The following is a 72,089-nucleotide window of genomic DNA, read 5'->3' as shown; positions in this document are numbered from 1 at the left end:
CCCACGAAGGAGCTCACCGTCAAGTAGGAAATAGACAGTGGACAAATTGCAATTTGTTATGGCCCTGCTCTAATGGTCCATTTGGAATCAAATAGGATGATGTGAGGGAAGGTGCTTTGAAACACCTAAAGCCCTCATCCGCGTGGATAATTCGCCATTTGTCCAGAAAAGCTTCAAAGCAGCAGCAGCAGCAGCAATAGCAGAATCTCTCTCCCTCCTTCCTTCCCTCCCTCTTCTCTCTCCCACCCCCTCACTGTCCCTAAGTTCAGAGCCAACCCTGCTGCTCAGCCCCCCTAGCAGTGTCCAGGCTGCTCTACTCCCAGCATCTGAAGCTGCCCCAGGCTCCCAGGACTGGAGCTCAGGCCTGACTCTTTAAACAGTAAATGAATTTGCAGAGAAACATTAGCCTCCAGCCCCAGTTCCTAGCATACTGTAGGTGCTCGATGGACTTTGTAGAGTCGGAAGAAGGAAGCAGGGAGGAAGAATGGGCTCTGGCTGATCAGAGTTCCCTTCCTTTAGCTTTCTGTGCTGGGGCAGGAGACAAGGTGTGGCCGAGTGGGTTTCCTGACTGTGGATGAGCATCTCCCACCACACGGGGGTGACGTCACACCCTCCGCGGAGCATGGGGTCTGTTTCCTCCCCTGGAATCTGGGGAGCCTGTGACTGCTTCGGAAGTGATGTTCTCTGATGACAGACTTCCCATTTGGTTTTTTTGTTTTTTTAAAATTTTTACTATTTATTTATTGGTTGAGTTGGGTCTCTGTTGCTGCGTGCGGGCTTTCTGTAGTTGCAGAGAGTGGGGACTACTCTTCGTTGTGGTGCGCGGGCTTCTCATTGCGGTGGCTTCTCTTGCCGTGGAGCACGGGCTCTAGGTGCGTGGGCTTCAGTAGTTGTGGCACGTGGGCTTCAGTAGTTGTGGCTCGCGGGCTCTAGAGCACAGGCTCAGTAGTTGTGGCGCACAGGCTTAGTTGTTCCACGGCATGTGGGATCTTCCCGGACCAGGGCTTCAACCCATGTCTTCTGCATTGGCAGGTGTATTCTTAACCACTGCGCCACCAGGGAAGCCCAACAGACTTCCCATTTGTGCTCTCTCTTTTGGGACATGCCCCCTGGGATCCCTGATCGGCAGGTAAAAGGCCATCTACCCTGAAGCCACCAGGCTGGAGGGACCACGTGTAGCCAGAGATGCCGAGGGCCTCACTATTCCAGTCTCAGCACAGGAGCCAGACCTTTTTACTTTTTTTTTTTTTTTCTTTTCCTTCTATGGCTGTGCCGTGCAGCATGCGGGATCTTAGTTCCCCGACCAAGGATCGAACCTATGTCCCCTTGCAGTGGAAGCATGGAGTCTTAACCACTGGACCGCCAGGGAAGTCCCAGGAGCCAGACCTTCTGATGATGCAGCAAACCCCAGACGCTGAGCTGCCCAGCTAACACAGAGTGGAGCAGAGATGGGCTGGCCCTGCCCAAGTTGCAGATTCATTAACAAAATAATATTGTTTTGGGTCACTCTATTCTGGGGGCGGTGTTGTTTCACAGCAACAGAAAATGAAACCCAAGACCTAAAGCTGGGGTGACCAACCATCCCGGTTTGCCAAGAACTGAAAGGTTTCTGGGACTCAAGACATTCAGTGCTGACACTGGGAGGGTCCCAGGCACACGGATAAAGCAGTGGTTCTCAAACTTTCATGTGCATCAGAAACACCTAGGGATTTATTAAAACACAGATGGCTGGGCCCTACCCCTAGAATTTAGTGGGTCTAGAGTTGGGTCCAATAATTTGCATTTCTAACAAGTTCCCTGTTGCTGGTTGGAGCCCAAACTTCCAGAAGGACTGGCCTGAATGCAAGGCTGAGTTCAGGACCTGCAAATCCCAGTTTACTGCATGTCCCACTACTTCATCCTCTGTACGATCCAGCAGTGTGGCAGGAAATGGAGGAGGCCAAGGTCCTCTGGGTGTCAACCAGGAGAAACCCACATCTTCCTGGCAGGGTGGCTGGGTGCTATGGAAACAAGGCTAAGCCCAGAAGTGCCCAGGCTCCTTGGCACCTGCTTCCCAGAGGGAGCCTCAGTCCCTGGGGAGGAGCGAAGTGAACAAACAGCAGAGATCAGCCCTCGGCCAGGGAGGGTGCCTGCAGGTCCCCGCCCCTCAGGAAGCAACCCAGAGCAACCTGAGGACAAGTCTCTGCAAAGGAAACCCCCCATCTCCCAGGGCCTTGAGTTTTGTAGCTAGAGGGGACCTTTGCCATCATTGGGCCAACCTCCTCTTTTTTTTTTTTTAAGTTTTTCAAACTTTTTTTTTTTTAACTTTTTGGGTTTATTTATTTATTTATTTGTTTATTTATTTATTTATTTATGGCTGTGTTGGGTCTTTGTTTCTGCGCGAGGGCTTTCTCTAGTTGCGGCAAGCGGGGGCCACTCTTCATCGCGGTGCACGGGCCTCTCACTATCGCGGCCTCTCTTGTTGCGGAGCACAGGCTCCAGACACGCAGGCTCGGTAATTGTGGCTCACGGGCCCAGTTGCTCCGCGGCATGTGGGATCTTCCCAGACCAGGGCTCGAACCTGTGTCCCCTGCACTGGCAGGGAGACTCTCAACCATTGCGCCACCAAGGAAGCCCCAACCTCCTCTTTTAACTGGGCAGGGTGGGGGGAGCAGGGCAGCAGGCTGTGTGTTGACGTGACTTGCCAAGACCACCCGTCGAGAGCGAGGTGCAGTCAGAAGCTTGTCCCCTCCCAGCCACCTTCCTGGGTTGTGCTCCCTCCTACCTCAGACTCTGGCCCCAGCTCAGCCTGGATGCCCACAGCTCCTCACCCGACTTGGTCCTACGCTGTGAACCCACATCCCCCTCATGCGCCCTCCACATCTTGAGCGTCTCAGTCCACATCAGCACCAGCCACCAGGAGCTGCAGGCCCGGGCAGAGGAAAGCTAGAAAGCGGCTGCTGCCTTACTGCAGGGCCCCAAACTTCAGTGTGAAGACTGCAGATTCCTGGACCCACCCCCGAGAGTCTGTGATGGGGCCCAGGCACCGACAGTTTCGACAAGAGCCCTACGTGATTTGGATGCAGGTCGTGTTGGCCAGACTCTGAGAAGCAACCCCCTAGCATCGTCTTCCACAGAAGGCCACCGACAAAGAGGTGATGAAGTGACAGAAACCTGACTCAAATACACTTGGGAGGAAGCCGGAATTTATTATTGGTTCTCAAACCCAGACAATAGACTAAGCAGAGCAAGGATGTCATTTGGCCTCATGGACAGTGGGAGCTGAGGCCTGGGATGAATTCTCTTGATTCTCATGGCTGATTTTTCCATCCAGCTGGACATAATTACCCACAGGTCACATCTTCCACCAGGGGATCGACTCACTCTCCCAAATTAAGAAACTCTGGGGGAGGGCTGATTGGGTCAGGTGCTTCTCCCTGGACCAGCGAGTAGGATCCTACGCAGGCCCCAGTTGCCCAGCCTGGTCAGTACTGCTCAGGGTCTGAGAGAGGGAAATGTGGTAAAGAAGGGAGGTCTTGGTTCCAGTCTGTGGAGGCTTCTCCCAACCACTGAGACTGGGCAGCAGACCTGCAAATCTGGTATATGAGTCAGGCTGCCTGGTATGGTAACCAGCCTCCAAGACGGTCCCATGAGTCCTGTCTCCTGGTATTCATGTACCCATGTACCCCTCCTACTTTGAACAGGGCTGCCCTGTGTGATGAATAGGATATTGCAGAAGTGATGACTTCCAAGGTCATGCTTTAAGAAGTATTGCAGCTTCTTCCTTGCTCACTCTTGGGTCACTGGCTCCGGGGGAGCCAGATGCCATACTGTGAGGCACTCAATCAGCCCTTTGGGCCAGGCCTGGGATGAGGGTGAGTGAGGCACTTGCCTCAGGCTCAGAATTTAAGGGGTTGCCAATAAAGTCAGTTATCAAGATAGACATTTTAAAGTAATATTTTAAAAATGAAGGGCTTCCCTGGTGGCGCAGTGGTTGAGAATCTGCCTGCCAATGCAGGGGACATGGGTTCGAGCCCTGGTCTGGGAAGATCCCACATGCCGCGGAGCAACTAGGCCCGTGAGCCACAATTACTGAGTCTGCGCGTCTGGAGCCTGTACTCCGCAACAAGAGAGGCCGCGATAGTGAGAGGCCCGCGCACCGCGATGAAGAGTGGCCCCCGCTTGCCGCAACTAGAGAAAGCCCTCGCACAGAAACGAAGACCCAACACAGCCATAAATAAATAAAAATAAATAAATTTTTAAAAAAAATGAAAATTCATGCAAAAAAATCCATGATGAACAAAATATCAAATTTTTAAATAAAGACAGGCTCAGTACGGTCTGAACTGTGCTGGAGCCTGAAGCAAAAGGGAAAATCAGTAACACTGGTCCTGATAGCAATACTAGAGCCCGCCAGGAGTGTGGGAGGTCTCGGTCCCGGGGCTGAGGATCTAGTGACATCCACTCAGTCTCCCAACAAGTGACTGGATAAGAAGAACGCACATGTGTCATCTTCTGGCTCCAGGAAGAAGGCAAATCTAGCAGGGCCTTTCCCTCTGTGTCTGGACTAGGGTGACTAAGCTAAGGTCCACTTAGCCCAGCAGAACAGTAGCTGGCCACTTCCAGGGCTGCAGCCTGATAATGACGATGAATCATAATAACCACATTTGTGGATTACTTATCACGTGCCAGGCCCTTTGCCAAGCACTTTTTGGGTATTAACTTCACTCCTCAGTGGGGACCTGAGGTAGGTTCTAATCACCATTTTACAAATGAGGGAACAGAAGTACAGAGACTTAAGTAACTTGCCCAAGTTTCCACAGAGCAAGTGGTCGGAGTTGGGGTTTGACCTCAGGCAGTATCTGACTCTGGAAACCACAGTCTTAATTACATTCGGCTGAATTTGAATCTCAGCTCTGCCAAGTATTTGCTGCCTATACTGGGAAAATTACTTCACCTCTTTAGGCTCAGTGTTCACCCCTGTAAAATGGGGATAGTAGATGAGCGCATGCTTAAAGCACTTAGCACCATAGTTGGTACGAAGCAAATGAACACTCAGCATTAGCCATTATTATTCTTCTGTCAGGTGCACTTGAACTTCAGATGGTAGCTTCCACTCACGGACAGTCTCCCCCTAGTCTTTCCCTCCACTTCCTTTTTTACTGGCTTCTATAACCATCCTCCCTCACTCCGCAGGGACCCCTTGCCTCTCATGGGATTGTACCTACTCCCCACCCACCCCTCCTGCAGTGAAGCTCAGAAAACCCAGGAGGAGCTATGGGGTGCTGGGGAGAGCCTGGGGCGGGTGTGGGGAGAGGAACAGGAGGTGAGCCAGGCAGGGAGAGCGTGGCCCTGGGGCAGGAAGCGCCCGGCTAGGGGAGGCCTCAGGGCCCCAAGCGAGCAAGCTTGCCGAGCTTGATCCTGTTTGCTTCCCTGGCTGCAGCCCCGACTCACAAGGAGACCTACCAGAGTGGACACACCGACTAACCCGCGGGTCTTCTCCCCTCCCCACCGCCAGGAGCCACCAGGGCGATCCCAGAGGCCTCGTAGGTGGGAATGGAGATCCAGGAGCACAGGGCAGGCTGGGCCGCCGCATGGAAACCTGGCTTGAGGGGATGGAGGAACCACCTCTGCCCTTCGTCCGCCAACACCGCCCCCTGCCCAAATTCATGCTCATAAAGCAGCTTGTGGGCACAGGCTGGGGACCAGTGACTGCGTGTGCACTGGAGTGCTGGTGGCAGTGAGGTCTGCCAGGTGGCTCCTGCTGGGCGCGACTCCCCTTCAGCCATGCCACCCAGTGTCACCCAGCAAACCCATCACGACGTCCCAAGTCTGTCAAGTCTCCTGAAAAGACTTGCTCTCTTCTCTTATTGCCATCCTGCCTTCTGCCCTCCTGGGAAGGGATGACCTTTATCCCTTGATGGATCCCCGAGGCTGTGCTGGAACTGTGAGACACACAGATGAAAGGCGCTCTAGGATTCTCGGTTCCAGTCTGCAGAGGAGGGGGGGTAAGAGCCGATTTGGTCCCAGTGCCTGGGCTATGGTAGGAGGCTATGCAAGGACAGGGGCAGCAGAGGGGGTTCCAGAGTCCTGAAGGTCACCGGGAGTTGGCCAGGGGTAGTAGAAGTGTCCCCAGAGGAAAGGCCCTGCAGGGTAACTGGGATGAATTCTGGGGGTGTGTCCTGGAGGCAAGTTGGGAGAAGTGGGGAGGTGGAGCCAATGATGCTGAGCTTTGTAATTAGCCGGCTTTCAGAGTTTGGCTTTTGTCTAGAATCCTCTGGGGATCCAAAAGGTTTTTAAGCTGAGGGACATGATTAGATCTGCCTTTTGGAAAGCTCTCTGGCTGCGTTGCAGAGAACGGATGGGTGGATGGGGAGGCCGGGAGAAGGGCGGAGGGAGAACAGGGGCCGGCCCTGGGAGGAGAGCGTTGGAGTGGGAACCAACAGGACTTGGGGGCTGATGAGGGGAGACTCTAAAGAGGACACAGTTTGCTGACATGGGGGATTAAGGAGGAGGGCAGATTTGGGGAAGGTTTCTGACAGATCCACAGTAGAATCCAGAAGGTACGTGGATAGCATCGTGTAACTGCGGCGTCTCCCTTTACCACCTTGAGCAGGAGTAGCAGGCCCATTGTTTCTAAGTATGTCACTCAACCCTCCTCCCCCAATACCTTTCCCTCCTTCTCCCATGTGACTAAGACCGCAAACCTACTCAGTTTAAAGGGTGGGGCTTCCCTGGTGGCGCAGTGGTTAAGAATCCACCTGCCAATGCAGGGGACACGGGTTGGAGCCCTGGGCCAGGAAGATCCCACATGCCGCGAAGCAAGTAAGCCCGTGCGCCATAACTACTGAGCTTGTGCTCTAGAGCCTGCGAGCCACAACTACTGAGCCTGCATGCCACAACTGCTGAGCCTGCGCTCTAGAGCCCGCGTGCCACAACTACTGAGCCCACGTGCCACAACTACTGAAGCCCACGTGCCTAGAGCCCGTGCTCCGCAACAAGAGAAGCCACCGCAGTGAGAAGCCCGCGCACCGCAACAAAGAGCGGCCCCCGCTCGCGGCAGCTAGAGAAAGCCCGCGCGCAGCAACACAGCCATAAATAAATTAATTAGTTTTCCAAAGGGGTGGGTACTGTGGCCTGCAGCTGTGAATCCCGTAGGACTTGCTAACACTGCTCAGGGCCCCAGCACATCCGGTGGGGTGGCCCTCGCTATGAATCACGGCCCCGCAGTCCTCTGCAAACTGCCACTCAGAACAGGTCCTGTCACCTGCCAGCTCTGACTCCAAAATCTATCCTGAACTCAACCCTCCCGTCTCCACCGCACCACCGCAGTTGAAGCCACCAGCGCCTCCCCTGGACCACTGCCTCCTAACTGGTCGGCCAGCCTCTGCTCTGCCTTCCCCACTCTCGATATGGCAACCAGAGAAATCTTTTCAAGATACAAACCAGATCATGCCACACCTTGGTTTAACACCCCTCTATCTGCATGGGCTAGCTTAGCACTCAGGCCTCAGACAAAATATCCCCTCAGAGAAGCCTTCTTGACCCACCCCCCCCAAGCTAGATTAGTGGCCCCAGCCTCAGTATCCCATCACCTTCTTCTACTTTCTTTGTCACTCTTTCATTATCTGACATTATCTTGTTTCCTTGCTTCCTTGGTCTGTCTCTGCCCCACAGGATGTCAGCTGTCTGACAGCAGGGCCCTTACTGGGCTCAGTGGCCCAGTATCACCGGCGTCTGGCGCCGGGAGAATAGGTGCTCGAGGAGTGTCTGTTTGATGAACTGTTAATGCTATAGGGCCCCTGGTGCAAACTGCCTCTGAGCCCTGGCATTTGGGCAGCCTGGTGACCTCCCTTGACCTGAAGACAGAACCTAGTGACAAGGGTCAGGTAGAGGAGGAGTGAGACTGACAGTCTGCTCTCCATGCCAGTCTCCTCCTGCACGGCCTTCCCCGCCGGTCCCCCAGCACCTCTGTCCTCTCCCAGTGCCCAAGTCTGCTCCACGTCCTGCTCTGTGGAGAGGACACTCCTCTTAGGGAACCCCTACTCCTACTCCACTTTGGCAGTGAAGCCACGAGCTGGTGGGAGCTAGAGGAGGGGGACAGGCCGTCCAGAGCAGAGCGGCGGCGCTAGCTTGGGTCAGTCACTGGAGAACAGGGTGAGAGCTGAGAGCACAGCCATGAGTCCACATCTCGCACACAGGCTTCCGGTGTCCTTGTGCCACCACGGCCTCTCCGCGGGGCCCAGAGACCGAATCAGGAGCCTCCCTCCGATTCTCTAAACTGCTAACATGGTTTACTACACACAGGCCCTCATTAAACCTAAGAAAGCCCTGCAGGAGGAGCTCCTGTTTTTTGGGCGCCTCCCCTGGTGTGTGGGGAAGGAGGGCTGCGGCCAGAATCCTGGGAACATTGGCCTTCAGGAGACAGATGGGAGGAAGCGGAGGCTAAGGCGAGGGTGAAAGTGCCCAGAGGCTCAGAAGGAAGTCCAGAGAGGACGCTGGAGGCCAGTGGAGCAAAGCATTTCAAGAAGGAAGTAGTAAACAGGGTCAGTGTTGCCAAGCAGTCCGGGTTGCAGAGGTGTCAGTGGTTAACCACTGAGATTGTTGGTGATTCTGGTGAGGGCAGAAGCTAGCCAGGCGTTGTAGACGCAAGGAGCCTGGAACTTCTTCCTGAGTAGCTTGTGCCTGTGATGGAAGGGAGATTGGGCAAAAGCTCATAGGTCTCAGGGGACATGAGCCTTTTTCCTTTTGAGATGGGATGTGAGTATGCGTACATGGGAAGAGAAAGGTGGCCAGGCCAGGAAGGGAACCTAAATGATGCAGGGAGGCCCCGGGGGACAGGGGATAGAACGGGATTGGTGGGAAGCAAGGCAGCAACGTGAGGTGATGCAGAGCGGAGATGAAGGGCCTTCTCACTTGTTGGCGGGAAGCGAGCTCACTTGCTGGAGTTGGGAGTCGAGGGGCAGCGGCAGGGTCGTAATTGTTGCTGTAGGGGAGCGAGGGTGGGTTGTGCAAAGAAGTGGAGGGCCCTGAGGCCACGGGACCTGGACCAACACCCTCGAGAGGGAGCAGGAGACTTTCTCTCCAGAAGCACTTGTCAGCCCAAGTGTACAGATTCGAGGGTTTTGTTTTCCTCCTCCTCCAAACCCTCATTTTACAGAGGCAACAGTCTTGTCATTACTTTGGTTAGCAGTATGGCTCCACGAGAGCAGGCTTTAACAATAAAACCCGCTGGATAGAAGAAAATTCTTCCATAAAAGCCACCAAAAAAACTATCCAAAAAAAAAGGGGGGGGGAGTGTCATGGGTCTACATTTACAGGTGAAAAAAAATAGTACAGTCCCACTGAAGCATATATACCAAGGCCTCTCGCAAAATGACTGGAGAAACCAAGAGTATTAAAAAACAGTTTCCAAGTAAGATGACTGGGTAGCTCCAAATCTAGTTTTGGTTCTGCTGCAAATGATTATATGCTTTTATGTAGGTGCGCCGTTTCCTTTTTTTTTTTTTTTTTTTAAACTTACTGTTAAAAGGGAGTGGAACTAGAGAGCTGCAGACTCCCTGGGCTCTGAGGCTTTGAGCCTGAGAAATTTCCGTGAGTCAGCAACCCTCGGGACAGCCGCGGGGATGCAGTCTGGCGGCTCTGACCCCAGTCATGCTGCCCTGACCTGGCAGCAGGTCTCCACCAGCAGTGACCACTCCCCCTCTGGGGACTGTTGTAAGTCTGGAACTTGGCTTTAGCCACTCATTCTTCCTTTAAATTTGTCTCCAGAATTTGGGGCTCTTTCTGGCCAGGATGGAGATCTTCGTAGCAGGGATACCAGGAGGAAATATGTCTGCTCCCAGCATGAAAAAATTGCCCAGGAGGGAAGAAATTCTGTCACAAAACATCTCAGAGATCAGTTCATCTGGTCCAAACCTCCCATTTCACAGATAAGAAATACAAGTCAGCCCAGAAAAGCTGCGTCTTTGTTAACCTCACAGTTGGTGGCAGCACGTGTGTGCCCTACACACTGGGGGCAGGGTAGGTGGGTAGGGCTGTCTTGGAAAGACAGGGAAACTGAGAAAAGAGGGAGGCAGCCTGTTCAGATACTGGCAGTTAGTACGCGAAGCCAGAAAGCATTACAGAGATTCTGTGGTACACCCATTTTTGGGCCAGAAGAAACAAAAATCTTCACTTTAATTTTCTGTGATCCCCATGGATTGCCTGTCTGTCTGTGTACTCAGTGCTTTGTTGTGTAATATAAAGACATCCCTGGGCTTCCCTGGTGGCGCAGTGGTTGAGAATCTGCCTGCCAATGCAGGGGACACGGGTTCGAGCCCTGGTCTGGGAAGATCCCACATGCCGCGGAGCAACTGGGCCCGTGAGCCACAACTACTGAGCCTGAGCGTCTGGAGCCTCTGCTCCACAACAAGAGAGGCCGCGATAGTGAGAGGCCCGCGCACCGCGATGAAGAGTGGCCCCCACTCGCCGCAACTGGAGAAAGCCCTCACACAGAAACGAAGACCCAACACAGCCAAAAATTAAAAAAAACCATAATAAATAAATAATAAATAAAAATTAAAAAAAAAAAAAGACATCCCCAAGATGCTATACAGGTATACAATCCCTTAGGCAGAAATAGTATTCACAAGATATTAATAAATGGAACATAAAGACAGTGTTTGCCACAGATGCCACAGAAGTTTTAATTCTTTAAGGGATTTAATTATATTAAAGAGCTAAATGAATCTGTTCCAGGAAAGATTCTGTTCCCCTTTCACAGCCAGTTCACGGCAAAAGGTTTCTGGGGACAGGCAGCTGTCCCCAGAGACAATTAATTGAGGCTCCAGGCTATTGCTGGTTGCCTTATTTGGAAAAGGCTGAACTCTGAGGAGTTCCTGACAATCACTGTGGGGGGACGATGCAGGCAGAAACCTCTCAGTCTCCTCACAGATCGCTGAGAAAAGGGCCTTTAAAAAAAAAAAAAAAAAGGCAGACAGAAGACTCCAGAAGAGTAGCCAAATAAAGGTCTTTGAGACCACAGAGGAGAGGCTTACTGCATGCCCAGCTCAAAGTATAATCACCAGCTGGCTGTGACAAATCTGTCCTCATCAGACCTTGGACTCTGAAGCTAGTTCTCAATATAATCCTGAAGCCCAGTGGATGGATGTGGAGAGTGTTATCTGTTCTCTATCCCCTCTGCACTTACTGTTTAAAAGGTTCAGCAATCTTGCTTATGCCACAGGTAAGAAAGCAAAAGCCTTCAAAAAATCAGTATGTCCAACCCAAACAATCAGAGAAAATATCTGCAAACCATTTATCTGTTAAAGGATTGATACCCAGAATATATAAAGAACGTCTACAACTCAACAACAAAAAACCAAACCACCCAGTTAAAAAATGGACAAAGGACTTGAATAGACATTTCTCCAAAGAAGGCATACAAGTAGCTAACAGGCATGTGAGAAGATGCTCAAGGTCACTAATCATTAGGGAAATACAAATCAAAAACACAGTGAGATACCACTTCACACCAATTGGGATGGCTGTTTCATAAATATATAAAACAGGCATTGGAGAGAAACTGGAACTCTTGTGCATTGCATTCTGGTGGGAGAGTAAAATGGTGGCACTGTAGAAAACAGTACAGATGGTCCTCAAAAAATGAAAAATAGATCCAGCTATTCCACTTCTGGGTATATACCCCAAAGATTTGCAAAGTAGGGTCTTGAAGAGATATTTGCACACCCATGTTCATAGCATTGTTCACAACAGCCAAGATGTGGAAACACAAATGTCCATCAATGGATGAATGGATATACAAAATGTGGTATACACAGATATACAACGGAGTAAGATTCAGCTTTAAAAAGGAATGAAATTCTAACATATGCTACAACATGGGTAAACCTTGAAGACATTATGCTAACTGAAATAAACCAGAAACAAAGGAGAACAAATATTGCATGATTCCAATTATATGAAGTATACAGAGGAGCCAAATTCATAGAGATAGGAAGGTAGAATAGTGATTACCAGGGGCTGGGGCAGAGCGTAAGGGGGAGTTACTGTTTAATGGGGACAGAGTTTCAATTTGGGATAATGAAAAATTTCTAGAGATATTGGTGATGTTTGCACAACACACGAATATACTTAATGCCACTGAAATGTATACTTAAAAATGGTTAATATGGTAAATATGTTATATATATTTTACTACAATAAAAATAAATATAAAATCAATCTGTCACCAGATTGGTACAACTATCATGTCTCAATACCAGTATCAAATAATCTTGTTCTAAGGCTGGAGAGAAAAAATGTGAAATCTTTTCAGGATAGAATAACTTATTCTAAAAGACTCCTGGGGACTTCCCTGGTGGTGCAGTGGTTAAGACTCCGTGCTCCCAATGCAGGGGGCCCAAGTTTGATCCCTGGTCAGCAAACTAGATCCCACATGCATGCCGCAACTAAGAGTTCGCATGCCACAACTAAGGAGCCCACCTGCTGCAACTAAGGAGCCCGCCTGCCGCAACAAAGACCCAGTGCAACCAAATAAATAAATATTAAAAAAAAAAGACTCCTGGATGCAAGATCAATATGCAAAACAGGTAGCAACAAATCACGAAGAAAGGTATTTTAAAAATATATTTTCTAGGTTCACCATTCTTAAGATGTAGAAATACATTAACAATGGAAGAAAAACCGAATAACATTCAAAAATCATAACTTTCCTTGGGCCCATCTCAGAGCTATTACAAAGGAAACAAATAAACTGAATTCCAAAGGGTAATAAACCCATCCAAGCAGAGAAAGGGATGCACTGAGCATGTCATATTATGCTGATCATGGAAGAAAAAGGTGGGTGCCATTGGAGATAAGGAAGAAGAAATGAACTAAAATTTTAACAAGTTTTTAAAGGCCAGGTGTGGGCTAGTGTGTCAATTTTGACAGCAGAGAGGACCAGAAAAGGAGAACTCACACTCACTTGCAAGCTCTTTTCTGGGTTGGGCCTCCAGTGGTACAGACCAGGAGGATGGAGAGAGCCACCCTTGGCGGCACATGCATGCAGGAGTGATAGTCTGCTCTGGGGGAACAGATGTGAAAACCCACCTCCTTCCCAGGAATCCTTCCCTCCTCCACAGCCCAGGCAAAAATCTATTCTAAAGCCACTAGGGAGGACATGAAGTATGCTGCTACAATGTTTTTATACTGTACATAAAGTGGTATAATATATTTGAAGGTAGACTGTGACACATTACAGACATATATTATGAACTCTAGCACAAACACTAAGTAAACCAAAAAAAGTAAAAACAAAAGAATAAGTCAATAGGAGAATTCCAAAAGAAGGCAGTAAAAGAAGGGAAAAATCATCCAAAGAACAGATGCAACAAAGAGAAAACAGCAAGAGTATAGATTTAAATGCATATCTACCAACAATTACATTAAATGTAAATTGTCTAAACACTCCCATTAAGAGCAAATGATTTAAAAAAAAAAAATCCGACTAGGGAGGAACCAAGATGGCGGAGTAGAAGGACGTGCTCTCACTCCCTCTTGCGAGAACACCAGAATCACAACTAGCTGCTGGACAATCATCGATAGGAAGACACTGGAACTCACCAAAAAAGATACCCCACATCGAAAGACAAAGGAGAAGCCACAATGAGACGGTAGGAGGGGCGCAATCAGAGTAAAATCAAATCCCATAACTGGTGGGTGGGTGACTCACAGACTGGCGAACACTTATACCACAGAAGTCCACCCACTGGAGTGAAGGTTCTGAGCCCCACGTCAGGCTTCCCAACCTGGGGGTCCGGCAACGGGAGGAGGAATTCATAGAGAATCAGACTTTGAAGCTTAGTGGGAATTGATTGCAGGACTTCGACAGGACTGGGGGAAACAGAGACCACACTCTTGGAGGGCGCACACAAAATAGTGTGTGCATCAGGACCCAGGGGAAGGAGCAGTGACCCCGGGGAAGACTGAACCAGACCTACCTGCTAGTGTTGGAAGGTCTCCTGCAGAGGCGGGGGGTGGCTCTGTTTCACCATGGGGACAAGGACATTGGCAGCAGAAGTTCTGGGAAGTACTCCTTGGTGTGAGCCCTCCCAGAGTCTGTCATTAGCCCCACCAAAGAGCCCAGGTAGGCTCCAGTGTTGGGTTGCCTCAGGCAAAACAACCAACAGGGAGGGAACCCAGCCCCACCCATCAACAGTCAAGTGGATTAAAGTTTTACTGAGCTCTGACCACCACAGCAACAGTCAGCTCTACCTACCACCAGAGCCTCCCAGCAAGCCTCTTAGATAGCCTCAACCACCAGAGGGCAGACAGCAGAAGCAAGAAAAACTATAATCCTGCAGCCGGTGGAACAAAAACCACATTCACAGAAAGATAGACAAGATGAAAAGGCAGAGGGCTATATACCAGATGAAGGAACAAGACAAAACCCCAGAAAAACAACTAAATGAAGTGGAGATAGGCAGCCTTCCAGAAAAAGAATTAAGAATAATGATAGTGAAGACGATCCAGGACCTTGGAATAAGAATGGAGGCAAAGATCGAGAAGATGCAAGAAATGTTTAACAAAGACCTAGAAGAATTAAAGAACAAACAAACAGAGATGAACAATACAATAACTGAAACGAAAACTACACTAGAAGGAATCAATAGCAGAATACCTGAGGCAGAAGAACGGATAAGTGACCTGGAAGACAGAATGGTGGAATTCACTGCTGCGGAACAGACTAAAGAAAAAAGAATGAAAAGAAATGAAGACAGCCTAAGAGACCTCTGGGACAACATTAAATGCAACAACATTCGCATTATAGGGGTCCCAGAAGGAGAAGAGAGAGAGAAAGGACCAGAGAAAATATTTGACGAGATTAAAATCGAAAAATTCCCTAACATGGGAAAGGAAATAGCCACCCAAGTCCAGGAAGCGCAGCGAGTCCCCTACAGGATAAACCCAAGGAGAAACACACCGAGACACATAGTAATCAAACTGGCAAAAATTAAAGACAAAGAAAAATTACTGAAAGCAGCAAGGGAAAAACGACAAATAACATACAAGGGAACTCCCATAAGGTTAACAGCTGATTTCTCAGCAGAAACTCTACAAGCCAGAAGGGAGTGGCATGATATACTTAAAGTGATGAAAGGGAAGAACCTACAACCAAGATTACTCTACCCAGCAAGGATCTCATTCAGATTCGATGGAGAAATCAAAAGCTTTACAGACAAGCAAAAGTTAAGAGAATTCAGCACCACCAAACCAGCTCTACAATAAATGCTAAAGGAACTTCTCTAAGTGGGAAACACAAGAGAAGAAAAGGACCTACAAAAACAAACCCAAAACAATTAAGAAAATGGTAACAGGAACATACATATCGATAATTACCTTAAACGTGAATGGATTAAATGCTCCAACCAAAAGACACAGGCTTGCTGAATGGATACAAAGACCCATCTATATGCTGTCTACAAGAGACCCACTTCAGACCTAGGGACACATACAGACTGAAAGTGAGGGGATGGAAAAAGATATTCCATGCAAATGGAAATCGAAAGCTGGAGTAGCTATACTCATATCAGATAAAATAGACTTTAAAATAACGAATGTTACAAGAGGGCTTCCCTGGTGGTGCAGTGGTTGAGAATCTGCCTGCCAATGCAGGGGACACAGGTTCGAGCCCTGGTCTGGGAAGATCCCACATGCCGCGGAGCAGCTGGGCCCGTGAGCCACAATTACTGAGCCTGCGTGTCTGGAGCCTGTGCTCCGCAACAAGAGAGGCCGCGAGAGTGAGAGGCCCGCGCACCGCCATGAAGAGTGGTCCCCACTTGCCGCAACTAGAGAAAGCCCTCGCACAGAAGCGAAGACCCAACACAGCCATAAATAAATAAAAATTTAAAAAAAAAGAATGTTACAAGAGACAAGGAAGGACACTACATAATGATCAAGGGATCAATCCAAGAAGAAGATATAACAATTATAAATATATATGCACCCAACATAGGAGCACCTCAATACATAAGGCAACTGCTAACAGCTATAAAAGAGGAAATCGACAGTAACACAGTAATAGTGGGGGACTTTAACACCTCACTTACACCAATGGACAGATCGTCCAAAATGAAAATAAATAAGGAAACAGAAGCTTTAAATGACACAATAGACCAGATAGATTTAATTGATATTTGTAGGACATTCCATCCAAAAACAGCAGATTACATGTTTTTCTCAAGTGCGCACGGAACATTCTCCAGGATAGATCACATCTTGGGTCACAAATCAAGCCTCAGTAAATTTAAGAAACTGAAATCATATCAAGCATCTTTTCTGACCACAACGCTATGAGATTAGAAATGAATTACAGGGAAAAAAACATAAACACATGGAGGCTAAACAATACGTTACTAAATAACCAAGAGATCACTGAAGAAATCAAAGAGGAAATCAAAAAATACCTAGAGACAAATGACAATGAAAACACGACGATCCAAAACCTATGGGATGCAGCAAAAGCACTTCTAAGAGGGAAGTTTATAGCTCTACAAGCCTACCTAAAGAAACAAGAAAAATCTCAAGTAAACAATCTAACCTTACACCTAAAGGAACTAGAGAAAGAAGACCAAACAAAACCCAAAGTTAGCAGAAGGAAAGAAATCATAAAGATCACAGCAGAAATAAATGAAATAGAAACAAGAAAACAATAGCAAACAAAGATCAATAAAACTAAAAGCTGGTTCTTTGAGAAGATAAACAAAATTGATAAGCCATTAGCCAGACTCATCAAGAAAAAGAGGGAGAGGACTCAAATCAATAAAATTAGAAATGAAAAAGGAGAAGTTACAACAGACACCACAGAAATACAAAGCATCCTAAGAGACTACTACAAGCAACTCTATGCCAATAAAATGGACAACCTGGAAGAAATGGACAAATTCTTAGAAAGGTATAACCTTCCAAGACTGAACCAGGAAGAAACAGAAAATATGAACAGACCAATCACAAGTAATGAAATCGAAACTGTGATTAAAAATCTTCCAGCAAACAAAAGTCCAGGACCAGATGGCTTCACAGGTGAATTCTATCAAACGTTTAGAGAAGAGCTAACACCCATCCTTATCAAACTCTTCCAAAAAACTGCAGAGGAAGGAACACTCCCAAACTCATTCTATGAGGCCACCATCACTCTGATACCAAAACCAGACAAAGATACTACAAAAAAAGAAAATTACAGACCAATATCACTCATGAATATAGATGCAAAAATCCTCAACAAAATACTGGCAAACAGAATCCAACAACACATTAAAAGGATCATACACCACGATCAAGTGGGATTTATCCCAGGCATGCAAGGATTCTTCAATATACGCAAATCAATCAATGTGATACACCATATTAACAAACTGAAGAATAAAAACCATATGATCATCTCAATAGATGCAGAAAAAGCTTTTGACAAAATTCAACACCCATTTCTGATAAAAACTCTGCAGAAAGTGGGCATAGAGGGAACCTACCTCAACATAATAAAGGCCATGTACGACAAACCCACAGCAAACATCATTCTCAATGGTGAAAAACTGGAAGCATTTCCTCTAAGATCAGGAACGAGACAAGGATGTCCACTCTCACCACTATTATTCAACATAGGTTTGGAAGTCCTAGCCACGGCAATCAGAGAAGAAAAAGAAATAAAAGGAATACAAATTGGAAAAGAAGAAGTAAAACTGTCACTGTTTGCAGATGACATGATACTATACATAGAGAATCCTAAAAATGCCACCAGAAAACTGCTAGAGCTAATCAATGAATTTGGTAAAGTTGCAGGATACAAAATTAATGCACAGAAATCTCTTGCATTCCTATACACCAATGATGAAAAATCTGAAAGAGAAATTATGGAAACACTTCCATTTACCATTGCAACAAAAAGAATAAAATATCTAGGAATAAACCTACCTAGGGAGACAAAAGACCTGTATGCAGAAAACTATAAGACACTGATGAAAGAAATTAAAGATGATACCAACAGGTGGAGAGATATACCATGTTCTTGGATTGGAAGAATCAATACTGTGAAAATGACTATACTACCCAAAGCAATCTACAGATTCAATGCAATCCCTATCAAATTACCAATGGCATTTTTTACGGAACTAGAACAAATCATCTTAAAATTTGTATGGAGACACAAAAGACCCCGAATAGCCAAAGCAGTCTTGAGGGAAAACAACGGAGCTGGAGGAATCAGACTCCCTGACTTCAGACTATACTACAAAGCTACACTAATCAAGACAATATGGTACTGGCACAAAAACAGAAACATAGATCAATGGAACAAGATAGAAAGCCCAGAGATAAACCCACGCACATAGTCTATGACAAAGGAGGCAAAGATATACAATGGAGAAAAGACAGTCTGTTCAATAAGTGGTGCTGGGAAAACTGGACAGCTACATGTAAAAGAATGAAATTAGAACACCCCCTAACACCATACACAAAAATAAACTCAAAATGGATTGGAGACCTAAATGTAAGACCGGACACTATAAAACTCTTAGAGGAAAACATAGGAAGAATGCTCTTTGACATCAACCACAGCAAGATCTTTTATGATCCACCTCCTAGAGTAATGGAAATAAAAACAAAAATAAACAAATGGGACCTAATGAAACTTCAAAGCTTTTGCACAGCAAAGGAAACCATAAACAAGACGAAAAGACAACCCTCAGAATGGGAGAAAATATTTGCAAACGAATCAACAGACAAAGGATTAATCTCCAAAATACATAAACAGCTCATTCAGCTCAACATTAAAGAAACAAACAACCCAATCCAAAAATGGGCAGAAGACCTAAATAGACATTTCTCCAAACAAGACGTACAGATGGCCAAGAAGCACATGAAAAGATGCTCAACATCACTAATTATTAGAGAAATGCAAATCAAAACTACAATGAGGTATCACCTCACACCAGTTAGAATGGGCATCATGAGAAAATCTACAAACAACAAATGCTGGAGAGGGTGTGAAGAAAAGGGAACCCTCTTGCACTGTTGGTGGGAATGTAAATTGATACAGCCACTATGGAGAACAGTATGGAGGTTCCTTAAAAAACTAAAAACAGATTTACCATATGATCCAGCAATCCCACTATTGGGCGTATACCCAGAGAAAACCATAATTCAAAAAGACACATGCACCCCAATGTTCATTGCAGCACTATTTACAATAGCCAGGTCATGGAAGCAACCTAGATGCCCATCGACAGACGAATGGTTAAAGAAGTTGTGGTACGTATATACAATGGAATATTACTCAGCCATAAAAAGGAACGAAATTGGGTCATTTGCTGAGACGTGGATGGATCTAGAGACTGTCATACAGAGTGAAGTAAGTCAGAAAGAGAAAAATATCGTATATTAACGCATGTATGTGGAACCTAGAAAAATGGCACAGATGAGCCGGTTTGCAGGGCAGAAGTTGAGACACAGATGTAGAGAACAGACATATGGACACCAAGGGGGGAAAACTGCGGTGGGGTGGGGATGGTAGTGTGCTGAATTGGGCGATTGGGATTGACATGTATACACTGATGTGTATAAAATTGATGACTAATAAGAACCTGCAGTATAAAACAAACAAATAAACAAAACAACTAATACTAAACTTTTATTGGGTTATTTGTATGCAAATATGTTAATATAAATGTTTCAGACATTACATGAAATTTCTAAAAATCTTATATGTTCTGGTATAATGTTATGTCATAATTCTAGTTATTACTTTAAAATGCATATCTCAGAAATAACTAAATTTCCTTGTCAATTGCATTATTATGAACGTTCATCAAATCTTTAACCGTGGTCATTTTTAAGTCTTTTGTCATTTACAGACAGTTCTGGGTGTGATGTGATGCTTTTCCAAATATGTCCCTATAAAAGGGTTTCATCTTCAAGGAATTCACAGAAAAGACTCTGACAAGTACAGGTTTCTGGTAACTGACTGTACTGCTGAACTGAATGAATAAGCATTTTCAGAACTCTAATGAAAAACTGATGAACTCATAAAAGTGCTAACAAAAGATCAAGATGAAAAAAAAATTAATTACATGGGACTGAGTGAACTGATGAGGATGATTATAATTTTTGTGACTTTCTGTTTGAATTAAAAAAAAAAAATCCCACAAGGACTCAGAGGCAAAGAATATACAAATCAATTTTCACTGCAAAGTAAAGGAGCTGTTATAGTGGAGGATTACTGGACTGAATGTCAATATTATGACATAGCATGAGTGTGTTTCGTGTTTGGTAATTGCAATCATTGTTGCTTTTGTTGTGGTCATCCATTTACAATGCTTGGTGTCAGTCTATCTCTTGTAAAAATAAAATACAGTGTGTGTGTGTGAAAAAAAAAAATCCGACTATATGCTATCAACAAGAAACCCACTTTAGATATAAAGACATGGACAGGTTAAAAGTAAAAACATGGAATAAGATATACCTTGTAAACTTTAACCAAAGAAAGCTTAAGTGGCAATATTAATACAAGATGAAACAGACTTTAGGACAAGGAATAAAACAGGAATGAGGAGATACATTACATAATAAAAAAGAGGTCAATCCATCAAGACATAACAACCATAAATGTAGACACCCAATAATAGAGCTTCAAAATACATAATTCAAAAATCGACCAAAAAAAAAGGATTCAAAATAGACAAACTCAGAATTTAGTCGAAGACTTTAATACTCCTTTGTTGGTAATTGATAGGGCATACATAAAATCAGTGAGGATATAGACTACTTTAATACTACTATCAACCAACTTGACCTGCTTGACATTTACAAAACATTCTACCCACCAAGAGCAGATAACACATTCTATTTAAGTGAACGTGGAACATCTACTAAGAGAGACTATTCTGGGATCTAAAACAAGTCTCAATAAATTAAAAAGGATTGAAATCATATAAAATATGTTCTTTGGCCACATGGAATTAAATTAGAAATCAACAACAGAAAACATTTGGGAAATTTCCAAATATTTGGAAATGAAACAATGCACTTCTAAATAACTTATATATCAAAGAAGAAATCACAAAGAAAATTAGAAAATATTTTAAATAAATGCAAAAATACCAAATTTACCAATATACCAAATTTATGGGATGTAGATAAAGCAGCATTTAGAGGGAAACTCATAGCTTCAAATGATTAGACAAAGAAAGATCTCCAATTAAAAACCTAATAAGCTACCTTAAGAAACTGGGGGGTGGAGAGATGGGAGCAAATTAAACCCAAAACAAGCAAAAGGAAAGAAGTAATAGTAAGAGGTAAAATCAATTATGTTAAAAAAAAAAATCAATGAAACCAACAGCTGATTCTCTAAAAGGATAAATAAATCACTAGCCAATAAGCTCAAGAGAGAGAAGATACAGACCAACTAGAATGAAAGAGGAGACAACTCTATACAGATCCTCAGACATTAAGTGAACAATAGGAAATATTATGAATAAATTTATGTCAGTAAATGATAGTTTGGTAAAATGGACACACACCTTGAAAGTGACAAACTACCAAAGCTCACTCAAGAAGAAATAGATAACCTGAATAGCTCTACATATGTATCAAAAAAGTAAGTTTACAGTTAAAAAGAAAGAAAATTCCAGGCTGAGATAGCTTCTCTGGAGAATTCCACCAACGTTTAAGGAAGAAATAATAACAAGCTTACACATGCTCTTCCAGAAAATAGATGAGAGTATACTTCCCAACTCATTTTATGAGGCCTCCATTACTCTGAAACCAAACCCAGACAACAATATTATCAGAAAACAAAACTACATATCAACATCCCTCATGAACACAGACATACTAAAAATTGAATCCAGTGATATATAAAAAGGATCATTACCAAGTAGGGTTTATCCCAGAAATGCAAAGTTGGCTCAACATTGGAAAAGCAATCAATATAATTCAATATATCAATAGGCCAATAAAGGAAAGTCATGTATATCTCATCTCCATAGACAAAGAAAAAGCATGTGGCAATATTCAACATATAATAAAAACTCTCGGACTTCCCTGGTGGCGCAGTGGTTACGAATCTGCCTGCCAATGCAGGGACACGGGTTCGAGCCCTGGCCCTGGAAGATCCCACATGCTGCGGAGCAACTAAGCCCATGTGTCACAACTACTGAGCCTGTGCTCTAGAGCCCGTGAGCCACAACTACTGAGCCCGTGTGCCACAACTACAGAAGCCTGTGCGCCTAGAGCCCGTACTCCACAACAAGAGAAGCCACCGCAATGAGAAGCCCGTGCACCGCAATGAAGAGTAGCCCCCGCTCGCCACAACTAGAGAAAGCCCAGCGTAGCAACAAAGACCCAATGCAGCCAAAAATAAATAAAGAAAAAAAGAAAAAAAAAAAAACTCTCAGCAAACCAACAGAAGGGGACTTTCTCAACTTGATAAAGAAAAACCGATAGCTATCATCATCCTTAATGGTTAAGACTAAATGTCTTCTCTTTAAGATGGACTAAAGCAGGGATGTCTACTCTTATTACTCCTTTTAAACTGAGTGTTTTGCAGGGAGCTGAGCCGTTATAGAGGCAGTGTGCACCCTGAGCAGTGAGAGTGGCACTGCCAAGCTCCTTCCTTGGAAACTACACTCAGCATCAAGCCACCAGAGCTGTGAACTGTGTCTGTGAACATCTGCACTTTACCTCGATTTATTTTGCATATGTTAGTAAGATATGTTCTAACATAACTGCTTTTTCACTTTATGCCACTTCGGCTTATGAAAGGTTTCACAGGAATGCTCTACTTTCAGTGGGGGAAACCTGTATATGGTCAACTAATTTTTGACAAAGGTGCCAAGGTAATTCAAAAGAGGAAAGAATCTTTTTAATAAATGGTGGTAGAATAAGTGGACATTTATGTACAAAGACAAAAAAACTGTTTCCTCACATTATATACAAAAATCAACTTGAAATGGATCATAAAACTAAAATATAAAACCTAAACTATAAAACTTCTGGAAGAAAATATAGCAGAAAACCTTGAGTTAGGCCAAGATTTCTTAGGACACAGAAACCACAAATCATACAAGAAAAAAGCTGATAACTAAACTTCATTACATTAAAATGTCTGCTCATCAAAAGGTACTGTTAAGAAAATGAAAAGACAAGCCAAAATATGAGAGAAAATATTTGCAAAACACATTCCTTTAAAGGGTTTGTATCCTGAAATATAGGGAACTCTTACAAGTAAATAGTAAGAAAAGAGCCCAGTCAAAAAAGAGCAAAAGATCTGAACTGATAATTCATCAAATGATAGATATGGATGGCAAATAAGCATGAACAGATGCTCAACATCTAGTCCTTAGTGAACTACAAATGAAAATCACAATGAGAGCCTTACCTATTAAATGGCTAAAATTTTTAAAATGACATACAAAGTGCTGGTGAGGATATGAAGCAACTAGACAGAACTGTGTTGGTGGGAATGCAAAATGGCAGAGCTACTTTGAAAAGCAGTTTGGCAGTTTGTTAAAAAAAAAAAAATTAAACATATACTTACTAAACAACTTAGCAAACCCACGCCTAAATATTAACCCATGAATAATGAGAACATATATCCACACAGATAGCTATACATGAATGTTTACAGCAGCTTTATTCCTAATTACCAAAAATTGGAAAAACCCAAATATCACTAACAGGTGAATGGATAAACAATAGAATACTTCTATGGTATACAAGAGAATACTTCTCAGCAATGAAATAGACTACTTGTATATCTACAAGGATGAGTCTCAAATGTATTATGTTTAATAAAAACATCCAGACAGAAAAAGCTCCACTTGTTGACATTTATATGACATTCTGGCAAAGGCAAATCTACAGGGTCAGAAATCAGACCAGTGGTTGCCAGGAGGCAGCGAAAGGGGACTGACTCCAATGGGACAAGGTAAAAAAATTTGGCATCATGACACCTAACAGTACAACTCAAAAGGGTACATTTTACTGCCTTTAATTTATACCTCAATAAGCCTCAACATAAACTTGATATTTAAAAAATGACAAAGAGGGCTTCCCTGGTGGTGCAGTGGTTGGGAGTCCGCCTGCCAGTGCAGGGGACATGGGTTCGAGCCCTGGTCTGGGAGGATCCCACATGCCGCAGAGCAACTGGGCCCATGAGCCACAATTGCTGAGCCTGCGCGTCTGGAGCCTGTGCTCCGCAAAAAGGAAGGCCGCGATGGTGAGAGGTCCGCGCACCGCGATGAAGAGTGGCCCCCGCTCACCACAACTAGAGGGAGCCCTGGCACAGAAACGAAGACCCAGCACAGCCAAAAAAATAAATAAATAAATAAGTTAAAAAAAAAAAACAAAAACGACAAAGATAAAAAAAAGATAATCTATAATAGCACCAAAAAAGTATCAGAGATTTAAAGATTTACTTAAGAAACAAATGAAATTACCCTGAGATACATATGCAAAATGATGTAGGTACATGATCATTTACTGCAAAATTCTAATGGCAAAGATTGGAAACCTAAATATCCTTTATTACTGAAGTTGTACAATCCATTTATTGAGAGGCCAAAAATAAACTGAAACATCTATGGTTTCAACAAGGATTCCAACTGATTTTCAACGAGGATTCCAAGACCATTCAATGAAGAATAGTCTCTTCAACAAATGGTGCTGGGACGACTCGATAACCACGTGCCAAAGAATGAAGCTGGAACCCTACCTCACTTCATATACAAAAATTAGCTCAAAATGGATCAAAAACCCAAATGTAAGACCTAAAACTATCAAACTATTAGAAGCAAACATAGAGATAAATCTTCATGTCCTTGGATTTGGTAGTAGATTCTTAGATTTGACACCAAAAGCACAAGCAACAAAATAAAAAATAGGATAAACTGGACTTCATAAAAATGAAAGACTTTTGTGTATCCAAAGGACATTATCAACAATGTGAAAAGACAATTTAGAGAATGGGAAAAAATATTTACAAATCTAGTAAGGGTTTAATATTCAGAATACATAACAAACTCTTACAACTCAACAACAAAAAGACAAATGACCCAATTTAAAAATGGGCAATGGATTTGAATAGACATCTCTCCAAAGAAGATATAGAAATGGCCAACAAGCACATGAAGAGATAACCAACATCATTGGTTGTTAAGGGAATGCAAATCTAAACCACAATGAGATACCACTTCACATCCACTATGAGTCCATAAAAAAAATCCCCAAACAGAAAACAACAAGTGTTGGAGAGGGTGTGGAGAAATAGGAACTCTCATTTGTGGTCAATGGGAATGTAAAATGGTGCAGCCGCTGCAGAGAACAATTTGGCAGTTCCTCGAGAAGTTAAACATAGAATTATCATATGACACAGCCATTCTACTCCTAGATATATACCCAAAAGAACCCGAAACAAGTATGCAAACAAATACTTGTTCACAAATGTTCATAACAACACTATTCACAACAGCCAAACTGTAGAAACAACCCAAATGTCCATCAACAAATGAACAGATAAACTGTGGTCTAGCCAAAGAATGGATTATCATTCAGCCATAAAAAGCAATGAAGTACTGATACATGCAACAACTTGGATGAACCCTGAAAACATTATGCTAAGCGAAAGAAGAAAAACACAAACCGTCACATATTATATGATTCCTTATATATGAAATGTCCAGAATAGGCAAATCCATAGAGACAGAAGACAGATTAGCGGTTACCAAGGGATGGGAGGAGCAGGAAATGGTGTGATTTTTAAAGGGTATGGGTGTTCTGCTGGGCAGATGAAAATATTTTAGAGGCAGTGGTTGCACATTGTGAATGCACTAAATGTCACTGAATTGTACACTTTATAATGATTAATTGTATGTTATGTGATTTTCATCTAATAAAAAGAGAAAAAGATGCATTGGTCTATCCAATGACATATATATTTATAAAAAAGAATGGGGGCTTCCCTGGTGGCATAGTGGTTAAGAATCCACCTGCCAATGCAGGGGACACGGGTTCGATCCCTGGTCCGGGAAGATCCCACATACCGCGGAGCAACTAAGCCTGTGCACCACAACTGCTGAGTCTGCGCTCTAGAGCCCGCAAGCCACAACTGCTGAGCGCGCGTGCCACTACTGAAGCCCACGCACCTAGAGCCCGTGCTCTGCAACAAGAGAAGCCACTGCAATGAGAAGCCCGCGCACGGCAACAAAGAGTAGCCCCTGCCTGCCACAACTAGAGAAAGTCCGTGCGCAGCAACGAAGACCCAACGCAGCCAAAAATAAATAAATAAAATTTAAAAAGATAATAATAGGCAAAAGATAAATATTCTGAGTCTTAAAAAAAAAAAGAATGAAGCTATTATGTATTGATATAATATTACAAAAGTAAGTTTTTAAGTTGGAAAAAGTTGTAGAGTATATACAGTAGGGAAGAATTTATAAATATGTACTTATTTACTTGGATATGCATAATACACATGAAACTGGTAATACTGGTTGCCTTCAGGGAGCAAAGTTTGAATCCTTGGGTGGCTGGGGACAGGGTGAGAAGCTAATTTTTATATAAGCTGTTGTACACATATAGTATGAATATATATATATATTTTTTGTATATATCAGACTCATATAAATAATAAATATAAAAATACACACAGGATTAACTAGTCTATGAATGATAGTGGAATAATTTTAGTTATCCCTATAGAAAAATAAATTAATAACGCCTACTTCACATCAAAAATAAATTTAATGTGTACTTGAGACCTAAACGCAAAACACATTTTAAAGTACAGAGGAGAATCTTTATATCCTCAGGGCTGAGGAAAACTTCTTAAAGTAGATATGGAAAACATAAACCATGAAAGTTTAATAAATTAAAAGTAAAAACTTCTAAATAGTAAAAGACATTATAAATAAAGTAAAAAGACAACCTGAAGTGTGACACCAGTTATTTGTGATGCACATGACCAAAAATAAACTGTAGGATCCAGAATATTTAAAGTACTCTCACAAATCAAGAAAAAACACAAGAGAATGGATAAAGGATATAAATATGCACTTCACGAAAGGCCAGTAACATGAAGAAATGCTTATCCTCACTGGTTATTAAGGACATGCAATTAAACCACACATGAGATTTTGTTTCATATCCATCCAATTACAAAATCTGACAACTGTCAGTAAAGATGTGGAACAGAGGCACCCTTGTATATTGCTTTTGGGAGTTTAAATTGGCACAATCATTTGAAGAGTAATTCTGCATTATCCAGAATAGTTCAAGATCCATGTAGCTTATGACTTAATTCTATTTCTTGAGATATACACTAGAGAAACTCTTGCACATGAGCATAAGTAGACATGTACAAGAATATTTATAATAGTGGAAACCTGAAAAAACCCTAAACATCCAACAGCAGGAGAATTGACTACATGGCGTTATATAGTATCCACATGATGGATTACTCTAAGCGTAGAGCTATATGAAGCTAATCACTGAAAACAATGCAGATCAGAAAAAACAAACTATCAAATGATATCATTTTATATAAAATTCAAAAGCATTCTGTGAAACCGTACTATTCTGGCAATCAAACTTTTCTGGCAACATACATTATTATAAAAGGCATATAGGGGACTTCCCTCGTGGCACAGTGGCCTGCCAATGCAGGGGACACAGGTTCGAACCCTGGTCCGGGAAGATCCCACACGCCACGGAGCAACTAAGCCCGTGCGCCTCAACTACTGAGCCTGTGCTCTAGAGCCCGCGAGCCACAACTACTGAGCCCGCGTGCCACAACTACTGAAGCCCACATGCCTAGAGACCGTGCTCCACAACAAGAGAAGCCACCACAATGAGAAACCTGTGCGCCACAATGAAGAGTAGCCCCCGCTCGCGGCAGCTAGAGAAAGCCCGTGCGCAGCAACGAAGACCCAAGGCAGCCAAAAATAAATAAATAAATAAATTTATTTAAAAAAAAAAAAAGGCATATGGAATGATAAACATAAAAATCAGAATAATGATTATCTTTGGGAGGAAGAAAGAGGATTGGTAATCAGGGAAAGGTACACAAGGCTCAAACTCTTTCATTAATGTTTTATTTAATTAGACAAGATCTGAAGCAAGTAAGGCAAAATGGCAAATATGACCAAAGGGGGTGCTGGGTACATGAGTAGTCATGTTATGCTCTATACTTTAATGTACACTAGAATTATATTATAATTGAAAATTAGAAAAAAAGACCAGAAAGAAAATTCCCAAATGATAACTATGATCTCCTAGTGGTAGGTTTATAATTTTATTCTTTTCACCTATGTATACTGTCTAAATCTTCTATAATAAATGGGTATGGCTTTTATAATGGAAAAAAAATCAATGAAAGTTACATATTTTAAAACTCACTTGGGGACTTCCCTGGTGGCGCAGTGGTTAAGAATCCACCTGCCAACGCAGGGGACAAGGGTTCGATCCCTGCTCCAGGAAGATTCCACACGCCGCAGAGCAACTAAGCCCGTGCACCACAGCTACTGAGCCTGCACAACACAACTACTGAAGCCCTCGCGCCTAGAGCCCGTGCTCCACAACAAGAGAAGCCACCGCAATGAGAAGCCCGCGCACCGCAATGAGGAGTAGCCCCGCTCGCCGCAACTAGAGAAAGCCTGCATGCAGCAACAAAGACCCAATGTAGCCAAAAATAAGATAATTAAAAAAAATAAAATACTGTTAAAAAAAAAACCTCACTTGATAAAGCCAAGTCTGCTCACTGTCTACTAGAATCCATTTCCTTTTCATAATAAACACACTCACCCCTCTCCAAGTTCCAAGTTTTGGCTGTGCACAAGACCGCCCAGCTAGAGACAGCCATGTAACTTAAGTACTTGCTAATGGAAGATGAAAAGAAATAGGGGTTTTCTCTTTAAAACTAGTCATGAACCCCTCCCCCCACCCTAGCTGAATGGGGAATGTAATCCCAGCAAGCCTGAGCCTAACCATGCACACAGAAACAATACCATCCCCCAGGACGGTGGAGCAGTAACACTTTAGGAATCTGGGGCTCTCAATCACTTCACCAAGTACTGCAGCCCACCTGCCCTGCAACACTTGCCTCCTTTGGCCTGTATGAGACAGCAACTATCTTATCTGAACTACTTTATTTTTGAGTCTCTGTTGTCCCAGATTAGCCACTATTCTAATTAATTATGGCAGGAAAGACCACTTAAGGGTTGTATTTTCCATTTCTTCTACTGAAATTACCATTTAAGAACAAAGAACTATCCATCTTTCTTTAGAAAGGCAATCTAAACTACACTAAAAATCAGTGGCTGAACCTCCACCAATTAATCCAGAAATTCAACACAGTATTGTAATGTAAATCCCAACAAGATTTTTCATGAAATATCAATATGACAACCTAATGATTAAATTCATATGGAAGAAACGTACAAAAATAGCCAAGAAAAACTATCGAAAGAACAGAGGAGATTCGCCTTGTATCAAAATATATTTTAAACCTACAGGAATTCAAAGTGTAGTATTAGCACATACATGGTCAAACAGATAAATGGAACAAAGTTCACAGACAAACTCATATATATATGGAAATAAGGAAAAGCCATAAAGGAAAAAACTGAATAAAATTGACAACACAGTTTATAACTTCTATGACCAAACAGACATATACACACACCAAAAACACCATAAACAAAATGAACAGACTAGCAATAAACTGGGAGAAAATACTTATATATAATGTATGATTAGTATACGAACTATTTTTTTAAATGCTAATAAATCAATATAAGATTACCCAGCTGACAATGGGTAAAGGACATAAACAGGCAATTTATAGGAGAAGAAATACATATAACAAAAACGGTTGCTTAATCTTACTGGTTATCAGGGAAACACACAAAATGAAATTTCATTTTTCACCCATCAGATTAACCAAAACTTAAGTCTGATAATATCAAGTGTTAAAAGAGAAAAAAACAGTATTCTCAGACGCTACCCACCATAGTGTATTAGAGGGAAAATTAGTTCAGCCACTTTGGAGGACAATTAAAATTAAAAATGCACAGAACTTGACTTCCCTGGCAGTCCAGTGGTTAAGACTCCGTGCTCCCAATACAGGGGGCGCAGGTTCAATCGGGGAACTAAGATCCCACATGCCACGCGATGCGGCCAAAAAAAAAAAAAAAGCACAGAACTTATCCAGCAATTCCACTATTCCACTACTTGGTATTACTCTTGAAAAAGTCATGCACATATGCAGAGACATATAAGAGAGTGTTCACTGGAACACCATTTATAAGAAAAAAATCAGAAGTAACCAAAAATGTTCACTAACAAAAAACGGCCAAAGAGCCACTCCACAGAAGAACATAGAGCAGATTGAAAGAACACAGTAGACCCATACCTACTAACAGGAAATGTTCTCCAAAATGCAACCTGAAATTTTAAGTTGCAAAATGTAGACCTTTTGAAAAACATGTTTATATTTCTGCATTTTGCCAGGCCCCCCCCAAAGTTATGTTATCTTCAAACATATATTTAAATTAATGATCTTAGAAAATATATATATTTAAATTAATGATCTTAGAAAAGGGTAAAAATTGTCATAATTGTACAGATATGCCATAAAGAAAGGTTAAAAAAAATCGGCATTTGTAATCAAATTTGTACTTGCTCTTTTCAGAAACAGACTTGCAAATCACCAGTTCACCGTAGGGTTGAACTAAGCAACCACACACAAGCTTTCAACACAGATGAGTTAACTGCTCAGTTTATACGTTTACCCCATGCTTGGACTGCCTGAGCCCAAATGCCAATGTCAGTTCTGAAAAAGTCAGCCACTTAGTTTTCTGTACTAAATTAAGTACCCTAATCAATTTGCAACTTACAAGTGACATGTCAACTAATAAAAATAGAGCTAGTGCTTACATCTCTAAGTACAAAACAAATCAAGCAATATAATAAGCAACTGAAAAAATGTAATAAACTCAAAATAAGGGTGTTGAAAGGACAATAATCGACTTGGTCTTAAAAAACTTTCAATAAGAAAGTTGAGGAACCCTAGGCAAATGTATGGAGATAAAAGTCCAATAGTGATTCATACACATTTTGAAAAGTTAGTGAATGGAAATGAAATTAGGATTTGTGCTACCCCAAGAATACACGCATACATTTTTAGGTTGCTGAACTGTGAAGAAGCTGGGGACACAAACAAAGATGGCTTTGGCTATAGACTACTGCACTCTAAGTCCCAAGGAACTATTAGCAATCATTTGCTATTTTGAACTAATTGTTTCGTCTCTTCCATAAAACAGATGGTCAAGACTCGGTAGCATGGTTTCTAAGACGTGCTCACACATCAACAACTCTCCTTAACTGTTCCATGATCTGCCTTCACGGTAGCAACAAACTACACAGAAAGGAAAAAAAAAAAAAAAAAAGACGGTAACCTCATCTAGCCTCTCCAAATTTCCAAAGGGGAAAAAAAAAATTAATGTCCAAGTGACCGTGCATTTCAGTGGGGTCATTTTTATTTATTTATTTATTTATTTGCGGGGGGCTCATTTTTAGAATAGTTTGTGGCACTCCACATCACACTGACTGGGGCATGCCTCTCATTGCTGTTTCCCAGGCGCCACACCTCAGGAGATATTTTAAAGCAGCATACTCCGTCTTCAAGGAACAAGGTATACAAATAGTTTGGAAGGGGAAATACTTTTATAACGTCACTGTCAATAAGAAAAGTCAGCGCTTTCCCTTCCATCAAGAAGTCTGAAAAACTGTTAACCTATTTTAACAAACTAGGGTAATTCACAGCAGAAACTAAATAATTAGCCAGAAATAGTTTGTTGTTGTTCAACTTTCTAAAACAGAAAAGATCATTTAAAACATTTCTTGTCCTACCCAAATGATGAAATATAGAACTAATGCTTCAAAGAGTAACTATATTAATGAAACATCAACAAGATACAGATAAACATTTTAATTGATTAAATATATTATTTTCAAGATCTTTTTGAAATCGCACTTGTAATATACTAATCAACAGCCAAAGGCAATAAAAAAGTTTAAAACCAAAAATGTTCTGACATGAACATGTGACAGGAATTGCCGCTATGTCAAGTAACATACACTGCTCCCAAGAACAATATTTTTAGAGGATAATTCATCTTAACATGTGCAAGGAGAAATCTGTAATCAAAGGCTGGAAGAAATATATATTAGTGCCTGCTTTTTAAAAGTTTATTTTACATTTTAAATACAGTGTTTTCTCATTAAAAAAAAAAGCCAGGAAGTGCCTAACCCCAAGGTTTCTACACCATGTACACATGAGAGCTGATGGACAGCTTGACAAACCTTCTGGTGTAACAGTACGGACATCCATAAGCTGGGACTACTGAAATCAAAATTAAAAAACACACATTAAGCATCGCTTAGGAGAAAATAATCCAGTTTCTGAACAACCAAAAGACAACAGAGTTAGATATGTACAAAACCAGGTATTGAAAAACAGAAAGAAATGCAGCACAAGAAAAACAAACAGCCTCATATGTAGTGAATTGTATACGCTGCAGCTAATCAATGGAAACCCTCCTACAAGAAGTGATTTGTGATTTGAAATTTTAAAAATCTAAGTATTTCAGTAACAACATATAGTAACAGCATTATGTGTATATTGCCATCTTTGTGATTTTTCTATCTATACCACCCTCCCTTCTGAAAACAAGAACCTCCAGACGAGTCAATCACTTATACAAATTTGAGGCAATTAATCCATATTTGTTTTCAGTAAGGAAAACAAAGATGTACCTCTTTCCATCAATGAAGACATAATACAGATTAAAGCTATAAAAAAATTTAAGTACAGGCATACGCATTTCCAACTCTTTCTCGTAATTCCCCACTGGAATCATGTAGGGTGTATGCCTAAGTAGTATCAAATCAAAAGAAAATGGACTATCTCTGGCAGTGATTTCCATATTAGTGCAATGTTATTCCCCATACACTGAATTATATTTAAATGATTTTATATATTTTAATTCAGTAGGTGTCATTTTAAGTTTACAAAATCCCTAACTATATGCTTGTGTAGAAAACAGTTTCAATTTGAGATGCTCTATAAAGCCAAATCAAGGCAAAAATGAATCAATTTTGCATTGCTACTGGTAGTTATGAATACCAGATGAAGAGAAAAGGGCCAAGAGTTTGTGGAGGCGTGCTAAGATGGATGTTTGAAGTGTTCTATGTATCTTGATACTTCAATTATCAGGTTTGAACTTTCTATATTAAGGTTATTCAGAAAATAATTATCTGTAATATAACTCCAAACTAAACAGCTGCACCCAAAGCAAAAACAATCTGGGTCATTCAGAACAAGATCAAGTTGAGGCAATTTCTTTTTCTATTATAATCCGTGAGGTCTTAAGTTTTTAAGTTTTAAAAATGGTGACCTTCGATCAAGGTCAGATGTACCTCATGTAGACTATTAACACAGGATTTCAACTCAGAGGGCACTGTAAAGGAACTATGTGCTCTCATAAAACACAGACAGAGCAGGCAGCAATGCACTAACCATCAGCCAGGTGGGGTCAATGTGGAGCTGTTTTATTTCGGAGACTTTAAAAATTTAACATGTAGCTCATGTAACATCAGCATCCACTTGTGACTCTGCTGGTCAGCACCAAAGGGCTGGATGAGTCTGAGGAGTCCCTTTAACCCCAAAGTACTAATGCTCAAGAGTTTCAAGGAAATCCTGATTCCCAAGAAGAGTCACAAACCATCAGACCGAAATCAATAGCGTAAACACAGACTGCAACGCTCCACCAAAGTCAAAAGATATTTCCGAATTAAATGCCATCTTCTGCCCAACCCTAGACTCCAGCCTCTGTAACATCTTTATCTCGTGTAATAGACTCTGTAGTAGACCGATTTTGACCTCCACAAAGAGTAGGAGTTGTCAAACTTGAGGAGGTAGACTCCTCTCCCTGGATACTGGTGGCTGCCAGCATACACCTCTTCATGACAGTCCCGCCGGTACACAGGCACAATCTCGTCCAGTAGAGGCTTGTTGGCATTCTTTTTGGCTTTCTCTTCAGAACTGATGTTTTCTGTGAGAAAGAATGGAGACATGTCAGTGTGAACAGATCCAGGAAAACCACATTTGCCTCAGGCATCTTAAACTCCATCCTTTCTTTGAGAAATTGCTCATTAGGAATTCTCTCAATCCATTCTATAACTTATGTGCAGGCAAACATGTGTTAATTTCTTCTATACCTGAGCAGCTGCTACGTACCACTGTCTGGGCCCTGGGAGCCCAGTGGCAAACATCTGGTGGTGGCAGCAGTCAGCATCCTCTCTCCCTCTCTGTACTCAGACCATTGCTCCTATTTCTGAGCCCCACTTTTTCCCTTCCACATCCGCTCAATTCCTAATTCCTCCTAACAGGTGGAATCTCACTGATCTGAGTGAGACCAGGGAAAATGTTACTCTGATCCTCCTCTTCTCAACAATATGAAAGTCCTCTTTTGTTTTAGGAAGGTGGGAAGGGAGCTTATGAGGACTATTATTTTCTATTTATCTGAAATATAAAGAGTAGAATGAGAAAGCCACACTAGAGAGGTAGACATTCACAGACACTCTGAAAATTCAATTATTTTCACTAGGCCTGTGAAACCCAGGGATGATCTCAGTGGCAAAAAATAAGCTCTGATTCTAGGTTTGCCCCAGTTAATAGTTTTCTGAACTGTAATGATATGAGGTTAGGAAAAAAAAAATACCTGTAGAAACCTATAGGAATGAGAACTATGAACCAGTTTAAAAGTCTCAGTTTAACATATTAAATATAAACAGCCTCAAGGAAAATAAATCAAGGGAATACTCAGCATAGATTTTAAAAGCCTTTCAGGTTTACAACATGGCAGAATGAATTAGAGAGACATGAGTCAATTATGTGACGACTGTCAATGGGCCACTATTAGGAATTTAAACCAGGAAGGTCTAGGAAACTCTTACAGTCTAGAGGAGCTTAAGGAGACGTGATAACTGTAACGTGGCATCCTGGATGGGATCCTGGAACATTAGGGAAAATTAAGGAAATCTGAATAAATATGGACTTTAGTTAATAATATATCAATATTGGTCCATGAGCTATGATGAACATACCACAGTACAACGTAAGATGTTAATAATAGAGGAAACTGGGTTGTCGGGTATACAGGAACTCTTTGTATTATCTTTCCAATACTTCTGTAAATCTGAACCTATTCTAAAATGAAAAGTTTATTTAAAAAAAGTAGATGACACTCTTATAAACGGGCCCAAATCAGATTTGCTTTATCACAGCAATACTACTTGAAAATTAAATGTCCTCCATTTGCAAATGAGAAACACAACCCATTCAAATTATAGACTATTGCCCATAAGAATATCCATGAAACAGATTATCAGGCCCCACTAATTCAAGATCCAAATTTTGTTCAAAATCTATAAAACTAAAGGTTACTGGGATAGATGAACAATGCATCTTTCATCAATCTAAGCAAAGACCTGAGACCTGGAAACAATCAAGTGGAGAATTACAGCAGGAGGATGGATTACCATTATGTTTTCTTCAGAGAAAACAAACTCCTCCATCTTTCAATCTTTCAAGACCTAATGGAGAAAAACTAAAGCAACAAACAAAAAAACTGGACTCCTCTTCCATCTTAAACCAAGCTAAAAGGACCCCCCATAAAATAAAATACACAATGTGGATAAGACCATAAGGAGGCATATGACTAAAAGCCATTTGTGAGATAAATCTTCAAAAAGGAGACAGGCTCACTCTTAGGAAACAATTCTGGGGAGCAATAAATCCTCAGTGTTGCGGGGTTTTTTTGTTTTTTTTTGGCCACACCACACAGCTTGCAGATCTCAGTTTCCTGACCAGGGACTGAACCGGGGCCATGGCAGTGAAAGCCCGGAATCCTAACCACTAGGCAACCAGGGAACTCCCCTCACTGTCGTTACTGTTAATGTAGAGGTTTTAATGGGTTAGTTTTAGTTGCAAATCATTTTATGATTAGGAACAGCACAAGGATAGGTAATGCCATTTTCCATTTGAGGGCTATCATACATTAGAGCAAAGGTCAAGGATGTCTTACCTCTAGTCAGGCACTGGACCCCAGCCATTTTTACCAGTGCTCTTCCCAACAGCAATAACCCCAAAATGATAATCAGCTGAGGGCTCAGACTAGGAAGTAATCTCCTTTAAAAGCTACCTAGCTTACAAGCCAGGAGAAATATTTTACCTCAACCCATTTCTTAACAGAGAATTCTCTCTTATTATTCACAAAGTGCAGTAATTTGCACATGCAACAAAAACTTCCCTTCCCTTGACATGTATACTAATATGTATAAAACAGATAATAAGAACCTGCAGTATAAAAAATAAATAATATTAAATTAAAAAAGAAAAAAACCCCAAACTTCCCTTCCCAAACATTTGCAAACCACCTGATTTTAATGAGTCCCCGTGTGCATCAGAAAGGCTAGTAAATGGCTTAGTTACTGGTCCTGATGTTGCTGAGGGGCACTTAAGACAATGGTAGTCGCACCTGCCCTGCAATCTCAGGTCTCTCTCTCACCTCTTCTTTTTTTTCCCCCCATTCTTACATTTTTTTTCTTTCTGGTTCTGTTAGTAGTATTTATGGGCAATGCTTTACCTTGCTGGTGGTACTTAGAAATAAAGATAGCTGAAAACAAAACACCATGTAAGATAAAGTAGCTCCTAAATGACACTGGCCCATGTGTGTGTGTTGCCATACACGACCCTAAAGGGCCTAGACTGTCTTGGTGATATAACTGAACTTGTATATCAAAAGCTGATTGAACTTTTAGCCCCCCTCCATGCACCTTCAACAACTACCTCTTTAAACGTATCCCAATGGAGTCTCTGTGATTACCAACACTCTTCAAGAATAAGCAGTTTGTTTACAAGTCACCTGAAAGGTTAGTTAGGGCCAAGAACTGAAGGTGCTTTTCCATTCTCCCAGTCAGGGCACTCTTTCCATATTACTCTCAGTCAAGTCAACAGATACTTAAGTGCTTACTAGGTGTGTACAAAAGCCCTGCATTCTAACTTTTCTGGATAGTAACAAAACTGAAGAGACCATCTTCTCAATTAGTAAGCAATACATTTCACAACCTACTTCCTAGACCAAGATAGTTTAGACGGTCATTGGAAACACTCTATTTTGTCTAGTTAGAGAAAATAAATCTTAGAATAACAACGTAAAAAGCTGATATCAGAAATATAAATTTAAATAAATTCCAGAGTTGGCAGAATTTCTTGCTTGCTCTTTTAACATTTTTCAAAATGGCCTTGCACATTTGGCTTTTCAACACACAAGGCTGGAAGTAAAACAGCATTTAGAAAGCGGTAAACTAAACTGTCAAACAGACATTCCTGGTGTTAAAAAAAATTCACGTTCAGGCCCCAGTCCTTTAAGAGGCTAGCTTCTCTCGCAATCTTTTCAGCCCAAGGTCCCACTAATGAAGTGACTGATTCCCATCCAGGAAGTGTTAATTAGGAAGCATATGGCTGGCTGACATCTGAACTGCTACCATGTTTGCCAACACACAACCCAGCTACTGAATATGGACCAATGGCCCTACCTTCTTCCTCCTCGTCGTCATCGCTGGACTCACTGACATGCACGCTGACAGCAGTGTTTGGAGAGTCTGTCCATTCAAAATACACCCCAAACCCAATGTCATAATTGTCTGTAGCAAATTCCCAAAAGAGATATGATCCTTCTTCATGGGTGGGTACTCGAACGGTGACTACTTCTCCTCGGCCCACTGTAATCACGGAATCCGCATCCTGCCGAATCTTCTCTTTAAAGTCTTTGATCTGGGGTCGTGTCCACATGGATGGAGCTGCTATTACTGGAAGAGATTCTAAAGGCAACAGGAATTACAAAGGCTAAAGAGGATGAGCCTTCACCTGTAGGCAGCAACATTTGCATAGGACGACCTGCTCAGCCACATGAAGGCACCAAGTGCAATGTGGTCTACCTTAGATCGAGGACTTTAAAAGCCTCCCCATGGAGGTCACCCCCCAAATTACTACATTTAACAACACCACAGGTATTCAGAGGTCATCATACCACTTTAAGTAACAAATGCAATCCACAGTCTTAAGCAGGATTTTTTCCAACACTCTAATTGCATATGGGCATTGAAGAATGACCTTGGAAACTTCCTAGCTGGAGACAGGGAAACATTCTAACAAAGTAGAGAGATTTGGACTTGAAATAAATTCATTTTTGGATGTAAACAAAGAAAGCTGGGCTTTGACTTCAGTCTCTCTTATCAGAAAAAAGTCTTGACCTCAGAGTAAACCAAAGTTCTAGGGGAGGGGCTATTCTAAAAGAACTCAAAGAAAGAGAAAAACTTGGATAGGAATGGAACCGCTAGCGACTGAGTAAAAATGGGTAAAGTCTTGTTACTGAGCAGTATCTATGTGTACTCAACAGGTTTTCCAGAGTTATTCACAGAGCCTCTGACAAAAGATTCATTTGAAAATACTGATAAACTCTTAATAGGAAAAAAAAGGGGGGGCTGTGTGAACCAAGGTATTTCAAGGTCTTTTCTGAAACTATTTTCTGTTACTTGTTCTAAAAAGAACAAGGAAGAACTCTGAAATCAACTTTCTTATGAACCACACCACCATCTCTGATCACCATCACTGAAATGTTCTCTTCTTCCTTTTTACTCCTTCTTACTTCTCTTTTACTTTTTACTTAGTGAACTCTTGCTCTTGCTTCAGATCTCTCAGCTCAAGTGTCCCTTCCCCCAGGAAAACCTCTGGTGACCTCTCTAACTCGGTCATATCCCCCATATTATGTGCTCTCACATCATAATAGATCTTTCTCTCCAGCACAGTACTTACCATAGCCACAATTTACATTCTATGTGTGTTATTTTGCTTCACCATTGTAGCCCAACACTCAGAAAATCTTCAACCAATTGTTGAATGAATGAATGAGCTGCCCATGAAAAGGTAAGCAGACCTTTGAAAATCTAAATTCTTATTGGTAACACGGTACTTTTGTCTCACAAATATATTGTAAATATATGGTAGCCAATCTACAAGATAGTCCCCAGTGATCCGCACCTGTGGGTATTCATGTACTTGTAAGGTTACCACCCAAAATGCATCAGGACCAACAGAATATGGCAGAAGTGCAGATGTATTACTTCCAAAGCTAGGGCATAAAAGACACTGACGCTTTTGCCTTGTTTTCCTTTGCATCACGTGCTCTGGGGGAAGCCAGCCACTGTGTTGAGATCACTCAAGCAGCCCTTTGGAGAGGCTTCATGGGGCAAGGAATTGAGGCCCTCCTGCCAACGGCCAGCACGAACTTGCCAGTCATGGGAGGGAACCACTGTGGAAGCAGAGCCTCTAGTCCCAGTCAAGCCTTCACATGACTGCAGTCCCAGCCGACACCTTGACTACAACCTCATGAGAGACCAGAGCCACCACCACTCAGCTAAGCAGCTCTCAAATTCCTGACCCACAGAAACTGTGAGAGATAATAAATGTTTATTATTTTAAGCTGCTAAATTCAGGTACAGTGTGTCACATAGCAATAGATAACCAATATCTAAAACAAGACAACCCAAAGTGTCCAAAGGACATCTGATTTGCTCTTCTAAACTATTCAAAGAGTCACCAGAAGCACCAGATTCAGACTAAAGAGTGAAAAAGCATTCAACTCTCACAAATATGTAATTGCTCTCAAAAGCTAATTAACCTGACTTCCTGACTTTTGCTTTTCATGAAGTCTGAACTATAGCATGTGGATGGAAGAGCACATATGCCAAACCGTACCTTTTGGTCCATTCTCCAGGGCTTCTTCTGCGGCTTCTGGTTCAAGCTCTTTTTCAGAGTTGTCAGTGTGGGTTTTGGCCTGTCCATTCACTGACATCATATCACTTGGCGTAGTTGTATTCACTTTTGATGATGTAGGCAAAGAAGCCCCAGCTACTGCTACTTCCTGTTGTTTCTGTAATGCTGCCTGTAAGTCAGGAAAAATTGAAGATACACTGACCAGGAAGGCTAATAAACCAGACATTTGCCCTGAAATGCATTCTGACTCTATGTTTTTGCCCCATCAAGTAGCTCCAAGAAATTACTAATAAACTTTATCAGTTTTTATCCTATCTATAATGAATATTAGTATCACAATATCAAACTGACAGCTAAAAATGTCAAAATATTAACATGGACAAAAAAACTGTAACTGAGGATCACATTTTTGTGACCTGAGGATCATTAGAAAAACTAACCAGGAAAAATTAAAGTAGGTAGAAATAATCAACCCAAAATAAAATTATTATAGGTAAAAACTGAACACAGTAACATCTGTTCTTAAAATTGATAAAAGAAAATCTTGATAAAATTCAGATACATAAAATTTGAATCAGAAAAATTAAACTTGGTAGAAATAAATGGTCACAGAAGAAAATTCATAAAGGCAGAAGCTATAACTGGTGAAACCTGATAAGGGCCCCCAAAGTAACCAACAAATCAAATATTGACAAAAATAATCAATAAATTAAATCTTCACTCTAAACTATATACAGAAAAATTCTTATCACAATTAAACTAAAAAGTGTTAATCATGTAAAAAATATTGACCTAAAAATTAAATAAGCTTATAAAATGGAGTTTGAGGTCAAAATACTTTCTTAATGAAAATTCATCACTGTTTACATAATTATGATTAAAATATGTATATTCATAAACATGAAATCAAAATGTCCTCTGAGTCAAAATGGAGAATAAAAACATCTTAACTCTAAAGGACAACTACTTTAGGACATTCCTCTCCTATCAAGATGAATAAATATTAATACTACAAGAAATGCCTAAATATTACTTGAGTAACTTCTGGGGGAACTGTGAATTATAATGTACATATAGAAAAGTATACAAATCATAAATGTACAGCTTGATCAATTTTCATTAGCCAAACATACACATGTAACCAACGCCCAGATCAAGACATTACCTGTGGGACTTCCCTGGTGGCGCAGTAGTTAAGAATCCGCCTGCCCATGCAGGGGACATGGGTTCGATCCCTGGTCCAGGAAGATCCCACATGCCGCGGAGCAACTAAGCCCGCGAACCACAACTACTGAGCCTGCCTGCCGCAGCTACTGAAGCCTGCGCACCTAGAGCCCATGCTCCGCAACAAGAGAAGCCACTGCAGTGAGAAGCCCGTGCACCACAAAGAAGAGTAGCCCCCGCTCGCCGCAACTAGAGAAAGCCCGCGCGCAGCAACAAAGACCAAACTCAGCCAAAAAAATAAATAAAATTAAAAAAAAAAAGATATTATCTGCATGTCAGAACCCTTCCTGGTACCCCTTTCCAGAAAGTCCCCCAAGGGTAACAACTATTCTAACTTGTAATATTACAGATTTGGCTTTGCCTGTTTTTGAACTTCACATACATGAAATTGTATAATATATGCTCTTTTTTGTGTCTGGCTTCTTTTACTCAACATTTGTTTGTGAGGTTCATCTATTAAGTCACAAGTAATTATATAACTGTATTTTGTTTGTTCGCATTGCGACAGGATATGCCACTGTGAGAATACAAAATTTATTTATCCAATCTACTGTTGAGTGTTGGGGCATTTCAGTAACTTTTTAAACTAAAACACTAAGTTATAATAAGTAAGCATACATTTACAACAGTTAAAAAAAAAAAAAGAAAGAAAACATAGGAAAAAAAGCCTTTATAATATAATTTCATGGTTTAGGGATAATGATATATTTTGGCATATCTGCATATACACTTCATTTAACATCTCATCTACAAACCAGTTACTTAAACAGCAACGCCTCTCTCTGCTGCTAGTGCAGGTTGGCAAAACACTTAAGAGTTTAAAATACCTTCTTCCAAGGCCTAGATTCTCAGTAATTTCCACATCAGTTTTCTAAAAGAGTACCAGCTTCCAGAAGAAGGGCATACAACCAAAACAAGTCAGCACACTCAGAACATTCACTGCATGACAGGAAAGCAAAAAAAGCATTTCTGTTGATGATCAATTGGTCAGCTCAAATGGTCCCTCTCCATTTCAAGCCTTTCTTGAAACTCTCTAGCAGAATGAACAACTCCCTACCCTGGGATCCCACTGCCTATGAATATACATCTATTACATGTAATAGATTGTAATTATGTATTTACATAATCTCTCTGCTATACTCCAGGAAGTTTTTAAAAGAACAGAAAGGCACAGGAACAATGTAACAAACACCCATGTAACCACACCCCCAAATTAACAAGTGTTCCCATTTTGTTATTTTGCTCAGTATTTATATAAAAATTAATACTTTATGGGACTGAAGTTCCCTTTGCTCCTTCCCCAGTCCCTCTCCTTCTCTCTTTCCAGAGACAACCAATCAATTTGATAAACTTGAGTTTGTTCACTGCAATCTAAACTATGGCTTTCCAATTCTGTTTCAAAGATTTTTGGTTTTCCCCTATATGACTGACTTTGTTATGACTAAGTGATAGCAACCTATAAGCAGGACAGTGTGTATGAGCTAGCCTATTAAAAAATTATCTCAGTGCCCATCAAAGAAGCAGGAAACAGAGAGTGATATGCTAAAGTAGAAACAGGCTTTAGAGGACAGAAAAGAAATCCCTCCAAAATACCACTTATTATCTTGTAACTCTAGTTTGACATCCTTTTCCTCTTCTCATGGATTATACAAAACCTGCAGCGCCTTTTAGCTGCTCACTAAATGCTAAAGACTCAGGGGAAAATGTATTTTAGGTGAGGATATTAATTTTCAAGGAATTTAAAGAGCTTGGCAAAACAACAAAGATCACTTCACCTAACAAGAAATGTGGAGCGACTATAATGCAACACTTCTCTTCCTTTTTTTTTTTTTTAAAAACATTTTATTAAAGTTACAGAGAAACATAGTTTGTGTTTTTTGGTTTTGTTTTTTTTTATTATTATTATTTTGGCCATGCCGTGTGGCTTGCGGGATCTTTTTTTTTTTTTTTTTTAAATTAATTAATTAATTTTATTTTTGGCTGTGTTGGGTCTTCGTTTCTGTGCGAGGGCTTTCTCTAGTTGTGGCAAGCGGGGGCCACTCTTCATCGCGGTGCGCGGGACTCTCACTATCGCGGCCTCTCTTGTTGCAGAGCACAGGCTCCAGATGCGCAGGCTCAGTAGTTGTGGCTCACAGGCCTAGTTGCTCCGTGGCATGTGGGATCTTCCCAGACCAGGGCTCGAACCCGTGTCCCCTGCATTAGCAGGCAGATTCTCAACCGCTGCGCCACCAGGGAAGCCCCTTGCGGGATCTTTGTTCCCTGACCAGAGATCGAACCTGGGCCCCTGGCAGTGAAAGTGCCAAGTCCAAACCACTGGACCGCCAGGCAATTCCCTGCAACACTTTACTTCACTCAGGTATTTGGACAGGTAGTAACTGCTTTATAAGTGAAAATTAATTAAATACGTAAACTTAGCTAGGTTAACTTTAAGGAGGCATTTTATGCCTCTGCAAGATGTAAAAAAATGAATGTAAAATCAGTTATCTTCCCTATGTACCAAATACTTTCACAGAGTAACTATTTTCTCATTTCGTTCCTCTGATAGTCCTGTGAGGTTAACAAGACAAGTACCAGGATTTTATAGCCCATTCTTACTGACTGGGAGAAAAGGTGGAAAAATCAGAGCAATAGGTAACTTGCCTGAGATCAAACAAGATAATGGCGAAGCCAGGACAGAATCCAAGTGGTGTGTGACCTCCAGTCGCATGTCCTTCCCCTCAACCACATATTCCTATGTGGAAGCAAAGCCTGTGGGGGCACGAATCACCCAAGTCCTCATGGTTCCAGGACCACTATTAGAATCTACGTCAAACTCACTGGAATAACACTAGGCCCATACAAATCCCAAATACATTTATGACAATATAATAGTGGCCACATCATTTGTTGCTTCGATATCATATGCTTCCTTTCATAATTGCCAGTGCAATGTTAAAATCTCCCTTAATAAAGGTCATCTAAAAGTTACATTATACCTGAGAGGCTAACTAAAGCAAAATCCATCAGCAACTGTTAGAAAAGACCTTGCGTTCCAGTGAAAGTGAAACCCTGTGTGAGGCTGCGCTCGGGGTCAGCTGTCGTACCTGCTGCTGTGCAAGCTGGACTTGGTACAGCTGCTGCATATACTGCTGGTAGTGCTGCTCCTGCAACTGGCGGATGAGAAGCTGCTGCTGTTCGTAGTTCCCTGGGTACTGCTGGGCGGCATACTGCTGGAACTGCACGGCAGTCTGCGAGTTTAAAGCTGCCATTATCTGCTGCCTAAAAACATTAAAAAATATACACTAGTCTGACTACAGGAGATTGACTGTGCATGACAAAATAGAATGTCCTTGTTATTGATTTTTATAATGCATAACTCTTAAAAATGACTAAGGGAGTAATGTATACCAATCAACGTGTGTCCTAGGTCCAGAGAAAGATTAAGAAAATAAACTCGGCCCCTAATTTTTCACATAGGTTTTTCAAGGAAGATTTGGGATGAAGAGGGAGAATAATAAGCATATCATCATCACCATCATCATCATCACCATCGTAACTGCTAACATTTATTGTGCCCTTACTATGTGCCATGCAGTGTTCAGAGCACTTCCATGCACTAACCCACTTAGTTCTCACAACCACCCTCTGAGGTAGGGTTTCACAAAGCGGGAAATGGAGGAGTTCAGTAACTTGCCTGAGATTACACTGCTAGTAGATGCCAGAGCCAGGATTCAAGTCTAGGCAGTCTGGCTCCAGCCTATACTCTTTAAACATGATGTTGTAAGAGGATGGGTTGTCATCTATGGCAGAGATGAGATATTTAACTGTTGGCCATGGTTTCTCTACCTAAATACATGAAAAGGCAGAATAGCTAAAAGATGTTACAGATGGCTCTGGTAAGTATAACGAAAGCGAGTGAAAATCTGAGTGCCCTTGGCATTTAATGTAAAGCCTGCCTTAAAGAGGAATACTGAAGACAATATCTGGGCACACTTGGTTTAGAGATACTGATTTCTGTAAACTATTACTCTTCTTTTTTTTTTTTCCCAGAGGAACCACATGCTTAACTAAGTCATGTGACCAAACATAAACACCTCAAAGCCATCTGTTAACAGATAATAACAAAGCAGAATCTCACAAACTCCTGAATAGAACATGACACTGGGTCCGTCTAGGGCACCCCTCTCCCCTCAAAAAGAGTAGGAGTCATAGTCTCTCTCCAAGGTAGACTGAGGCCCTGGGGCAGTGTGAAGCTTTTCTGAGGAACCACTCAGAAATAATGGAGAGAAAACAATGGACCCGCATGTCCTCTGGTTTAATCTATATGCCACGCCACCTCTAGAACCCTAGGCCTTCCTCCCACAGTGTTTTACGGGCATTAATCCCTTCCTCCTATTCCCACGGCTCCCTCTGCAGTCCCTTCTGAGACAGCTGCTCTCACAGCCCTCACTGAATAAGAAATGGCTTCAGCTCCCAAGTTCTGTACTAGGAGACTAGGAACAGACACCCGACACAGGCTGAACCAACTAGATCCTTTGGCCTTGGAATCTGTAACTGGGTCTCTCATATGCCAGCCAGTCTCTGTCAGATGCATGAAAACAAAGACCACATAAATCTTGGCTAGGATAGCCTTGCATATGCCAAAGCAGAGTGACAATTTGCAGAGAACAGGAAGAATGAAACAGAGACACAGCTGAGAGAAGCAAAGACAAGAGATTGTGTGGACCCAAAGACAGAGAGCAAGCAACCTCAGCTCCTATTCTAGTGCCTGGGTTCTGGGAGCAAATCCCAAATCCTTCTAATACATTCTTCATTCACAACCAAATGATGCTTAAGATGAGGCCTTCCTTGGTAACACATCATTGGTACAAATGGCCAGTAGCTAATGCTGGTCTACTTCCCAGTCAAACAAATCAGAGAATTATTCCAAGGCACACAATGGTAAACGGTCAAGCACAACAGTGTGGCAATCCATCACTCATTGTTAAACACAAGCCACACAACATGCGTACTTTTGCTGCTCCAGCCGAAGCCTCTCTTCTTCTATTCGCCTCCTCTCTTCTTCCTCCCGTCTAAGCCTTTCTTCCTCTTCTTGCCTACGTTTCTCTTCCTCCTTTTGCAGACGTTCTCTTTCTTCCTCTTCACGCCGCCTTCGCTCTTCCTCCTCCTTCCTACAAGGTAAAGGACCGAGAGAATGAACCCTAAACAAAGAATCCCATTTAAAAATAATTTAAGACTATTTCCCAGTGAAGACTGACACAAGCTTTTTAGAGAATCATGTGATAATTTTATCACAATTTGAAATACACATACTTCATGAGGAGAAATTTATCATATGGAGTCAATCTCAAAATATACAGATCACAGCAAAAACAATGACTGCTGCACAGCAACAGAAAAAGGAGTCCATCAGTAAGGTACCACTTAAAACATTATGATACCCTGAAACCTCCCTTCTAAGATATGCTCACAGCACCACAAGCTTTTCCTTCATACTACCTGCTGTGGTTGAAATTAAATTTGTGTGATAAAGCTAGCAATGCATCTGCCTTACTCACTAAAGTACATGCTCCATAAGGGCAGAGACTGCCCATCTCACACTGCTATATCCTCAGGGCTTACCACAGTGTGGGAAAGAATACACACGCAATAAATGTGTAGAGAAATGAATAATCCACCCTGAAATGCCATGTAGCCATACAAAAAGAATAGGACTACATGGCCCAATATGTAAAGACATTTAATATATATGTTTAATGGAAAAAGCAGGTAAATAAATAGAAGAAGGCCTGGAAAGATATACCTTAAATCTGTCCGCTATTATCTACGGAGAGAAAAGTGAGACTAAAAGTAAGGTGGGAAGGAAGGTTTTCAGTTGGTGCTTCATATACTGACATAAATGGAAAATCATTTATATTGCTTATATTCGTGTATAATTTCTGAAATTTAAAAAAAAAAATTAAAGCTTTTAATTTAAAAAAAGAAAAGAACAGTTGGGGATCTAGGTGCAGCCCTTAGTCACCTCTTGCTCACCCCCACAGCCCCTCTCCCGAGGGAGAGCAGACTCGGTTGCACTAGGAATGGATGCCATATAGGCTGAGAGTTGTGAGGAGTGCAGGGAGGTTGAAGATGGGATGAAAGAGAAGACTTCTGAGGGGTCTCAGAGAAGACACCATTTCATGGCCCTACCATGAGAAGTGTCTGGGTTACCCCACTTTTCTCCCCAAACTTCTATACGTGATTAACACACCAGAGCCACGACCAAGTCTCAAACTACAGCAATATAACATGACCTACTTTTTATATGTCACAGATAGTACACGGGGCAAGATGTTCCATAAACCAGAGCTTAAGCTTCAGGATAGAGGAAGTCTAGTCTTAAATGCTTTAAAAGAGTTCTACATGGACCTCATCTCATGACAAAGGTATATTTTTAAAAGGAAAAATACAGTTTTACATGTTGAGTAGTAACTTAAATATTCAATTTATCATTAAAAAAGAACTTAAGGGACTTCACTGGCGGTGCAGTGGTTAAGACTCTGTGCTTCCAATGCAGGGGGCCCAGGTTCAATCCCTGGTCAGAGAACTAGATCCTGCATGCCGCAACTAAAAGAGCCCACATGCTGCAACTAAGACCCGGCGCAGCCAAATAAATAAATAAATAAATAAATAAATTTTTTTAAAAAGACCTTAAAAAGCAACATATCCTACTTCCAAAGACACAGCTACACCTCAATGATCCAATATCACTACACAATGGACTGCAGCACATAAATCAATTACAGTAAAGGAACTTCATTCCATTCTCATAAGAATCAAAAGTTTTTCTCTGGCTAAAAACTATGTTCCTTTGGATAAGTATCTTCTGGAAATGTATTAAGATATTTTCTATTCTCTTAAAGAGAAATAAATTACACCTAATACTCTGTCTCTTGATAACTCAGGAGTTATAACTGCAAGCATAAAAATTGTACACGTCATAATACAGTGATAGAGAGTTTACTTTCACATTAACCCTGACTGCCACACTTTTATCATTCTTGCATCTATTTTTCATAGTTTCTGTCTTCTCCCTCACTGTTAGGCTATTTTCTCTTCTAATGTTATTTCCAATCCAGGTTAGGGTGGGAAACCAGAGAACCAACTGTTTCTAAAGTAAGTATAATATAATCTGAGGGAAAATTGGTGTTACAGCATTATTTTCATTACATAGAAATTTTGGACTGTCAAAGTTCTTGAAAATATAACCTCTAGATAAATAAAGTGCTGGGGGACTTTTCTGGTGACACAGTGGCTGAGACTCCATGCTCCCAATGCAGGAGGCCCGGGTTTGATCCCTGGTCAGGGAACTAGATCCCACATGCATGCCGCAACCAAGAGTTTGCATGCCACACCTAAGGAGCCCGCCTGCTGCAACTAAGACCTGGTGCAACCAAATAAACAAACAAATAAATAAATAAAGGGCTAACTATAATTCTGTTGAGTTCACAATCATGACAGAGAATCCCATAAACATACAAACAGCACATTCAACAGCTCCCCATGCAACCTCTGGAAATAATAAGCCATCTGGAAGCCATAGCCAATATGAAATGCCTATATAAGGTCTACCATGTAGCACAGCTGATAACCATGATATGAAGTATGAATATTCTAGAAACCCAAGGGAGGCAGCAGCAAAGGGTGTATCAGACCAGAGGGTAAGGAGGAGGGGGGTGGCTGAGCTTACTGTGCTTGCTCAGAAACCTAGTGTAGTGACACAAAGGGAATGCTGCCATGATGGATGGGTGGTTAATTTTAAAGGTACAGCCAGACGGAAGCAGCAAACCCTCTTCCCTCAAAACTCATAATAAAAACACCTGCTCACATCGGAAAGTCTGAGCAATTGCCATAAGAAGTGGGGATCCAATGGAAGTAAGACACCTGATTTAAAACAGACATTCCATAAAGCAAAAGCATCAGTATACTATGCAGTAGGCTGCTCAAGGATAAAGTATTCTGTGCCCTCAAACTTCACCTTTTTTTTTCTTGCTCTTCCTTCTCTATTTTGTGGGATGCAACATACGTTGAAAAGAGATGGCAACACCTATTTAGGAGCTTGACAAACTCTACCATGGCATCCTCTTTAGACATGTTTCCCAGGGCTGCCCATTCTCTCCTGTAAAGAATAACAAGAAAAGTTACTTCCCCTTCTTAATAGAATGAGAATTTGATTTCATTTAAACCTAAATATGAACAAGTCTCAATTATAACTAAAATGAAGAATGATTCTACTATAAACAAAAGGTTCAAAACTTCAACAAGCATGTACTGATTTACTAAATTAGATATGCCACATACAAACCAAACTTACTGTCGTAAACCACAATTTAACTGCACTGCTGATAATTTCCATACCAGTAAAAGGTATCAAAGTTTTACTTTTCTTATATCATAGTTTAGCCTTAACTGAATAAAATGCTTAATATATTCTTTCTTGTCACAACTCTGTATGTCCCAATAAGGGAATCAATTACTATATTGTAAATGGCTTTTTAAATATTATTTAGGAAGAATCAAATGAAGCTGTACTTGTCGTATGTTCATAAACAGATGAGTAAACTTCTTCCACAATATTTAGCCATAAACATCTCCGAGCCAAAAACAGATAAACGTCTGAAGACTCCAAAAGCTGCAAGCAAAAATGTTTGTTTAGTTCTTATTCTAAAGCTAACGAGCCAGCTATTTACATCTTAATCAATTTACTTTGTACCCTTTTCAACATTACTCTCATTAAATTCATTATACAATAAAACACCGTTACCTCCTGTCATTGCCCAACACATCAAAGAATCCAACCTCAGGACAAGTGTCTGGATTATATGGACCCATAAGAACCTGCTTATGCAGTGCCACAAGCTTCAGTTTTTCTTCATAAGTTGGATGAAATGCTTTGCCATCTTTTTCTTTAAGAAAAATAAATACAAAGAAAACAATTAGCAGTGGCAAAATACCTAATTTTCAGCATTATATGTTGAAATTTTGCCGTAAGGTATATCACAAATTGCCTGTGATATATATAAACACCACTATAGGGAGATTTTAATTTCAAGTACTAAATTTTAATAGTCAAAGCCAAGATAGAAACACTTTATGCTGAATTAATTTTTTTTAAATAAAGCTTAAGTACTGATATTTATGTTAAAACTACTTCAAAGAGTAAATCAACTACAGTTAAATTAAAAAAAAAAAAAAAGCTGCTACTAAAGAAAAACCAATCTGTCAAGCTACAGTAGGGACACACATACTAGTATACCACTTGACGTATTTTACAAATGTTAAAAATGTTCAGCAATCATTTCTTAAAGTAGTTTAAAAAATAATTTTATATCAAGCACTTTTAACATGAGACAATTACATATACTTTGAAAGGCTATATTCAAAAAGTATCCATCCCACTGAGGCACTATGATGTGGTAGAAGGGGCTTTGGCATCAGACAGCCTAGGTTTAGATCTCATCTCAGACACTTCCTAGCTGTAGGACCATTTAACCTCTTAGTCTGTTTACCAATAAAGTGAAAAGTCCCCTGACACTTCAGAGGTAATAGGATAGTATTAATGGTAATAACTGTTAGATCCCTTTACTTCCTTCGTATTATGACTGGCTCTGGCAGATTTCCAATGGGCAATTACGAGAGAAGCCAATTTGACCTGTAGAGACTTAACTACCACCAACAACATTCCAAAGTAGTATGAAACCGGGTAAATGGGAAGTCCTTACAGAATAGTTCTACTTCTTTGATAAATGGCAGGATTAATTACTGGTTGGTTCTAATGATAATAAGAGATTACCAAATTTCAAAACAAACAAACAAGAAAGGAGGTAGAAAGTAGTATATATTGCCTACAAATTTTATCCATGTACACAGAGGTCACCAAAAGAAAATCACTGATGATGGGAGAAGAATATGGTTTAAAGGATATGAACAGGAAACTCAGAGGAGAAGAAAAAAACAGAAGTTGCCAATAAGCATGCCAAGATACTCAATTTCCCTAGTCAAGGAAATGGAAAGTGAAACCATTAGATACTAAGACACTTTCTGCCATCAGATAGGTTAAAAAAAGTTAAGTAACATCAAGAGTTGTTAAGAACAGGACAAACAGGTACCCATTCTCATACACTAATGTTCAAAGTATAAACTTACAGTTATCTTGGAAGGAAATTTGGCAATATATTCCAAAATTATAAACGTAGATGCCCTATGGTCCAATAATTCCAATTCTCATCATCTACCCTTGATAAGCACTCTCAAATACACAGAAGGAGGTGGATATAGGGATATTCTTGCAGCACTCTTTTCTTGTTACTGTAACCAACTTAAAAGTTCATCAGTAAGGGAACAGCTAAATAATGTGTCATATTCAGCCTGTGGTATAAATGAAGCACATAAAGGGAACACTGTTAAATGAAAAAAGCAAGCTGCAGAAAACTACATACAATCATACACAAAATATATATCCTCAATTCTAAGTACTTCTGCCACTCACACTTTTAACATCTCTAAAATCAGATTAGCTTTTACAATCTACTGTATTTTAGTTATAATTGGCAGTTTTTCTTTCTTAAATTACATAATAGTAAGTCTTAGAATTGATGAAATACATCATGTCAACATACCACATATATATTCTATAGGTACATTTATATGAATGTAAATGCAAAGAAAAAGATCTAGAAGGAGTCACACTAAAAAGATAAGAATGGGAAAGTGGGAGGGGCTAAGATCAGGAGTGGTGATCAGAAAATTGAAAACTGGAAACATTTTATAGTTCTTTTTTTTTTCTTTAGGCCACACCGTGTGGCATATGGGATCTCAGCTCCCAGACCAGGGATCAAACCCGTGTCCCCTGCTTGGGAGTGTGGAGTCTTAACCCCTGGACCGCCAGGGAAGTCCCCAAACTAGAAACATTTTAATCTTTCAAAGGAAAATATGTGGAAGAACAAACTAAACTGTTAAGAGGTACTGCCTCTGGGGAAGTGATTGGCAAAACTGTGGGTGGGAACTGAAGAGAATTATACATATGTACTTCTATCTGCATTTTTTTCAACAAGAACAAACTCATGTAATATTTGGAAAAAAGACAAAACTGTGGCACTGACCTTACTTATGTAATAAAAATCAAAACAACTCAGAAACCTGTGGACCTGCCATCTGTCTTGGCTACTGAGCAAACAGTATCACTAAACAATTCACGAAGAGTAAGAATTTCCCCTAAAGCTTTTAGAACAGGATTATCCATAGGTCTATATTTACCAACTAAAAGGCAATCCTCATTTTAAAATCTAACTCTTAGAAGTCTATTTCAATCAATGATGGAAATTATAAGCCCTTTTTTACATTCATTCATTCAACTTAATAAATATTTATTGGGCCCTTGTATGCAAATCATTGTGCTAGACACTAGGATTCATCGCCCTCCTGGAGTTTACAAACTACTGAGCTCAATTAAAAATGTATAGCTTGGCAATACAGTATACAATTGTGTTTAGGTGCATATTTCAGGTATATATACTGCAAACAAATTATTAAAAATTATATTGAGATAAAGGAACGATTATTTTAGAGTTAAGGAAAAAATAAAATTATGTCAGAGAGGTAATAAAATGACTTGTTCCAACTTTTTAGGTTGGGCCAGTAGTTACGTTTAATTCCAACATAGTATATAATCAAAATAAAGCAAAATAGATGAGAGCTTACAAAACCAAAATACATCTTTACAACATCTTTCACGTAAAAACCAACAAGCCTAGGGACTTCCCTGGTGGCGCAGTGGTTAAGAAGCTGCCTGCCAATGCAGGGGACATGGGTTCAAACCCTGGTCCGGGAAAATCCCACATGCTGCAGAGCAACTCAGCCCGTGTGCCACAACTACTGAGCCTGTGCTCTAGAGCTCGTGAGCCACAACTACTGAAGCTCATGTGCCTAGAGCCCGTGCTCCGCAACAAGAGAAGCCACAGCAATGAGAAGCCCTCGCACTGCAACAAAGAGTAGCCCCTGCTAGACACAACTAGAGAAAGCCTGCGTGCGGCAACAAAGACCCAATGCAGCCAAAAATAAATAAATAAATAAGTTAATTTAAAAAAATAAATAAAAAATAAAAACAAGCCTAAAAGAGGTGCTCTTTATTTCATTCACTTCCCAACGAATCTTTTCTAAATACAGCCTTGAACAATTATCTTAGCAAGAAACACGGTGTTATACTTGTTCACTGCTGCATCATTTAAAATTAAAAATCTAATTATTCAACAATAATGCAATGCTTATAGTAATCCACTGAATAGATTATACAGCTGTTAAAATGACAATATAAGGGCTATATAGCATTTCAGAGAATATATTTATGATGTATTAATTTAAATAAGTAGAATAAAAAATTAGATACTAGGTTTATAACCATGTAAAAATGGGTGATTACACATATAGATCTTTCTTTTTAAAAATTAGTTAAGATTTTTTTTATAAAATTAGCTTGCCAGAACTCTGTATTCTAAGATGTTAGGGTGCTAAAAAGTGTGAAACAATAGTGGCAACTTTTTACCAAAAAGCCTTTCTCCAATTTTAAAGATGCCCATAAGCTACCTTTACCATCTACCTTAATTTTGTACATATTAATCACCAAAAGTTTTCTTATGCTAATTATGTCTCAGAGAAACATAGCACAAACAACTTTCTTCTTACTTCCCCCAAAAGTGATGATCTGAAAAACAGCTCCAACCTTGATCTCAGCCTATTAACTGAAAGATTATTATTTAGAAAGTTTTTGTTTTTTAAAACCAAAATGGCACCACCCTAACTATTCATTTTATCTTGAGTCTTATAAAAGAAAAATATGCTGCTGGTCATTCAAGAAAAAAAAGGGTGTAGTGAGTCACTCAAGAAAGAAAAAGGTGTAGTGTACAGTGGGGGTAGAGTGCAGAGTAGAATATAACTTCCTTGTTTTGTTCAATCAGGATCCCTGAGATTTTTTGTTTTTTCCTTTAAAAAAAAAAAGTCTAATAAAAAAATAAAATAAAATAAAAAAAATAAAAAATAAAAAAAATAAAAAAAAAAAGTCTAAATTCCATGAAAGTGGTTGCTTTGACCCAAATAAACGTCAATAAAGATAAAATCAGATAGAAACTTTATTCACTGGAAGACCAAACACTTTTCTGAGTAGTCATGTAATACAGCAATTTTCAAACATACACACACAAGAATTCTTATTTGCTTTAGGGAGATGATCTGAAGCTAACAGATAGGACTAGTGGGTATGAAAAAAATATTTTAAAAATATGACTACTATAAAATTATTCTAATGGAGGGAGGGTCCACTTCTTATGAGGTGATAAATTTGTCCTTTATTTCAAACTAGAATCGGGGACCATGGGAGAGGGTGAGTCAACAAGGAAACTGTACCCGTTATTCAGCAAGGTGTTAGTCTAACCTTGACCCTAAAAGGTGACTCATCAACAGAGGGAGGGGAGTTTCAGGATTTTTGGATGTCATTTTAACATCTGCCCTTTTTATGCCTGACGGAATTAATTTTTCAAAAGGGCAATATGTTTTTAAGTGTAAGTTTTTGTCAAGCACTCACATAAATTTGTTCACCACCATGAACGCCAGCACTAAGCACACGCTTTGTTAACAGGCACTCACCACACCAAAACCACGCCCAACAAATCTCTCTAAAGAAGAAACTGACTGTACAGGTCAAGTTCTGTGAAAATGAGCAAAACAGAACATCCACTCTTGTGAATTTTACTGGCCTTTCCATAGAATCTTGTATGCATTTGCTAGTTTTAAGACTTGCTCTATAATCCTTCCTTTAATACGTATTACTGAATCTTCAAATTATTCATCATTATTCTAGCTGGGAACTAAATCTGTCTTAAAACACACACACACACACACACACACACACACACACACACACACACACAAACCAAAGAAAAGGAAACACATCAAAATGTTAATTCTAATAATTATTTCTGAAAGATTGGATTACAGATTTTTTCTTTATTCATTTTTTATTTCCTCAGATTTCCGGTGTGCATATGTACTTTTATATCAAATACACATATGTTTTTTCTTTTTTAACAAACGTTTTTAAAAAGTCAAGGCAACTTAGCTTTCAGCCTTTGGGATGAGATTAACAGATCAATTATTCTCTCCTGAGGAATATACAAAACCCAGGAGGATATACTAAGAATCCCAACCACCTTTAGTACAGGACAGCCCACATCATGTTGACATTCTAAACTTCAACGAAAACAGAAGATGAAAACCCTTCACAATCAATATCATTAGGCAGACTATTATAGTATTACAGAAAAGTTACTTCTCTCCTACTCTTCAGATGGCTCTAGTTCACACACCACGAAGGTTTGTTTTATATAGTTTTTCTGCGTTAGATGAGAATAATTTTCTCCTAAACTATTTCTTTTTTAAAAAATATATTTTATTTATTATTATTATTATTGTTTTTTAACTTGGCCTTGTTTCACGACTTGCGGGATCTTAGTTCCCTGACCAGGGATGGAACCCAGGTCCTGGCAGTGAAAGCACCAAGTCCCAACCACTCAACAGCCAGGGAATTCCCTCTCCTAAAATTATTTCTGGTTCCAAGGGCATTAAACGTAGTTAGCAGGAAAGAAGTTATAACTACCATAACTACAATAGACAGAAAAGCCTTGCTGAAACTCAAAAGATCTTTAGCCAAGACCATATTCCTAAAGGAAAGCTCTTTCAGTCCTGCTGGTAAGGAAGAGCGGCATCATCCTCGGTCCCTGCACTTACAGAGTTAATTAGTACAAAGTCATTAAATTCAATCAATTTGGAAAGGTGCTTTCTATGGCAACCAAAAAGACAAATATAAATTATGCTGGAAAGAAGCTGCAGAGCTGTTTTTCAGATGCAAGTGTGTGAAAACACATCAATGAAAAGCAGAAAATGACCATCTCTATTACCTGGAGAAGCGTGAGTACAAAGCTAGCCATTTTCAATCAAATGGACTAAAAGGGATCACTTGTTGGCATCTGTCCAGTAACAATTATATTAAAAAGTTTATTTTCTATAAAATTGAAGACCAAAAGTCAGGTTAAAAATCTATTTTACCTAAAGGAGACAGACTAAAGCAGGGATTGGCAAATTAGACCAACTCTGCCCACAGTTGTTTTTTAAGGCCTGTGAGCTAAGAATGGTTTTTATCTTTTTTAAGAATTGTTAAACAACAACAAGCAGAAATAGACAAAAAGCAATGAATATGAACACAGACCATATATGGTCCTTAATGCCTAAAATATTTACGATCTGCCCCTTTACTGAAAACGTTTACTGACCCTGGACTAAAGGAAGAAGTAAATGCAAAAGCCAAATGATTTCTAAATATTTAAAAAATTCGAATATAATTAAAAGGATTGAAAACATAAAATTCAACTTCCCGTTAAACATGGTGAATTGAACACACACAATTACATCTGATCCTCAATGAAACCCCACTAAAAGGAAAAAGGAAGCCAATTCAGAGAACCCTGGAAAGGCTCAGGAATTGAAGGTACCAGGTCCTTTAAAAGCTGAAGTCTAGATAAAAATAGGGGTTTTGGTTTAAAAACTATCTAGGGACCTCCCTGGCAGTCCAGTGGTTAAGATTCCACGCTTCTAATGCAGGGGGCTAGGATTCGTTCCTGGTTGGGGGACTAAGATCCCACATGCCTCGGGGCGTGGCCAAGAAGTAAAACAAACAAACAAATAAATATATATATGTATATAAATAAAAACTATCTAAAAAGCAGGTACCCCTACCTCCCATTTTGTTTGGCAATCCCAAGCAGGCAGAGGGCTACCCTGCCCCTACTTAGCAGAGGTCTGGATGTGTATACTACAGAACACGAATCACAGATACTCCAGGTGGGAGAACACCAGCCTGAGAGTGAACTGCAGGACTAAAAAGAGAAACGAAATGAAAGTTACGCTAGTAAATGGTAAACATCTTCCACCCACCCTCCCTTCTCCTGTCTAGTGCCTAAATGCTGGCCAACTAGATTCATACATTCCAGGCAGGAGACAGGAATATTTCATGAAAAACTGGCCCAAAATAAAAGACCTACACATACTAGTTTGAAAGATACTGATGTTGAGGGTTCCCCGATGAAACTTCTGCCTCATTATCTATAATAAAAGCTTGTACTCAAGGTTACAACTGGCTCTCCAGTGCCTCACCCTTTAACAAGAATGAATACCCAAGGATCACCGGACATTTGAGAAAGCTCCCAACATGGGGGGAAAAAAAGGCTGAAAGAAATTTCCCAACAGAAAAAAAGAAAGTCTAAAAGAAAGTAAGGAATTCCAGGAGAAGGAATTCCAACACCACAGAGAGGTGAAGGTAATTTTCAGGATGACAGTGGGGAGAGACTCAGAAGGTAGAAAGCTAAGACTGAATCAAAAATTTAAGGATATCTAGGAGAGATGTCTCTTAAAAAAAAGAGTTTACCTGAGGACAGAGAAAAAAATGATAATTACCTCTAACTACACAAAAGACAAAGAGTTTGCATAAGAACCAAAATATAATCAAAGTGCATGATCTGTCTCAGGTATGAATAACACAAATAGAAACAACTGACACTGATTTAATCACAAATGTGATATTATAAAATTAAGAGTTTGGGAAGGAGGAAGAGAGAGGCATACATGTGTAAGTTACTTTTTTTCTTTTTCTTTTTTTTTTTTTTAAATTAAAGAAGCAGGGACTTCCCTAGTGGTCCAGACTCCACATTCCCAATGCAGGGAGCCTGGGTTTGATCCCTGGTCAGGGAACTAGATCCCTCATGCCGCAACTAAGACCTGGCGCAGCCAAATAAATAAATATTTAAATAATAATAATAATAATAATTAATAAATTAAAAGCAGCAGCAGGAAAATGGAGACAAATACCAGAAGAAACAGTTAAAATAATGGAAAGTGGTTGCCTTGGGGGAGAAGGTCTTGGAGATGGGAAAAGAGAGAGACGGGGTTGGCTATTTTTCCTTATAAATTTTATAGTACAACTTGACCTTTTAAATTGCCTTGGTTTTCACTTTGATAAAAAGGTAAAAGGAGTAAACTCATATGCTCAATTTCAGTAATCAGCTCATAAGACATTATAACATGTGGTAGGCATAGTAATACCACCCTCCCAAAGATATCCACATCTAATCCCCAGAATCTACATCCCAGTGAATATGTTAGGTTACATGAAAAAGGGGAATTAAGATTGCAGCTGACCTCATCCTGGACTACCCACGTGGGCCCAAAGTAATCACAAGAGTCCTTATAAATGGAGGGAGAGCAAGAAGAGTCAGATGGAGATTTGAAGATGTTATGCTGCTAGCTTTGAAGATGGAGGAAGGGGCCACAAGCCAAAGCATGCAGCTGGCCTCCTGAAGCTGGAAAAGGCAACAGATTCTCCCCTAGAGCCTCCAGAAGGAACAGAGCTCTGCTGACACCTGGATTCTAACCCCGTGAGGCCCATTTTGAGCTTCTAACCTCCAGAACTATAAAACAGTATGTGCTGCTTTAAGCCACTAAATTTGTGGTAACACATTTTCCCAATAAAGACAGAAATGGCTTCTAGATTACATTTCTATTAAATTCATAAGTATTTAACTTTACAGTTCTAGTAAGACAGCATAAATAATTTGATAATAGCGTTATAATCACAGTTACCAAGATTATCAAGGGTAATCTGAAAGATTACCCTTCCATCTGAAATTAATTAAGCAAAAGGTTATTAGTCTCACATGTCAACTGTTAGAGTAAGTTTACTGAGAAATATTTTTCTCTTCTCTCTGGAGGTAAAGATAGAGGAAGGTAACAAATTATTTCAATGTTCCTTCTAGCCTTTATTTGATGAAATGAAAGCCAATAAAACCTATGGGTTGGAAAGGATATTAAAGATAGACGACTGAACTGCACAACCAAAGTTCAAATCCTCTCTACATAACCACTTGCTCTACAATAATTTGTTATTGGACACACTATATAAAAAGATGTATATTGTAACATCAATAATCTAAAATGTGAGGGAGGGAGAAGTGAAAGAATAGAGTTACTGTATGCTATGGAAGTTATCAGCTTAACCTATAGTGTATTTTTATACTACAGTATAGTATTTTATAGTATAACTATATTATATAAGCCTCACGGTAACAACAAAGAAAAAACCTGAAGTAGATACATAAAAGGTTAAGATAAAGAAATCAAAGCATACCCACCTAGTTACTGCTAACGTATGCTTGAACACTTCCTGGTGATGGGAATTCATTGTCTCAAACAGCCTATTCCATGTTTGGATAGCTGTGATTTTTATTTTAGCTCTTTATTCTGAGTAGATCTGTCTCAATTTTATCCACAGGGTCTATTTCTAGTCCCCGGCATTAAATAAAACACATCTAACAGATCAGACCTCAAAAAAAGCCACAAAATACTGTACATCATATTTGCCCTGAGTTCTCTATTCTTTAGGCTAAATATTCCCAGCTTATTCACTCATACATACCTCCTAAAGACCCAGCTCTGCTATTTACTAAGTATATAACACAGACCTTTCTGAGCCTCAGTTTTGCTATCAATAAAATGGAGATAATAACTTCTCACATTTCTTGTGAGGGTTAGAAATAATGTGTTCCAAAGTCTTGATACAGTGCCTGAGTAGAGCAGACACTTACTAAAGAGCAGCTATTATGATAATGATGGCAGGGATTCGAATTCCCACACTATACAAGTTGCTCTCTTCTGAATGAGCTCCATTTTGTCTTTAACCCTAAAGAATGATGCCTCAAACTGAAAGCAGTATCCAGGGATTGTCTGAACTGTGTGGAAGATAGCAGGACCACCTCTCCCTTCTCTCATTCCAGATACAGAATTTCCCCCAAAGCAGCCTAAGCTCAAATCTGTTTTCTTTCATGGCCCTATCACTGTTGCCTGGCAGAGAATACACTTTGAATAAAATCCGTCTTTTGGAAATATTAAAATTAAAACCACATCTCGTCCATGTTCAATTGAGAAAAAAACTGATACATTCTTATACTATTTATAAGAAAGTATAATAAATGCAGTATTTCTGAGTTAATGAGTATGAAACTCTGGAAACTGTCTAGCATGTACAAAGTGCTTAATAAAAGTTGATCTCCCCCCCATTAATTCAACACAGTCTCTAATAAATTCTTGGTAATCTCTCCTCTTCAACAATATAAGCAGTCACAGAATACCAACTGCTAGGTACTCTGCTAAGAGTCTATATATATATATATATATATAATTCTTATAATTCTTACAACAATTTGAGTAAAGGAAGGCAGATTTTAAACAACTGAGTGGCAAAACTAGGAAAAAGTACCCCAGGTAGTGTTCACTCTTGAACTCAACTTCCTAAATACTAAGCCAGAGTAGCTCTTGTTTTAGCTAACTGATGAAAGTAAACATTACCTCCTTCTGGTTGTTGGTTACCAAAGTGTACTCACTTTGTAAAAATTCATCAAGCACCACTTATGATTTGTGTACTTTTCTGCACGTGCAGTAAATAAAGGGGAGGCCTCAGGCAAATGTTAAAATCAGTTACACTAAAATATACACATATACAAAATATATACAAAAAATACACATATACAAACACATATATAAACATATCCTTGAATCCAGTATTCAAAGGAAAATTTTAGTTCAGCTCAAATCTAATATGAAATAGCAAGTTAAAAAAGTAGAGGTTTAAAAGGCATTCCTATTCTTGGTGGCTATAATTTTCTTTCTTATAAGTGTCTCTTAGGTCTATTACATCCTCCTACGCTATACATGTATACCTAAAGATAAAGACAATAAAGAAAGAAGGGAAAAATAAACTCAAAGTTTAACAGATATTCAATAGTAACAATTAAACTTGAAATTATCTGAAGCTAGTCCACTTAAGTCCAGGAGGCACACACTAATTATTATGTTACCAAAGAATAAATTACAGGTGTACAGTATTTTAAAACATAAATGGAGCCATTTATAAAAGTTCTTGGAGATGCGTATGTTTCAAGAGGACAAAAGGAAATGGAACTATTCAGTATATCCGTATGATTGCTTCTCTGCTATCAGCAACATAACACAGTGTCATCGACAGCAATGCTAGTGGAAATTCATTAACAATTCCACAGAGAAACTGAGTCCTAGACTTAAGTTCCTCCAAATTCAACAACAGCTTCCTTTCACATATCACACCCTCAAAAACTTATCACTCTCCTCACACACACACACCCTAGATCTGTCTACTGAAATAACGACCAATCCAGTAGCAATGAGCGCCCACTGCTAACACCCAGATTACGGCTCTTCAAATGCCACTTCCCACTAAAGGAACCATGTCTCTTTGGAGAAATGGCTGATCCCTATGGAGGCAGGAAATGCATAAGATGAATCTGGAACGTCTCATCATACCAGATACCAAGGAAGCTATAGAAGACTACTAGTCATGTCAAAGGAACTTAGGAGCCAATCTTAAGAGGCTACCACTTGCTAAAGATGGTACAATTTGAGCATCAATAATAAGAGCCTAAGTAAAAAAAAAAAAAAAAAAAAGGTTTACATGCATGAGTATATAACATTTTGAAAACTGTCACCTTCTGAGGCTGCTAAGGGAAACAACTCATTATTTTGAAAACTAATAATGGGAAAGAAGCATTTATCTTTTCTTTCTTATTTTAAGCTGTACCCCAAACCAAATAGCATGTGAGGAAAAGTATTACAGTGAAGGAAAGACAATTAGAATATTACCATTTTTCAATTGCTAATGAATTACACATCCATTTTCAATTTACCAAGAGTAAAACACAATCATTACGTTGGCTAAATGCAGGCCTCTCAAAAGGTCTAATAATGTATTAGTAGCAATGAGATTTAGCATTTATCAATATTTTTGATGGGCACATTTACTTCAGTCCTTTGGAGGGGATTTTTTCATAACCACCAAAATTGGAAACCGGGTAACAATGTTATGTAGGAGTTTAGAGTAGATGATTCTCCCACACTTTACCTTTCCAGATATCTGAAGAGATTCTCGATAAAGTGATCATGAGCAGAAAAACAATATCTTTCCATTAGCTCTTAACATTTTCAAGCAAATATATTAAAGAAGTTCTAAAATGTGATAAGGCAACAAGGTAGGTAGTTTTGAATATTTTCCTAGGAACACCATCAAAAAGCAAGGTTCCTATTTGCTTTTCATCTCTTATAGTGGGAAGAACTGCCTTTGGAATCAGACAGACCCAGGACCAGCTCTGCCTCTTACTACTAATAACTAATGGGCCTAGGGCAAGTTTCTCAACTAAGAAGCCAGGATAACACCCCCACTGAAGGGCTTGTAGAGGATTAAACAAAACAGTATATATACAGCTCTCAAAATAGTACCTGATATTTAGTGAACATCTGCTCAATAACTAGTGGCAATTATCACTCTGGAATTTTAAATTAATGCAACCATCTACCAGCTTAATGGAGTGAGGTAACAGAGTATTAGAGGAGGAAAAACTCACCCCCAAGAACTCTAAAAACCAAAACACAACTCCCCAGGTTAACTCTATCCAAGAAGTATAAAGGCTACAATAAAGCCAGCTGATTCATTCCTTAACCCAAAGAGATAAGAAAACCAGCTTAATCTTCCTAAACTAGAACTGGGCAACTCTGCTCCTCCTTTTAAAAACCTTCAATGGTTCCTCACTGTCTGCTGTCAAAAAGGCTACTTACAATAGCATTCCAGTCCTTCCACGGATCTGACACCAACTCACCTTCCCAGCTCTCTCCATCAAACTACAGTACCTACTTCCTATTTGCCATTTCCCCGACACACATGCCTTGCCCCTTCATGGCTCTTGGCCTCCCCCCTTCTCTGGAATGACATTTGCTCTCTGGATCCTCCACATTTTATTGCAGTAGCCATTGGGTCTTTAACTCCTCTTTTGGACTCTAAGTTCCATAATAGCAAAAGGGAATATACTATTCATTTACAGTGGTAACCTTATATAAAACTTGATCCATAATAAGGATTCAACAATGTCTGGAGCTTAGATGGTAAAATGCTAACTTACATTTTCCAGTATTTTCATCTATTATTTTACTTTTACCTTCAAAAACTAAGAGGGTTAGGTAATTGACACAATGGGTTCAGTCACTGGCCTATGATCACTGTGACAGGGATAGAATGAGAAACAGGGTTCCTAATTCCCAATCCAAGTTATTTTCAATGGAAAAAGATACCCATGCTTTCAAGATTCATATTTATTCCACAGCAAAAGATAAAGTGTAATGTTATTTCTAATTCATGTGAGATACAAAACCACAAAATAGTGATTTATTAAAGTCCTTGCAAGACTGATAAAAATGCCAAGTATTATGCAGGAAAAATTCACACATTAAAACAAAGGCAGCAACACTTGACTCACCCTACTTTCCATAATTCTTCTGACTGTTTTTAGATCCTTCCCCTCCACCCCAACTCAGGAACCTCATATACTAATAGCTTCTTCATTGCTAACATGTAATGATCCATGCAGAAAGGGAGCTTTTGATTGCTAGACTGTTATTTCTCCTTTTAAGTACTTGGATATTGCTTTGAGAGCTTAACTTAGGAACTTAGTAAATCATAACTATCAATGTAGCTTTTTTCTTTAAGGTGACTGATAACTAGGTCCCAAATTACAGGTTCCCCTAGGAGTCTTACCACTCAACAAACATGTTAAAATAATGTTAGGTTTAGAGCACTAAACCTTAAATCTGAGATGTCAAATTTCACTTAATCCAGCCATATTATATCTCTATATATAAACAAACTGACTCTGGAAGAGAAAAGTTAATTGTCTAGGAGTACATGGTAAATAGAATCCAGAGGGATTCCCTGGAGGTCCAGTGGTTAGGACTTGGCGCTTTCACTGCCGTGGCCTGGGTTCAATCCCTGGTGGGGGAACTGGGATCACGCAGGCTGCGCGGCACAGCCCCAAAAAAAGAATCCAGAGCTTCCTGACTCCCAAGCAATGCTAAATTTACTGCACATTAAGAGTGTTTTAACCTTTCAAAGAAGACATTACTACCATCTTCAAATAAGACAGGCTCAGAAGATAAAATTATCCATTGATTTTTTTGTTAGTTATATGGCGAAAGTTAGGATTAGAAGTTCATTCTTTTCTATTCTTACCCGTTATTCTGCTACAATATACTTTAATCTTATTGTACACCGGAAAAGTAAGTTCCAAGAATAAAAATTTTAAGTAAAATGTAGTTATATGAATTGCACAGAAACCACCAGATTTTTACATAAGTGGTAGTATATCATAACCTCAGGAAACTCTAAATTCAAGCCAGTGACCTAAGGGTCAAGTGATCCAAAACCCATTAGCCATTACCAATTCCCCAAGCTGGCACGGAGGGTTGAACTCATCGTGCAATGACGATGAATATTTCAAGGGTAAACTTTTTAATAAAAAATGCAATGAAAGGGAATGACCAAATATTCTGGAAAATTTATAAAAGACTTTCATTAGTTTGCATAATTAGAGTCATTTTCAGAGAAAACAAATAACTTTCGAATGTATCACTACTTTCAACGACTCAACTTCAGCTAGTAAAATATGTACTCCAAAAGGTACTCCCTCTGGGAAAAGTGTCATAAATATGCTGTTCTGGAATGTATACGGAACCTAGCAACCACGTCTAAAGTTTCATTTGCCGATGTTTCTCCTTGCTCATCTACCCCACAAGATCTAAGTATCTCTTCTCATCAGTTTTTCCCACTGACAAGGTCATGTGACTGGTACCACCACCATCTGACTACGTGAATCACCCAATTAAAAAAACCCACACACCACAATCTAGCTCTAAGACAAGATTTATTACAATTAATTCTGTGAGAAGTACAGAGGGTACTTTTAGGCCTTAATCTGAGAATTCACTCTTGGACATTGCTTATAAGGTAAAATTTTAACCATCTAGAAGTTACTAGTTACATGGTGAGCATCCCTTCTCTTCAGAGTCTGACAAGCCAAGGGGGATTAATACTTTACTTCTTCCTCTCTGCCACATCAATACTGCCAGGTGATCAAGTCCTAGGCTCTCCAGAATGAATGGAAAGTATATGTATGAAACCCATGGAAAGATTTCTTCCACTGTGGAAAAAGGGCAAAAATCGGTGGTTCTGACGTGCCAAGCCATAAGAAACAGGAAAAGGAATGCGACAGTTAAAAAAAAAAAAAAAAAATTCCAGAACGGGAACCTCTGGGAAAAAGAGAGAGGGCTCATTCTTCCACCCAGGCTCCTGGAAAACCGAGAAGCTAAATCAGGTAAGATGCCCCGGTAACCTCGGGGAGGCGGGACCCGGACTGCTACACCAAGGTTCCAGGCCCCTACGGGTGGGACCTAGTGGCCAAGCGGGTAGTGACAAACTTCGGGTAACCCCAAGGACAGAGCCCAGCTCTGGTCACCGCGATCCCGCACGGGTGGGTGAGGACGAGACGGGTCCAGTCTCCCCGGGGCCGGGCAGAGGCGGCGGGGGTGGGGCCTGCCCGGCTCACCTTTGAAGAAGCGCAGCGCCAGGCCATACAGCTCCTCCAGGCCGAAGCCCCAGCGCTGCTCCAGCCGCCGCGCCTCCTCCGCCGCGCCCCCAGCCGCCGCCTCCCCGGGCTCCGGCTGCTCCCCTGCGGCGCCCGGGCCCCGGCCGGACCCGGGAGGCGAGGGCGGCGGCAGCGGCGGCGGCAGCAGCGGGGCGCCCTCTGCGCCGGGCCGCTCCTCCGGGTCCGGGCTTAGTGTGAGCCCGTCGACGGACACCTCGAGTCGCTCTGCGTTCAGCACCGCCGCCATCTCCGCCTGCTGCGCCTCCTCAGCGGGGACAGGCGGCGGCCACGTATCGACTTCCTGCTGACCTCTGACCTCCGCCTACCGACACCGGAACTTCCGCCGCTGAGTAGGATCTAGGGCTCCCGGGCATGGTGCCCCGCCCCCCACTCCAATCCGTCGGTCGGCCCCGCTCTGCCACCACTCGCCCCGACCCTTAGCCCTGCGGGTCCCGAGCGCCCCGCGCCCACCTTCACCCGGTCCCCCTGCGGCCCTCTTTTCTCCCGGAGGAAGGGTACTACGGCCCAGCGGTCCCCGCCCCGCCGTTCTTTCCGGCGGCTCGCGGTGTCCGGCAGGGGAGGGGTCGGGCGGGGTCAGAGGGACCCCGAGTAAGGTCTATGCCGGGAGGGTGACTGCTGGTGAGCGCCCTACCCCTCCGGTCAGACCCTCCGCATTTGTAGAGAGTTGTGTGGTTGGGGGAACTCTGGCAATTCTAAGGAAATGCCGAGCAAATGCCTTTTTTTTTTTTTTTTTTTTAAGAAGAAACTGAGGTTGCAGAGAAATTCCGTGGCTTCTGAGACTGTCGTGGAAGGGCACATCCTGGTTTTTTCGGGAACTGAAGCTCCTACAATTTGTGGGGCCCTCATTAAGTAAAAAACACAAAAATTACGAGCAGAGAGGTAGGAAAGTGAATATATATTTAGAACGAGAAAGAACTCACAAGTGACATTTTGAAAAGTTAACAAAACTCACAAACATCACACAGATAACCATAAAATTTTTATTAACTGCCTGACACTTCTACAGGGCGTCCAAAAATCCAGAACATAATTATTTTATTTATTTTTTAAAGATTGAAAAAGCTCTTGACAACATTATGTATATTTATCTGTGTTCCTAGACTTTATGGGCACCATTTATGATCATTTTCCCCACACTTTTTGGCTGTATACTTTTGATCAGCTTTTCCTATGGTAATTATTTTGTAATGTTTTCTATAAGGAAAACAGAAAAATCAGCCTTTAGCATGGTGATCCTTTCTCTTTTTTTATTATTAATTGCTTATAAATTTTAGCTTCACAACTTATTACTGAATTGCTGTGTATGTTTTTAGGATTATTGTCAAATTTGGGAAAACATGTCAAGTTTCTCTCACATATGAGCTATAATATTTCAGGACTGTCTGGCTGCTTCAATGGCAATTTTTTGCCTGGTTTTTACTGGATCTCCAGCGATTTTCAGGACAAGATTTATCTGCTATGTTAAGACAGAATCTCCTCCATTACGATGAATAAAACATGTGACTTCACATAAAGACTCACTACAGTACAACTGCAAGTTTGTGTCCCACAAATACAAGAATTCTGATATATTCCATTCCATTCCATACAAACAAAAATAAGTATGGTGCACTTATAATTGTATATATGACATTACTTGGATTCCTGATGAGTGAGAACCTCCATTTTAGGCTAGGCATTGAGAGATTTGATCCCCTACTTAGAGTCGGAAGGACTTTTTACTTCTGATAGTCGGAAGGATTTTCTATGGGCTAGTTTCTCCTTTTCTTTCAAATCTTGTTTCTCCTCTGCTGCCCATGGCATCACATTCCTGTGCCAGGTATCACAGAGTTCTTTTGCCCTCTAGTCCTGCACCTCTGTGGCATGGTGCTGGCTTAGCTGGCATAATGGGCAGTAGGTGTATTCCAGAAAACCATTCCTACACCCACGGTGAGTAATAATTTACCAGTAGCCAGAAATGACTGCAAACCATAAATGCACGCCAGTAAACCCAAATGAAATGTATCCCTAATTCAATCATTGTTCCCTTAGCCAGGTCTCAAAAAACCAGTGGCCATTCCTGCACCACTTAATGCAGAAGAGAAGTGATGGAAGTCTGAATACGATGCGACAGTGGTCTTAAATATCTTACTTTAGAAACTTGTACAGAAACATTTGATCTGGTAAATATATTGCCAGGGCCTCTCCAAGGGCCTTGGAAGTGGCCTGTGCAAGTGAGGGGCGCTGAAGCTTAAGCTTCATTGATCTACGGTAAACCCACATCTCGAAACAAACTCTAGTACTCTAAGCCCAGTGATTTTCCTTCACTTAGCTTGGATCTTTAGATTTAGCTTTAATTACTTTATTTTTTTTAATGTTTTGTTTTGTTTTATATTTTTGGCTGTGTTGGGTCTTTGTTGCTGCACATGGGCTTTCTCTAGCTGCAGCGAGCGGGGGCTACTCTTTGTTGCGGTACATGGGCTTCTCATTGCGGTGGCTTCTCTTGTTGTGGAGCACGGTCTCTAGAGCGCAGGCTCAGTAGTTGTGGCGCACAGGCTTAGCTGCCCCACGGCATGTGGGATCTTCCCGGACCAGGGCTTGAACCCGTGTCCCCTGCATTGGCAGGAGGATTCTTAACCACTGCACCACCAGGGAAGCGCTAATTACTTTAAAGATATGCATATCACAAGGCCTAACCTCCAAGAAGTCATAAATACACTACATTTTTGTATTCTATCTTTAGTACTCAATAACTTTTGAGGGTGATAATGAGATGGGTAAATATAACTCTACTTCCTGGAATTACAGATTCTGTTTTCCAAGTTTTCTACAGTAAGCATTTCTTTTGTAATCAGAAAAGAAATTTTTTTTTAAATTTAGTGTAAATGTTAAAACCTACAGAACACACCTAGGAAGATGGACAGGTAAAATATGATACAGTGGTAATTATTGACATTTTATTGTTTTAGAGTTTAATATATTGAATATTCTTGAAAAATCTGCACGTCCTCTAGATCAAGCACATAAACCTCTTCCTAATATAACCATCAAAGAATGCCCTGTAGGTAGTTGCTCTTAGTGACCTAAAACAGATTAGGAAATATAATTTTCCTTTAACAACTCACGGTAGGAAATGAGTTCCAGACATTCACTATAAGAGGTCAAATTTAATGTGTATGAGAACCACGCAAGGGTATCGTTAAACTGCAGATTCTGACTCAGGAGGGAGGCCTGAGAGTCTGCATTTCTAATAAGCTTTCTGGGCTGATACTGCTGTCCACAGACCACATTTTGAACAGCAAGAGTCTAGGATACTTTTTCCACAGCTTTATGGAGGTATGACTGACGTCAAATAAACTGCAAGTACTCGAAGTTTACAATTTGATGAGTTTTAACATACACGTATACCTGTCAGACCCATCACCGCAATCAAGATGACATGTCCTTCACCCTTTCTGTAATGCCTCCCTCCCCCAAGCCACCTCAATAGGTATTTGTTAGAATGTGTTTGTCACAGTAGAATTTGATTTCTATAAACAGTTCAGAGAAGCTACCTCTATTTCCCCACTCCTGTCTTTTATATGTGAGGAGACACAGAGTCAGCAAAAAGGTATATTTTCTGAAACCTTTCAAATATCTTCCCCAAGTCTGTTCCTATACAAAAGAGAGTGCTTTTCAATCAACCAACTTTGTTGTGTGAATTTCAGTTAAGCTCCATCCCTTTCAGTCATTTGCCAGATGAAGTATTACCATTGCTGAAATGCTTTTGAAGTTTCTTCCCTAAAATCAACCTTTCCCTTTGTTCCCTCCACATATTTTCATCTTCTCTGAAATACGGTTAGATCACCAGACAGAGACTGGGTTGAATTGTACGTTCCCTGCTTTATCTCGTGAATTCATAATCGGTCCTTGGTAAAATTTTGCAGTTAGTCTAATTTAGTAATGATAATTACTGCACTTTAGTAATGATAATTATTTTGTGCTCCTTGACTGGAAGCACCTGGAGAGCAAAGGCTATGTCCCTGGACTCCCATAGTCCCTAACACAGGACAGGAAACATGGTAGGCACTCCAAATGTCTCACTGAGTGAATGAATGAAGGTATAATTACATCTATTACATGCAATATCAGTTCAGCTCAATGTACATTTAGGGAGTGCCCCCTATACTAGACATTGTAGGAAATACACAGATGAGAGGCTGTGGACCACAAAGGAATCATGGTCCAGTAGGTGAGATCACGAGAGAAGCATTTATATTACAGGCGGGCTGCCAGTACTGGAATGCACTCACCAACTCAGTGACCTTGAGCAGGTTACTTAACTTCTGCTTCCTCCTTTGTAAAATGGGGATAATAATAGTAACCACCTCTCAGGCTGTTGGGAAGACTGGATGCATGAATACACGTAAAGCACTTAGAAAAGGATCTGCCAGGCACATAGTGAGTGTTTAGTACCTTTTGGCCACTGTTATGTACAATGTTCCATTAAAATGTAGATGAAAGGGAATTCCCTGGTGGTCCCGTGGTTACAACTCCGCGCTTTCACTACCAAGGGCTCAGGTTCAAACCCTGGTCGGGGAAGTAAGCCACGCAGCCAAAAAGTTGTAGAAGAAAGATTGCACACTGGAGGCCCACTGGATGAACCCTGCCCACTGTCTTTTACTTGGCTTGCAAGAGTTGGCCCCTGTAGTGCTTTAAATCTGAATGGGTTGCCAGCATTTCAAAATCTGGAATATTTTTTTAACAGAATTATTACTTTATTTTATTTGTTTATTTTTTGGCCTTGCTGCGCGGCTTGTGGGATCTTAGTTCCCTGACCAGGGATGGAACCCAGGCCCATGGCAGTGAAAGCGCCGAGTCCTAACCACTGGACCTCCAGGGAGTTCCCCCCAAATCTGGAATTTTAATGTAAAAGTCCAGATTTCTGAGTTACCTTTAAAAATTAAGAAATTTGGTGACACTGGGCCTGGCATTGATGCTAGACATCCATGAGCTGGAATTATGTAGAGGCTGCCTTCTTAAGAAGGGGCACGTGCTCTTGAGTTTGCGAGAATCCCCCCAGCCCATTGTGACAGACACTGTCCTTGATGTTTATCATGGGCCTGTAGCTGGTGCTAGTGATCATTTTACACCAACTCTATTTATATTGTTACCTGCCTGGCCACTGTAGGCATTTGCGTTTGGAACTCCCTAATGTAGAAGAAAGAGAATGGCATATTGCCAGGAGGGTTTAGAGATGGCTTCAGAGAGGAGATAAGTATGATCATTGTGCATGTTTACATTTGAAGAAAGTAGAATTCTAGGCAGAGGGAATACCATTTGCTAATTTCCTGAGGGTTAAGAGAGACCAGCATGTTTGGTTAGCCTTGGAGGAGTGACAGGAGATGAGCCTGAAGAGGTAGGAGGGGTCAGATGTGCAGAGCCTAGAAAGGTAGGCCAGAGATGGTCCTGAAGGTGATGGGGAGCCACTGAAGGATTTTATGCAAGGGAGTTTCACAAATAACTTGGGCAGCGGTGGAAGGAGAATCTGGAGGGGAGGCTGGCAGTAGGGAGCTCAGAAAGAAGCAGTTGTTAGCCCAGGAGAAGACCATGTGATCCTGAAGAGGAGCAGCATAGGGAGATGACAAGGAAGAGATGGATTCCAAAGAGATGTGCAACAGAACCGGCCAGAGTAGGTAAGGGCAAGGGACTGAACCTGTCACTTTTTAGGTGTTGTGGCCTTAGGACCATTTTCTGGACCTCCATCTCTTTATCTATAAAAGGTAGAAGTTGTTTCTGCCTTGGTTCCATCACAAGATGTTGAAAGGCCTAAATTAACTTATATCTGTGAAAGTGCTTTAGAAACTGTAAGATTCCTGAACAGATAAGATATGATTAGTATAGCTGCTGTTATCATTCCTCTCAGGCCTTCACATCCAAAACACTCTTAAGGGCCACTTTCCATTATGAAATGATATATATTTCTTTAGGTTCAAAAGTAAAAGTGAGTCTAATAAAAGAAGTCAGACAGGGATGACTAGTGTACAGAGTAAATCTATCAACTGTGGCAGTGTGTATACATTTATGCGCCAGACACCTAACATTGATGTAACAGCTGCAAAGATATTTAATGGACATCAGATTAATAAAAGAGCATTTTTCCTTTATTATAGTCAAAAAAAAAGAGAAGAAGTCAAAGACATAGACATTTGTATCTAAAAAAACAACGCTTCCATAATCTCATTACTGAGATCTAATCAACATTAGCAATGAAAGACAATTTTCATTTGTATTGCAAATAATAATATTCATATAATAATAATGATGATGATGATTATAAAGTAATATCCTCCACTTGCAGT

General features: G+C 40.7%; 1 protein-coding gene across 1 annotated transcript; it reads right to left on the bottom strand.

Annotated features, from left to right (window-relative positions):
• Window positions 1-31,987: 31,987 nt before the first annotated feature.
• ACBD3 (acyl-CoA binding domain containing 3) lies at window positions 31,988-66,049 on the bottom strand. The gene is made up of 8 exons (XM_036865786.1): window positions 65,710-66,049; window positions 49,920-50,061; window positions 49,134-49,274; window positions 46,129-46,287; window positions 44,221-44,395; window positions 39,896-40,082; window positions 37,675-37,959; window positions 31,988-34,127 (listed from the first exon to the last, which is right to left on the bottom strand). Exons 1-8 carry the CDS (start codon window positions 65,993-65,995, stop codon window positions 33,916-33,918), a joined length of 1,587 nt encoding a protein of 528 aa, XP_036721681.1. The 5' UTR covers window positions 65,996-66,049; the 3' UTR covers window positions 31,988-33,915.
• Between the last annotated feature and the right edge of the window lie 6,040 nt (window positions 66,050-72,089).

The sequence above is a fragment of the Balaenoptera musculus genome, chromosome 1 (assembly GCF_009873245.2).
Source record: "Balaenoptera musculus isolate JJ_BM4_2016_0621 chromosome 1, mBalMus1.pri.v3, whole genome shotgun sequence".
Lineage (NCBI taxonomy): Eukaryota > Metazoa > Chordata > Mammalia > Artiodactyla > Balaenopteridae > Balaenoptera > Balaenoptera musculus.
This window is presented reverse-complemented; position numbering and strand designations above follow the sequence as displayed.

Excerpts from the sequence above, each read along its gene's own strand:
- ACBD3 (XM_036865786.1), bottom strand. The coding sequence starts at position 65,995 with ATGGCGGCGGTGCTGAACGCAGAGCGACTCGAGGTGTCCGTCGACGGG. Across the intron at positions 49,275-49,919 it reads GTGTTGGGCAATGACAGGAG|GAGAGAATGGGCAGCCCTGG; the intron begins GTAACGGTGTTT and ends TATTCTTTACAG. Across the intron at positions 37,960-39,895 it reads CCTGGAGAATGGACCAAAAG|AATCTCTTCCAGTAATAGCA; the intron begins GTACGGTTTGGC and ends TGTTGCCTTTAG.